Raw genomic sequence first — 72,089 nt, forward strand, 5'->3', positions numbered from 1 at the left:
AAAGCGAACGTAGATCGCTTTCTGCACCCGTTTAAAGACGTGCTGGTTCTGGCACGTCATTTGTCATAATCGACTTGTTTTTCCGTGCCGTGCCAGAACCGGCAATTCTCATTAAGGGGTTAAGGAAATACCGTAGATATCGGCATGTTTACACATCCTCCCTCCTAGATAAAAAAAAACAAAACGAGGAGTAGCAATATTGGTTGCAACAAAAAACAAATTTGAATATATACCGTATTTGCTCGATTATAAGACGACCCTGATTATAAGACAACCCCCCAAATCTGAATATTAATTTAGGGAAAAAAAGAAAAAGCCTTAATATAAGACGACCCTATAGGAAAAAAGTTTTACCAGTAAATGTTAATTCATGTAAACAATTTTTTTTAATAAAAGCTATGATTGAGAAAAATATTTTGGTTTTATTTCCTTCTATTTTCCAACCTGCCCCCCCAGTTATGCACATTTGCCCCAGAAATGCCTTATACCCCCTATATGCCACTGTGCCCCATGATATGCCTTTTGACCCCCTATGTGCCACTCTGCCTCCAGAAATGCCTTATACCCCTATATGCCACTCTGGCATTAAGGGGGTTAAAAGGCATATTATGCGGCAGAGTGGCATATAGGGAGCTTTAAGTCATTTCAGGAGGCAGAGTGGCATATAGAGGGTTAAAAAGGCATCTCTGGAGGCAGAGTGGCATTAATGGGGTTAAAAGGCATTTCACAGAGCACTCTGCCTCCAGAAATGCCTTATGCCCCCCATTTAACACTCCCCCGCCCCCCCCCCAAACTTACCGGTGCTTCTGACTCCCCCGTCATGCAGCCGGGGCAGCATATAAATGTCTACGCGAATCGCACCGGTGCCGGGGAACTCTGATCTCTGACAGCCGGGGAAGGTCTGCGCGATGGACGCAGACAACCCCCGCTGCTAGCCACACCTCCTTCCGGCTGCAGCGTAAGTTGTCTACGCGAATCGCGTAGACATTTACAGGCTGCCCCGGCTGCATGACAGGGGAGTCAGAAGCTCCGGTAAGTGGGGCGGGGGGGGCGGGGGTAAGACAGGAGGATCCAGGTCCTGCAGCTGCGGGGGATCTGGATCTTAGTCGTCTCATAGTCAGACCTATTTGAGGTCTGATTATAAGACGACCCCGATTATAAGACGAGGGGTATTTGCTCTGAAAAAAAACCTTGTCTTATAAATCGAGCAAATACGGTATTTAACATAAAACGGACCAGGAGGGAAGGAGGATTACTCTTCTTATATATGTAGTATATTCTTCTTATATGTAGAATAAATGATGTCATTTACACCCTGGTTAGTTTGTATGCTCAAAAGAAAAGAAGGGGTCGATCCAGCACTTGAATGAAAAAACTTCCAGCTTTTATTTTACTTCAATATTAATATAGGGAGGTGAGCTGGCTTTTGCATTTATTTAGTTTGTATGCTCCATCCGAAGGATCAACAAGATTTCTTAATATAGCAATGGAAGCAATAGAAAAGATCTCCAAAGGGCTGTTGGTTATAGTGGGTGACTTGAATTGTATAACTGACATCGAGAAGGATAGTAAGACATCTAGTAAGCATAAATCGGATCTACGTCTGGGTGTTAGAGCAGAAGCATTTTCGGCCTGTTTGTTTAAACATGGCCTCTGCGATGTTTGGAGGGTACAACACCCGGAAGAAAGAGACTATTCCCTTTTCTCGGACCAATCTTGCACCAATCTTACTCACGCATCTACTATTTCTTAATGAGGGGTCCCACCCTTGAGATGTACTCCACCTCATAGGTGGGAAACATCTCATGGTCAGACCATGCTCCAGTTTATATTTGTGTTAAGGACAATCCCCAATATAGGACAAGAGCCTGATGGAGACTTAATGAATCTATTTTAAAAACATAGGCAGATAGAACGGAACTGATAGAACACACAAAATTATTTCTGGAACAAAATCATAATAGAGACCTCTGATTTGAAGCTGTGATCCACCCTGAAATGCGTACTCAGGGGATATTTGATAAAGAAAGGCACTTGGTTAAAAAAAAAAAAAAGGAGGTAAAGAACTAGCTGACCTATACATTAAATTGGCGACACTCGAGAGAGCAAATAAACAAAATCCTCCCAGAGATCTTTCAAGACAGATAGAGAGTATTCAAGAATCAATAGTTATTAAACTCAAACTTAAAGCTGAAATAATAATGGAGAGACTGAAATCTCGCTGGAACTGCAGTAATAACAGAGTGGGAAAAGACCTTACTAATAGATTGAAAATGCTAGAGCAACAAACTAGAATTAAGAAAATAATATATAATGGAGAAACTTGTGTCACCGGTGCAGATAGGCAATGCTTTTAAATTATTCTATGAAGCCTTATATAACTTACCTGAACCCAGGAGCTCTAGGTTTGATATGGTACTCTTCCTCAAGACCTTAAGCCTCCCAAGACTCTCTGAAGGAAAACTGCCTTTACAGACCTGGCATAAATCATGGCAGGTCACCAGAAAATCAACTCAATGAATAAACCTTCAAGAGCATTTTTTCAAACTAATGTACAGGTGGAATATGGTGCTCGTACACTTAGCTAAATTCCATCCAGCAAGTGGTGCTGTTTGCCACGTCGAATTAGGTACCCACAAACATATATGGTGGGAATGTCAAAGGTTAATAAAATTTCTGACCTGTTTTTGAGACTATTTGGATTTCATATAGAACTGTTTTTCTTTCATATTGATCTACCTGACATTAATGAGAATGACCAGATCTTATGTATTAATATTCTACAGGCTTTTAAAGTATGCCTTGCCAGATACTGGAGAAACCACAATCTACCTACCTGGCATGAGATCAAAGGGCAAATAAACCTTCAATGTAATGCTGGAAAATACTTAACGAACCTAACACAAGAGAAATATATGATAAGATATGGCACCGTTGGTCCCCCTTAACCGAATAAAGGACTAAAGGATTCCCTGTGTGTTGAACGCTACCTAGTATAGGGTTAACTCCGTGGCCCACCTATTAGAAACTTCTCGGCCTCTCCAGGAACTAGATTGGGCACTTTAAGAGAAATGTATTTTTGATTTTTATGTATGTGCAGAAATGTGTGTTTATATGTTGTCGTTTGATATTGTGTTATCGGCTAAAATTTTAATAAAAACAAAAAGCTCTATAACAACCAAAAAGGAGGAAGATCAAATATTTTTTTCAGTTTTTTTTCCCTTCTCTAGTATACAATTTGAAAATCTTTTACATAGAATATAATATTTTTCATTGAAGTATATAATTATTTGCTACAAAACGGAAAGGCAGTATGTCTCCTAAAAAGGATAAAGAGAAATACAAATCTTTGGAGAAAACTAAACCCATTAGCAATTTCACTATATAACAAATTGAAACAAGATATAGACAAAAACGCTACTGAACTTAGGAAAGAAATGGAGCACTTAGCAGAAAAAATAGAGCTGCAAGCAAACCAACTAAACAAAATACAAGAAGATAATACTAAATTACAACATTTAAACAGCTTGATTGAAAATAAAATCCAATATTTAGAGAACAAAGTGACTGAATTGGAATATAGATCCAGGCGCAAAAACATACGTATTAGAGGCATTCCAGAATCAATTCTACATGATCATTTGGCTACATTTTTGAAGAATTTTTTTTCGGTCCTTTTACCATATTAGATAATCTGGGATCACAATACATTGAAAGCTTTCACAAAGACCTAAGGGGGTGGATAACTCCCTCCCACGAGACGTGATAATAAGATAATAAGATCTCTATATAAAAAATAGTATCTTTCAAGCCTTAAGAAAAGAATACTGAATACAAACTCAGACCAGTACAAACAGCTAAAAATCCTTACATATTTCTCATTGGCAACTCGACAACTAAGAAGAAAGATTTACCACAAACTCTCAGAAGAAATGATATTGGATATAGATGGACATTTCGAATTTAATACGACTTAATGCACTTCATTCTCACTCTTTATTTCAATATGCTTACTACCCCCCTTTTGTTACTTTTATCCCCCCTTCTCAAACTATGTACCCCTCTCCCTCCTTCTTACACTATGTACCCCCTCTCCCCCTTCTTACACTATCTACCCCCTCTCCCCCATCTACCCCCTCTTCTTACACTATCTACCCCCTCCCTACCCCCCCTTCTCGCTATCTACCCTCTCCGTTCTCACAAGCTACCTTCTCCCTACCACCTTTTGTAGGTCACTTACCGTGCAGTCCTGTGGTGGGAGCGCAAGGCCTCTGTCTCGCTGCTCTGGTACGATATGTGCGGCTTCACTGCTGAGAGCCGGCATATGACGTCATATGCCGGCGCTCAGCGTGAAGCGCCGGCACCGAGACAGAAGCCTCACGCTCCCACCACTGTAGTCGGGTGGCGGCAGGGAGCAGAGGAGACAGAAGGACGCTGAGCGGTTGCTGAAAACGACCGCTCTGCACCCCCTCTCTCCTCCTGCGGCGTTTCTATTGGGGGGGGTCCTACGGCCCTGGGGGGGGATTTCTTTATTACCGCCCCCCCCCCGGTTCCTACGCCCATGAAATGGAGGCTTAATGAAAGTATTATGAATACTCAAACCAGAACATTTTTGGCTGTTAATGATAATGGAGAAGTTTCTCCTGGAATGCTGTGGTGTACCTTTAAATGACACCGGGGAGGGGAAATGGCTAATTGGGCCCAATTTGGACATTTCTACTTAGGGGTGTACTCACTTTTGTTGCCAAGGTTTAGACATTAATGGCTATGTGTTGAGTTATTTTGAGGGGGCAGCAAATTTACATTGTTATACAGGCTATACGCTCACTATATTACATTGTAGCAGAGTGTAAAATATTTACAAAAATGTATACATATATATATATATATATATATATATATTGGTTCTACTTAAAGAGAATAACAATAACGATATAAATGCTCCATTATTAAAATGGGAAAAGCTTATAGGTTGTGACATTAGATTAGAAGACTGTATTAAAGGTCTGTTACTACCGTATGGGTGTTATGCTGAATGTAAGTGTGTGAGAGTGATGGGTGTTATGCTGAATGTAAGTGTGTGAGAGTGATGGGTGTTATGCTGAATGTAAGTGTGTGAGAGTGATGGGTGTTATGCTGAATGTAAGTGTGGGAGAGTGATGGGTGTTATGCTGAATGTAAGTGTGTGAGAGTGATGGGTGTTATGCTGAATGTTTGTGAATGAGGGTTTCAGATAGCATGGATGTGTAAGTGTTGGGGTATAGCTTGGCATAGGGAGTCCGTAATCACATTCCTTTCATGCCCAGATTCCAGCATGTAGTGGCTGCCTAGGCATGATAGGAGTGTGATTGCTGTTATACATTATTTTTTGGTCCAACTTCGGTGTGTTAACACTTTTATTGGACAGAATAATTCAATGACAGTATTAATATATATATATATATATATATATAATTGCAAACAGCAGTCACACTCCTATCATGCTAAGTCAGCCAGCACATGCTAGAACCTGGACATGATAGGATTGTGATTGTTGTTATATATATGTGTATATATATATATATATATATATGTGTATATATATATATATATATATATATATATATATGTGTGTGTTAATATTGTTATTGATTTTTTTGTTTAATTTTGGTGTTACTTTTAATAAAGTATTTTAAAGGTTTTTTTTTTTTTTCAGTTTTGGCCAAGTGAATGCTGAATTTTTAGTTTCAGTCCAGAATTTTCATTTCTGTGCATCCCTACTATATACTGTGCCAGTCACTAAAGTGGTAAGCCTACATCACATCAGTGTTTGGTCTAGTATATAGTGATGCCTCAGCTCCTCTTCCCACGTCTTAAAAGGGGTGTGATGAAGAGCTGAGGCATGCAGTGCCTGCACGCCAGCCACTTTAATTTCATTAGGCGCTGGTGGAGTGACTGCCACACGACGGCCACTTTCAATGTCGCTCGCAGCCGCTTTGATGGTGCAATGGGCCAGTTGACTAGACTTGCCCCCCAGGCCTTAGGCTGCCAGTCCTCCCCTGGTGGCAAGCCTGGGCTCAGATGTGCATAACTGGGGAGGCAGGTTGGGAAATAAAAACAAGAAATGTATTTTTCTCAAATAATTTTTATTCTGCTGTTTGTTTTTAACACCCAATTTGTTCATTAAATTATTTTAAATAAACCAAAAACTTCCATTATTTTTGTATCAATTAATCGAAAAAGTAATCGGCCAAGTAATCGATTATGAGAATAATCGCTAGTTGCAGCCCTAATACATTCATGGTATTTTATTATAAGATAAATATTTATATATTTATGGTTATATGTTACATTTTATTGATATCATGTAAACTTTATCTAGATCTGTAACTTTTTAAAATTTGCAATAATAACAAAAAACAAAAAAAAACATGGTGGTGTAGGGTACTTTTTCATTTTTATTATGTGCTTAATGTGTGTGGTTTTACTTTAATTGACAATGTCTGATCTGCTGCGTCATGCAGGGATCAGACATTTTTTTCAGTGGGCCAAATTGGCAACCTGAGCAGCAGCAGTGCCCCCATGATTTAAAGCTTTAATTTTTTTCAACGGAATACATGCAAATACAGAAAATAAATCTCTCAATTTGTATTCAGAAACATTCCCTGTATATAGCCACGTCCCACATGTATAAATATGTCATGTTTGGGGGATGTTATGGGGTCTACACTAGAATTTGCATGTTTCCGTTTTTACATTTTTTTATATATATATTAGTTTACTTGGCCTGTGTTTCATTGGAGGCAGTAAAAGTGGCCCCATATTTCAACTTAACTGAGGAAGACTACGGTATGTACTTTTTAAAACTAACTGACCAGGTTATGTATCTAGAGAAACATTGGCATGTTTAACGCAAGTGGTTTTACAACTTCCAAAGTTGGTGGTAAAAATATATAAATTTTTCACATAAAGTTGCAATTTCAACACATTTTCTGAATCGATAGGCGCACACGCAAAAACAACGATAGAATGGTAATTACTAATGAACTGTTATTATCTTAAGAAGAACTATCTAACCGCCCTACTGCAGTAATCGAAGTTTTTCCGCTAGCTTGATATACGTCACTTCCGTCATTACTGCACCTGAGGTTTTCCGACGGGTACGCCTAGTGACTATGTTCAGCGATCACCGTAAGGGCCGCTTGTCGAAAGCGTGCTCTTAACCATAGCAACTAATGGGCCGTCCGCGTAATTGCCTGTCTGAGATTGCACACTTTTTTAACATTGGGATGTCCCATCGCATCCCTCCTTTTTTTATATCAGTTGATCTGTAATTAAAAGAAAGTCAACTGTTATAACGAGAAACCCAAACATATTAAGACTTCCTATTCAATGCATCAGGCAGCACGGGTGAGTCAAAAGTGTTTCCTTATTAGGGGCTTCGACGTGGCAAGACTGTACGTGAAGCGGAAGTGTATACACTATAAGTTTTCGGAACTTAATTATACAGACATGGCTGGCTGGGCGGGTTTCTCCGACGAAGAACTCAGGAGTTTAAAGACACAAAAAGGTACTAACGGTACTTCAGTTGTCCCAAGAAGAAAACGGGCGGGTTTGCTTTTAGGGTGTGTACTCCTGTTCCAGGGTCAATGGATACGTAACTATAGTATTGTGCTTTCAAACCTGTCTTAAATATGTAATATTATAATAATATAATAAACACCAGTTTATTACAAGGTCATTTTGCTGTAAAAAGAGTTTTAGCCTGTATAATAACAGCAGCGGTATTTCTTGAGTCACCAACTATGCTTAAACTAGTTTCCTATGAAGTTTTAATTTTAACGAAATTTAACAATTTAATTAATTCATAAATATGTCTGAAAATGAGGAGGGGCCTCTAACAATCAAAAATGAAGCAAAGAGCTCTGCAGTCTCGATTGTATTTATACCAATCAGTCATAATATGGCCACCGTAAGGTCAAGTGAATAACACTGATAAGCATGTCGGTGCGTGGGATATATTAGGCAGCAAGTGAGCATTTCATCCTGAAAGTTGATGCCTTAGAAGCTGAAAGTTAATGCTAGTTCTGATAGGTTTAAGAACGCACGGTGCATGGCAGTTTGTTGTGTATGGGGCTGCGCAGACAAGCTGGGGTGCCCATGCTGACCCCTGTCATGATATTCAAAAGAGACCATAAAAGTTGCTGCTGAGGGACACGAAATGGAACAGAAGAAGGAGAGACCATGTCTGAGATGGGAAAAAAATTGCATCTACAGTTGTGTGAAAAAGAAAGTACACCTTCTTTAAATTCTATGGTTTTACATATCTGGGCATAATAACAATCATCTATTCCCGTGTCAGATGAATGACAACAACTGACGTATTGTACCGTGTCGTGACTTATTCAACAGAAAAGTAATGACGAAATAGAGATGACTATCAATCTGTCACATTGTTGCGGAGCTTTAGTTCATTGAGGATTACAGGCATATGTTTATGCACATTCTCTTAAGGTCCTGCCACAGCATTTAATTCAGGTTGAAGTCTGGCCTTTCACTGTGCGATTAAAACATCTTTTTCAACCATTCTGTTTTAGATTTTCTGGTGTGTATGGGGTTATTGTCCTGTTGCATGACTCAATTTCAGCCAAGGTTTAGCTGCTGAGCAGATGGCCTCATGGACTCTAGAATACTTTGGTATACAGAGCAGTTCATGGTCGACTCAATGACTGTAAGGCTCCCAGGTTCTGTGACTGCAAAACAAGCTCAAATCATCACCCCTCCACCACTGTGCTTGACAGTTGATACAAGGTGTTTGTGCTGATATGAGGTTTGGTTTTCGCCAAAAGTGGCGCTGTGCATTAAGCTTGCGAGCAGGGCTCTCTCCACCTAATGTATCGGTTTGTCTTGGTCTGTCAATTCTCGTCTTCTCGTACCCCTTTAATATACTGTATTTCCCCATGTATAAGATGCACCTTTTTTCGAAAAAATTGAGGTCTAAAAACTAGGTGCGTCTTATACAGTGGTTGTAGATTGCAGTTACTCCTTCCCGGTCCCTCCCTGCAGTCACACTGACAATCAGCCCTGCCCCTTTCTGACTCACTGCTGATTGGCCCCGCCTATTTTCTTATAGCATCCACATGGTTCAGAAACTCAAAATTAAAATACAAAATTTATATTTGGGCTGCTGAAAGTTAGGGGAGGTGGGGGTTAATTTAGGGGCAGTTATGGTTACTGGGGTGTTTAGGGTTAATTTAAGGGCAGTTATGGTTGATTGGGTCTTAATTTAGGGGCAGTTAATGGATGGGAGTGATGAGGAGTATGAATTTTATGATAAATAAAACTTGAGTTCAATAACTAATCTATTTTTTTTTTTTTTTTTTCTTTTCAAATTTCGGGCCCCAAAATTAAGCTGCGTTTTATACATGGGGAAATACGGTATGGTATTATGCGCTGCATTGATTGGCGCTATATAAATAAGAATAATAATTACGGCCATACATCCCCAGTTTGGTTTTGTCTGTCATAAGCCCATTATTCCAGAAGTCTTGTGGTTTGTTAAGATGCAATTTTTCAAATCTAAGCTGTGCTGCCATGTTCTTTTCCTGGCGGCCATTCCAAACAAACCATACTTGCCCAATCTTTTTCAAATTGTATGGTACTGAGATGTAACTCTTGGGTATTTTACAATTTCTCTGACCTTGGGATGAATGTGCAAGGATGTCCACTCTTGAAAAGATTTTCAACTGTTTTGAATGTTTTCCACTTTCTCTCTGAAGAATGATTAACTTTAAATCACTGCTCATGGTTTTCCTCCTTGGCCCTGGATGCTCCAGACCATCAAACTGCTAAAACTTCAGCTTTTATAGAGGTGGTCACACATGCTTCAATGCTGCGATTGTGGCATTTTAGGGGTTAATACCAGTTTTGTATGGGGCTCTTCTGCTGGTGGTCTGCCTGGAATCATGGTGAAACTGCAAAGTGGATGTGAAAATGTTTTGTTTTTCTTTTTTTGCTAGACTAAATTTGGAAGGCGCCAGTGTGAAATCAGCTGCATGGGGTGGGCCAATATGCCCCTAACTAGATTCCCTGACCTGTCTAGTTTAAGGAAATATATAGTTATAGGGGGTTAAAATGAAATATGGCACGTCTACTGTGTCCCAGATGAGACCTGGACCTAGCAAACTGATCTGCCAAAATTACATGTTTGAAAATTGAAATGCGCATGTTCCAATTTTGAACCCACACTTCTAAAGGGACATGCCCTACCCATGTATATGGGGTATTCCTGTACTCGGGGTGTTTCTAAATGCAAATCACAAGTTGTTTCAGTCATTTTATGTACCCAGGAAAAAAATACTGAAATACTGTGTTCGAATTAAATGGGTTTGTTAAAAATGAAATTTTACTGCAATGCTTAGGACAGACTGGCACTAAAATGGTTAAATAAAAAGTATACTTTGGTATGTCCTCTTTCAAAAAATATATACTTTTGTTGGGCAGCTTTTCTTTTTCTGGCCCCTATTGGGGTGCAACTCCCAGGATACCACATTTAAAAAAAAAAAAAAAAAAAAAATATATATATATATATATGTGTATATGTATATATATGTGTATGTAAGTGCCAAAATAAATGAAAATACCGGGCATATGAGGTATTTCCAAAAACAGGACATATGCCCAAATACACTTTTGGAGTTTTTTGTTTTTTTTCTCATTTGCACTGGTTATATTAAGTTTTTATAGGTGAAACTGAAAATATGTCCTTTTTTCCCCCTAATTTCCCCCACATTTTTAGATATTTTTCATACTTAATAAAATAACTAAACCGTCTACGTTCGCTTTCTGCACCCAAACGGTGTTGCTGTAATGCCGCGACGTCGTGTCTAGCCCCTCCCCGGGGTGTCAACGTCCACCATACACTGTAAAAGTGTTTATCGCCTCTTAAACACCACTCGCCCCAAGACGCGCTGCTACCGCAACCGCCACTCCGAGTGATTCTGCCTATCGCAAGATGGCGGCCGCCCTGTTAAAAAAAAAAAAAAAAAAAAAAAAAAACTAAACGATGAAGTTTGAAAAGTTAGCCAGAGGCTCTCCAGACCCTCCTAGAGAACCCTGGCTTTGTTTGCAGGTTGAATACAGGTACTGCATTCAACCATGCAAGTCAATGGAGCCCAGCTTTCTAATCACAGTGTGGTTAAAATACAAATAATAAGAAAAAAAAGTTTAAAAAATACAAAAAACAGTAAAATGTACAAAAAATAATGAACCTTCAAGTTCCGAAAAATTTAAAAAAGGCTAAAAATATATATACATACATACATACATACATACAGTGGGACAAAAAAGTATTTAGTCAGCCACCAATTGTGCAAGTTCTCCCACTTAAAAAGATGAGAAGCCTGTCATTTTCACCATAAGTACACTTCAACTATGAGAGACAGAATGGGGGGGGGGGGGGAATACAGGAAATCACATTGTAGGATTTCTAATGAATTCATTTGGTAAATTCCTCGGTAAAATAAGTATTTGCTCACCTACAAACAAGCAAGATATCTGGCTCTCACAGACCTGTAACATCTTTTTTTTTTTTTATAACTGAATATTTATTGAGATCCGACATAAGAGAAAAACATATACATCAGTCAAGCACCACTGAGGAATGATATAAATGTACAGTACATTTGGACAATATAAACAACATATCCCACATATTGTACAATGTGTATAGACAAAATCCGTAATCCCCACATTGGTAAATTAGACACGCAATATGTCATACAGATCTCAGTTTTTATGTTTAAAACAGGAGGGGGGAGGGGATGGGAAAAGAAAGGAAGGGAGAGAGAGAGAGAAGAGGGGAAAAGGAGAAAAAAAAAAAAAAAAAAAGGGAAAGCATAACAAAGAGAAGAAGCCAAAGGTCAATCAGGTTTCCAGAGTCGCCTTTCGATACCAGACGGTCCGCAAATCTTTCAGGATAAAACCACTGGGCATAGGACAGAAAGTAGCAGCATAGTACTCGTCCCAGGCAGCCCAAGTATCATGGAAAATATGTGGAGTGTTAGAGGCTGAATGCGCCATCTGTTCGTAAGTACGGGTTGTGGTAAGCGCATACAATACTTCTTGGATCGTGGGAGGGAGTGGGTCTTTCCACCTACGAGCAATGCAAACCTTTGCAGCGATCAAAACATGGCCTAGCAGCTTCCGTAGCGGGGAAGCTAGACACTGAGGGAACATATCTAACAAGGCTATTTCCACCTCAGCTACGACAGGAATATGCAGCAATTCCATTATTAGGTGGAAAACAGCCGTCCAGTATGTTTTGAGCTTAGGGCAGCTCCACCAGACATGGAGCATGGTACCCACTGCTCCACACTGTCTCCAACACAGGGGGGAAGAGGATGGGAACATTTTAGCTAGTCTGGAGGGGACATAATACCACCGGAAAAGGACTTTCCGGTTGGTTTCGAAGTGAGTAGCATTTTTAGAAACCCCTTGAAATGAGGAGAGGGCATGGTACCAAGTTTGAACGTCATATTCCTTACCAAGTTCCCGTTCCCATTGCAACATAAATGGAAGTTTGTCATCAGACCCATGACCCAACAGAGCCGCATAGCAGACCGAAATAGCACTCGGCACACAAGGAGCCGACAGGCAAAGCCGGACAATCGGAGTAGTAGGGCAGGAAGAAGGAAAGACCCTCAGATGGCTTGACAGGGCATGACGCAGCTGGAGATATTTAAAGAAGTCCCGACTAGGCAGGGAAAACGTGCATTGTACGTCCTGAAAAGAGCGTAGGCGACCACAAGAGAGTAAATGGGAAACTGAAACAATACCACTTTGTATCCAATTATCTAGATGAACGTGAGGGATAAGAAGTTTGAGAGAAGATAACGGGGCGTGTTCACTGAGATGGGTAGGAAACTGCAATTTAGAGTTATACTTGTCCCATAAAGCCAACGAGAGTGATGTCGTGGGCAGAACATCTGGTATGGGAGGTCTACAAGACTTGGGGAGCCATAAAAAATCTCGTACCGTAAATGGAGCAGTAAACAAGGATTCATGATCCACCCATGCCACTTTAGACGGATCTGAAAAGAGAAGAAGGGTCTGGGCCAGGTGAGACGCAAGATAATAGAATTTGAGATTTGGAATACCCAGTCCACCAAGTAGCTTAGAGCGTTGCAAAACATGGTACGGAAGGCGGGGCCGTTTGTGGAGCCAAAAAAATTTAGACAGTCTAGATTGCATCATGCGAAAAAATCCAGAGGGCAGAACTATGGGCAGAGTCCTATAAAGGTATAGCAATTTAGGGAGCGAATTCATTTTGAAAGAAGCAATACGACCAAGCCAAGAAATCTCCATTTTTGACCATCTATTTAAGTCCTCACAAATTTTATGCCATTTTATGACCTGTAACATCTTTAAGAGTCTCCTCTATCCTCCACTCGTTACCTGTATTAATGGCACCTGTTTGAACTTGTTATCAGTATAAAAGACACCTGTCCACAACCTCAAACAGTCACACTCCAAACCCCACTATGGCCAAGACCAAAGAGCTGTCGAAAGGATATCAGAAACAAAATTGTAGACCTGCACCAGGCTGGGAAGACTGAATCTGCAATAGGCAAGCAGCTTGGTGTGAAGAAATCAACTGTGGGAGCAATTATTCGATAATGGAAGACATACAGGACCGCTGATAATCATGGGGGTGGAAAAATCATGCTTTGGGGATGTTTTTCTGCAAAGGGACCAGGATGACTGATCTGTGTAAAGGAAAGAATGAATGGGGCCATGTATCTTGCGATTTTGAGTGAAAACCTCCTTCCATCAGCAAGTGCATTGAAGATGAAAAGTGGCTGGGTCTTTCAGCATGACAATGATCCCAAACACACCGCCTGGGCAACGAAGGAGTGGCTTCGTTAGAAGCATTTCAAGGTCCTGGAGTGGCCTAGCCAGTCTCCAGATCTCAACCCCATAGAAAACCTTTGGAGGGAGTTGAAAGTCCGTGTTGCCCAGCGACAGCCCCAAAACATCACTGCTCTAGAGGAGATCTGCATGGAGGAATGGTCCAAAATTACCAGCAACAGTGTGTGAAAACGTTGTGAAGACTTACAGAAAACGGTTGACCTCCGTCATTGCCAACAAAGGGTATATAACAAAGTATTGATATGAACTTTTGTTATTGACCAAATACTTATTTTCCACCATAATTTGCAAATAAATTCTTTAAAAATCAGACAATGTGATTTATGGACTTTGTTGTCTCATTGGCCAGGTTCAACAATGTCCCAATTAACACAGGGGGAAAGGATGGCCACACATCTAATTTCCAATTGGAAAAATGCACACATCCCAAATGTGGCCTTTTAGTTCCCCCAAAAAACGACAAACCCATGCATGTGCACTGTACTCAGCAGATGTTGCTGAACACGTATTGGGGTGTCGTGTAACCGCGACATATACCAGGAGCTGTAAATTCATACCTAAATTACGTGTGTGGGGGAAAAATACACACAAAAATACTACTGCAAACTTTCAAAAAATGCTGGTGGTAACATGTGTGCATGCAAAGAGTTAAAATACCAGCATTTGAAATACCCTGGGGTGTTTAGTTTTCAAAAATATATGGTTTTATTGGGCACACTGAAAGCCAGAAGGCTAACAAACCACTCAAAGATGTACCAAATAGGACACGGGCAGTGGATCACCAAATGCCAAAGTTCAACATTGAAAAATGTGCATGCCCCAAATGTGGCCGTTTTGCCCCCAAACAGCCAGACCAACCCATTCATGTGGGGTATTGCTGTACTCGGGAGATGTTGCTGAACACATATTGGGGTGTTTTGACGTGTGTGTGGGGGGGGGGGAATGCAAAAAAAAAAAAAGACTACCACAAAGTTTGACAAAGACTGGTGATAGAATTAGTGCATGGAAAGAGTTAAAATACTAGCATTTGAAATACCCTGGGATGTCTAGTTTTCAACAAAAATATATGGTTTGATGGGGTAAATTGCATTGGCCGGCTTCAAAGATACCCGAAATAGCACATGGCGGGAAGAATTAGCAGATTTGGGAAAAAATGGTTTTGAAATGGCACCTGTACTTATTGCCCCATAACGTGCAGAAAAAAGCAAAAGTAATTTTTTTTTTTTTTTGAAAATTTTTCACCATATTTTATACTTTTTGTTTTTATTAAAAGTAAACAATATGATACAATCAAAACAATGTCATCTAAAGAAAGCCCTTGTCCTGAAAAAAACAATGTATAACTTGTGTAGGTTCAGTAAACAGGAAAGAAGAAAATTACAGCTAAACATGAGCAGCGCAGAAATGTTCAGAAGGGTACAAAAAATAAAATCAGCCTTTATGACAAAGGGGTTAATCGGATAAAAAAAAAAAAAAATTTCCTGCGTATAGTGGCAGTACGTATGGTTGTTCTTTCCCCTCAGGAAAAGCTCCTGAAAGACCAATCAAAAAGTAAACTCCTCCCCTCTTACCCATAAAAGCCAGAACTGGTAGAGTCCTCAGTTCTTTCTTGTCCCACGTAGGGTGAACAGCTTCGTGGATTCTTCTGATGGTGCGACACACGGGTTGTTGCTGGGGGGGGGGGTGAGTGTTTGGCTGCGGTTTAAACTTCCCGGGTGGATGTTCCGTGCTGCGCGCCTCGTAACTGGCTTACAGAGGCAGTGTTCACTCTATCCTTTTTGGTTACGGAGGAGGAGCATGTGCAGCTGTGTAGAACGAACACCCGGGTGGCTATTCGTTCCACTGTGATCCTGTAGCGCGATCTTAGCATGCGCGGTACGGATCGTTTTTATGGCGCCAATTCTGATCAATTTGCAGCCTATTTAAAGCTGTGCAAACCTGACTGACCACAAGGGTGTGTCAGGTCAGGTTCCCGTGTCACCAAGCCCCCACACGGTTGTCTTGCATCGGATTTAAAAAGTGTTTGGTTCCGTGCTGCGCGCTTTGTAACTGGCTTACAGAGGCAGGGTTCACTCTATTCTTTTTGGTTACGGAGGAGGAGCATGTGCAGCTGTGTGGAACGCACGCCCAGGTGGCTATTCGTTCCACTGTGATTCTGCGGGACGGTTCACTTTTATGGTGCCAATTCTGATGATTTGGCAGCCCGTTTTTAAGCTGTGCAAACCTGACTAACCACAAGAGTCCACATGGTTGTCTTGCATTGGTTTTAATTTGAGTTTTATCTAAACATGTTGAACCCTTCCTCTCCAGAAACAGACAAACCTGCTCCTCCGGCTAAATAGCTTCTTCCAAAGCTAGCTATCCAGCCTGTGCAGAGTGTAATATGCTGCTCCTGGATGGCTACAGAAAAAAGACTTGACAGTGTGCTGCGGACATCTTGGCAAAAGAAAAGTAAAACGTCATGCAGTCGTTCTTATGCTGGTTCCAAGATAATTTATTCCAGACCTTTCATCATTTAAAGCTATATCTCCTGCACCTGAGTCACCTGCAAAAGGCATTAAAGGTGGCATCGTCTGACTGTTCTTCGGGAGAATGCTCTCCCTCATCTTCTGAGACTAATTCTTTTGATTCAGAGGACGGATTTGGCTTTCCACCTCAAGAAATTGACAAGTTTATTAAAGAAGTTAACTGCGTTCTTCAGTTTCAACCGAGAGCAACTAAGAAGGGTTTCCCCTATTCCTCCCAAATTAGTGGAATTGATGCAGAGGGAGTGGAATAACCCTGGCAATCGAGCTTTTATTTCTAAGCGTTTTAAGCAATTCAAGTTTCAAGAAGATATTAAATGGCAAGAGCTTCCAAAGGCAGAGGTGCAAGTTGCACAGTTATCTAAGTAAACCGTGCTTCCTATAGGTGAGATAGCGGGACTCATTGACGCTATGGATGAGAGAGCCGAAACAGCCGTTAGGAGAATGGTTCAGGCAGCTGCGTTTCAGAGTGAAGCAGCTTCAGCGGGAGCAGCTGTTATCAAGCCCTGTTGATATAGAAAATGGAAGATTACTTTATGGCCAGACAGGCAGTATGGTTAAGATCTTGGAAGGCGATTATAGCCTCTAAAGCAGCCTTATGTGACCTGCTGTTTGAACAAGGAAGACTTTTTTGGTTTGCCATTGGAAGGCAAGAGAGCAGGCGTCGCCTGCAAGCACGGTTTCAGTCTACAGAAAACACATAACAGAGTGGTCTAGACAAATAGTTTTTGTAGGCTACAAGATCAGGTTTTTTCACTGTTCCTCGCGACCACTTCCTGTGTTCCTCTTATCTTACAAAAAGTAAGAACAAAGTTTTGTCGGCAGCAGTGTTTAAGTTGTTAGTGGTCAAAGAGGTCATCGAACAAGTGCCCTCGGAACATCAATGGAGAGGAGTCTATTCTCTATTTTATTTATTTATTTCGATTTAAAGACCATCTTTCATCGTTGTATCACTTATCAACATTTCAGAATGGAAGCCATTATATCAGTTTCCCACATCATCCGAAAAGGAGATTTCATGGTCACTATAGACCTAAAAGATGCGCATCTACACGTCCCTATGGCAGTAAGTTCCAGGAAGTTCCTGAGATTTGCTATAAGAACAAAGAATGGCCTGAAGCATTTTCATCTCAAATCTATTCTTTTCGGTTTGGCTACCGCTCCACAAGTCTTCACAAATATTTCTCTGTCCCCTGGTGGTTTAGCCGTCATCCCGTATGTCAGCGACTGGCTTCTCAAGACATCCTGTCCAAGTCAACTAAATCACCAACTGAAGACTTCAATAGCCTTTTTAGAACAGCACGGATGGATCATAAACATAGAAAAATCTAATCTTACTCCATCTAGGAGAATCAATTTCCTAGGTTGCATTGTGGACTCTGTATCCCTCTTTTTGCACCTTACTTCTCAGAAGATCACACGGATCAAACCATCTGCAACGATATCAGATTTGTATACCGTATTTGCTCGATTATAAGACAAGGTTTTTTTTCAGAGCAAATGCTCTGAAAAATACCCCTCGTCTTATAATCAGACCTCAAATAGGTCTGACTAAGATCCAGATCCCCCGCAGCTGCAGGGGACCTGGATCCTCCTTGCGTAGACATCTACACGCTGCCCCGGCTGCATGATGTCAGATATTTTATGCTAGAAAACATGTATTCTATATATTCTGTATTTACATGAGCACAAAATGGAGTCAGAGCCATTTTATTTTATTTAATCATGTAGTGATTATTTCTTTTTGTCCTTGTTCCCTCTATAATTGAGAACAAAGGAGTATTCATGTATAATGATTTTTCAGCGTATATATGATCCAATTAATGTTATCTTCCATGAGAAAGTTAAGGAGTAGACACTGCATATCCTTAGGAATGTAAATTGGAATGGGGGATACGTCGTAAGACCACCAAAACCTAATTTACTACCTAGGAGGCAACATCTGGAGATATGGGTGACTACAAAGACCTGATTTACTATCTAGGAGGTAACATCTAAAGATAAGGGTGACCATGAATGAATTCCTAACACATATGTAATGGTCTTAAGTTATTTCTTAGACCAGAGCGTCTCTCGCTGGTAAATTAAGAAATTACAAGGATGTAAAAATGAGTGGAAGTCCTAATTATAATGGGTAAAACCCACCGTTATGATTGGAGAATTCCAATCAAGAGGTGGAGGCTATGATAATAAGCTATGTCTTTAAAAGTTTGTGTCTTTAATAATTTGGGGGAACCTTAAAAAAAAACGGAACCTAAAAGACTCACCTTAAAAACTAACCTAAAAGACGGACCTAAAGAATTCACCCTGAAGACAGAACCTGACGGACTCATTTCATTTAATTTACCCCAAAGAATTGGAATCTCAAGATCCTGGCACCATAATCTTACTCTTAGAACTACTTTGAGTCCCCACCTATATAACTTTTAGTAAGTCATATTTCTTTCCACTTAATTTCTTGCCACTGAACCTGGATTAACTTCTACAAGGACCAGTTGGACAACAGCAACACGTGGTGGTAATTATAATTGTTTTATTATTCTAAATAGAGGTGAATTTTGTCTTCTGCGTATAGAATTCCCTGTTTCTGGGAAGTACTATATTGCATTATTGTATATGACGGCTTGTAAGACTGCAACTTATAACCCGTGATAATGACAATAATGAAAAGGTATTTTTACCTGTAGATGAAGTTTGACATTATTTGCATCTATTAGGAATTTCACTAATACTCTTAGACATTATTAAATTATTTTTAATTGTCATATTAGTTAAACTAATATCATAGAGTTAGTGATCTTTTCATTACCGCCCTGATTATTATCATTTTTGGTTGCTGAGTGGGATGGAAATTAATTGTGTGTGTTAGACTCATAGAGTATTAATTCATATTGATAACTTTCGATAATATACCGTATTTGGATATACTGCAATTTGACATGTTTAAGAACTTTGTATTTTGTATTCTGCACTGTTTGACTCATATATAGATTTTATAAATTGCCTTCACAATAAATAATATTTTTGATTTATTATCATTGTGATATATATCTAATTTGAATTATAATTTTCGGCGATCTGAAAGGATTTAGGATCGGAGATAAAATATAGGGTATCTCCTTAAATTAATATTGTGGATGTGGTACTACAATATTTGGTAGCGTCGTTATTTTGCGTGTGTGATAAAATACTGGTTTTACCTATTTTGTCTCATTAATATCCCTAACAATGACAGGGGAGTCAGAAGCACTGGTAAGTTTGGGGGGGGCGGGGGAGTGTTAAATGGGGGGCATAAGGCATTTCTGGAGGCAGAGTGTCCTATGAAATGCCTTTTAACCCCCTTAATGCCACTGTGCCTCCAGAAATGCCTTAAACCTCACTATATGCCACTCTGCCCCATAATATGCCTTTTAACCCCCTAAATGCCAGAGTGGCATATAGGGGTATAAGGCATTTCTGGAGGCAGAGTGGCACATAGGGGGTCAAAAGGCATATCATGGGGCACAGTGGCATTTAGAGGGTTAAAAGGCACATAATGGGGCACAGTGGCATATAGTATAAGGAATTTCTGGGGCAGATGTGCATAACTGGGGGGGGCAGGTTGGAAAATAGAAGGAAATAAAACAAATTTTTCTCAATCATAGCTTTTATTAAAAAAAAAAAGAGTTTACATGAATTAACATTTACTGGTAACTTTTTTCCTATAGGGTCGTCTTCAGGCTTTTTCTTTTTTTCCTAAATCAGATTTGGGGGGGTCGTCTTATAATCGAGCAAATGCGGTCATCAGGAAAGCAATGAGTCTCCTGGGTTTTTAACCTCTAACATCCCAGCAGTAAGATGGGCCCAGTCAAGAATGAGGCCACTTCAGTGGCAGATCCTTTCCAGCTGGTCCAGGTCTCAAGAGGAGTTAGATTCTAAGATCCAGGTGTCAAGAGTGGTTCTCCAACAGCTCAATTGATGGCTTTGTTTTCAACCAGCAGACTGGTCCATTGTCACAACAGACGCGCCAGAAACAGGTTGGGGGGCTCACCTTTGGTTCCACAGAGCCCAAAGAAGAGAGTCGCCAGAAGAGGCAAGCCAGTCATACAACTAAAGGGAACTGAATGCAGTTTTTCTAGCCCTAAAGGTGTTCAAATCGTGGATTATGTTCCCCCACGTAAGCTTCAGTCAGACAATGTGACTGTAGTAGCTTACCTCAACAGACAAGGAGGCACAAGGGCTTGGAAGCTTCAATGTCTATGTTTGGAGATTTTTTTTTTATGGGCCCAAAATCCTCTGAGAGATCTATCGGCATGTCATATCAGGGGGCCTTCAATACACTAGCAGACGACCTGAGCAGGGGAAGATATTCTCAGACAGAGTGGACTCTGAGCCCAGTTATTTTTCGACAGGTTGGTCGTCAAGTTTGGGCGTACAGAAGTAGATCTCATGGCTACAAGACAAAACAGAAAACCCCTCTTTTTTCGTTTCTCTACAAAATAGACTATTCTCATTTTCTAGACGGCTAATAGCAATATGGCAAATCAAACAAGCATATGTGTTTCCGTGGTAACAAAGCCAGGGTGCTTGCAATCCTTCCCTTCTGGCCAAACTGGGGCTGGTTCTCAGACTTGCTCCAGATGACGATTTGTTCTTGGGAACTTCCAGTATCTCCAGATCTACTGGGAAACCGCAATGTCCATATACACACCATCCAGATGTTTCGCTTAACGGCATGGATGCTGCATGGCTAATTCTAAAGGAGAAGGTATTCACAGTGCTATGGCTGGGCGGTTGTTAAATTCGGTTAGAAGGTCTACATCAGAATTTTACCTCCGAACTTGGAGCAAGTTTTTGGAATGGTGCCAGGATCAAGAGTTCCATAGCTATCCTCCCTCTATTCCAGTCATCTTGCAGTTTCTCGAGAGGGGGTTCAGTGCAGGTCTCCAGGTGGCTACCCTGAAGGGACAAGTGTGGCCACCCTCGGTCACTTATTGCTTTGGTCTTGGCCCCAGATCCATTTTATTAGGCATTTTTTTTTTTTTGCAAGGCTATTACTCTACTAAGGCCTCTTTCCAGGTTGTCCGTTCCTCCTTGGGATTTATCTCTAGTTCTTCAAGCCTTGTGTTCTGCGTCATTTGACCCTCTACAGGACATATTTTTAATAACTCCTCTCCCTAAAAACTGCACTTTTTTTTTTTTTTGGTCGCCATCACTTCAGCTAGAAGAGCGGGTGAAATTCTGGCTCTCTCGTCATCCAGTGAGTTCATTGTCTTTCATCAGGATGAAGTAGTTCTGCATCTTCGACCGTCTTTTCTCCCTAAAATCCTGTTGCGGACAAACATTAACTAGCCTTTAGTGTTACCCACCTTTTTTCCTAATCCTTTTTCTCCAGAAGAGATCATGTGGCATTCTTTTGGATGTTGAAAGAGCTCTTGATGTCTATTTACAACGTACTGCAACAGTTTGTGCGTCAGACCACCTGTTTCTTCAGTTTCATGGGAAATCTGCGGGCCGGGAGGTGTCCAAATCTACTCTGGCTAGATGGCTTGCTGATGCTATTCGTTTTGCCTATGTATCCTGTAAAGTGGATGTATCGACTCATATTAATGCGCACTATACTAGAGCTATGTCCGTTTCCTGGGCATCTAAGGCCTTAGCTTCCCCAGAAGAAATTTGCAAAGCGGCAACCTGGTCTTCATGGAATACTTATATTAGACATTATAGGCAGGGGCGGGCTGGGCCGGGGGGCAGGGGGGCAATTGCCCCCCAGGCCGCCCTAAATCCGGGCCGCAGGGCCGGACGGACGACCGGCAGACAGGCATTCAATGCGGCTGCGGCCGCAAAGTTAAAAACTAAGCGGCCGCGAGCAGGATTGAATGCGGCCGTCATGCGTACCTGGCGGGGGAGGGAGGGGAGCGGTCCGCCCCGGCTGCCGCTCATCTGAGGGCTGCCACCATGCCGGCACGCCTCTAGAAACGGTGCGCGCGGCAACTGTGGCTGTGCGCCGGGACTTGATGTCAAATCCCGGCGCACAACACTGAAGCCACGCCCACCGTCTTCCGTGCTCAGTGCACAGGACAGGAAGAAGAAGAAGAACAAGTAGAAGAAGAAGAGGAGGAAGAGGAAAAGTGAGAGTGAAAGAAGAAAAGGTAGGAGAGAGTGGATTAGTAAGTGTGTGAGAGTGATGGGTGTTATGCTGAATGTAAGTGTGTGAGAGTGATGGGTGTTATGCTGAATGTAAGTGTGTGAGAGTGATGGGTGTTATGCTAAATGTAAGTGTGTGAGAGTGATGGGTGTTATGCTGAATGTAAGTGTGTGAGAGTGATGGGTGTTATGCTGAATGTAAGTGGGTGAGAGTGATGGGTGTTATGCTGAATGTAAGTGTGTGAGAGTGATGGGTGTTATGCTGAATGTAAGTGTGTGAGAGTGATGGGTGTTATGCTGAATGTAAGTGTGTGAGAGTGATGGGTGTTATGCCGAATGTAAGTGTGTGAGAGTGATGGGTGTTATGCTGAATGTAAGTGTGTGAGAGTGATGGGTGTTATGCTGAATGTAAGTGTGTGAGAGTGATGGGTGTTATGCTGAATGTAAGTGTGTGAGAGTGATGGGTGTTATGCTGAATGTTTGTGAATGAGGGTTTGAGATAGCATGGATGTGTAAGTGTTGGGGGATAGCGTGGCATAGGGAGTCCGTAATCACATTCCTTTCATGCCCAGATTCCAGCATGTAGTGGCTGCCTAGGCATGATAGGAGTGTGATTGGCATGATAGGAGTGTGATTGTTATAAATAATTTTTTGGTCCAACTTCGGTGTGTCAACACTTTTATTGGACAGAATAATTCAATGACAGTATTAATATATATATATATATTTATATATATAATTGCAAACAGCAATCACACTCCTATCATGCTAAGTCAGCCAGCACATGCTAGAACCTGGACATGATAGGATTGTGATTGTTGTTATATATATGTGTATGTGTTAATATTATTGTTGATTTTTTTGTCTAATTTTGGTGTTACTTTTAATAAAGTATTTTAAAGTTTTTTTTTTTTTGTTTTTTTTCAGTTTTGGCCAAGTGAATGCTGAATTTTTAGTTTCAGTCCAGAATTTTCATTTCGGTGCATCCCTACTATATACTATGCCAGTCACTAAAGTGGTAAGCCTACACCACATCAATGTTTGGCTTAGTATATAGTGATAGGGGTTGTCAGTGTCTGGCTCAATGTATAGGCACACATTGACGGTGGTACCGCGTAATCCCTAAGCATATAATGATAACAAATATGCTGTACCCCTGTCAATGTTTGCCTAACCATAGAAACTATGCAGTTTTAAAGTGTGTGTGTGGGGGGGGGGTGCCACATACAGGATTTGCCACAGGTGCCAAATACTCTAGGTACGCCCCTGCATCATGCGGCTGTCAGACCCAATGGCCATGCCTTAGCTCCTCTTCCCACGTCTTAAAAGTGGTGTGATGAAGAGCTGAGGCATGCGGTGCGTGCACGCCGGCCACTTTAATTTCATTAGGCGCTGGTGGAGTGACTGCCGCACGACGGCCACTTTCAATGTCACTCGCAGCCGCTTTGATGGTGCAATGGGCCAGTTGACTAGACTTGCCCCCCAGGCCTTAGGCTGCCAGCCCTCCCCTGATTATAGGCTAGACCTTTCTGAAGCTTCGGAAGCTGCCTTTGGCCTTCATGTTCTTCAAGCGGTCAATGCCTCTATCAAACTCGTGTAAGGGATCTTTCTATATTCCATACGTACTGCCACTATACGCAGGAAAAAAACAATTTCTTACCGTAAATTTTCTTTTTCCTAGTATAGTGGCAGTACATAGTTCCCTCCCTTATACGTTGGAGTGAGTAGTATTTCTTATTACTGAGGACTCTACCAGTTTGCCGGCTTTTATGGGTAAGAGGGGAGGAGTTTACTTTTTGATTGGTCTTTCAGAAGCTTGTCCTGAGGGGAAAGAAGAACCATACGTACTGCCACTATACTAGGAAAAAGAAAATTTACAGTAAGAAATTGTTTTTTTTTGTTTATTTAAAATAATGAATAAATTGGGTGAAAAACAAAGAGCAGAATAAAAAAAATGAAAAATGTATTTCTTGTTTTTATGTACATCTGAGATATGCCTTATACCACGGCTCGACAAATCCCAGGTCGCCATGGCGACTGAGAAATTTGTCTTGGCGCCTAGGTCAGGGGCGTCCAACGTGCGGCCTGTGTGAGCAAGTCTTACCGCCTCGCAGCCACACCACGTGAACCGGGTGGGCTGGCAGACCAGTGTTCATGTGGTGCGGCCACGAGGTGAGGTTGTAAGACTGTGCGCGCTGACCGCTTTAATTTTTTTAGGCGGCCGGCTTGCAAACACCATGCTGCTGAGTGGCTCACAGAAGAGTTCCTCGTGGCGAGGAGAGGATCTTCACGTCGGAGGAGAGCGGGGGGAAAAAAAGCGAAAACTTAAGTATTTAAAAAACAATATATCGTATTTGCTCGATTGTAAGACGACCCCCCCCCAAATCTAAATATTAATTTAGGAAAAAAACAGCCTGAATATAAGACTACCCTATAGGAAAAAAAAGTTTTACCAGTAAATGTTAATTCATGGAAACTAATTTTCGTATTTAATAAAAGCTATGATTGAGAAATATATGCCACTGAGGCACAGACGTTGCGATCTCTATGCACGTCTGTGAGGACCTGCATAGAGATCAGTGTGATCGGTGCAGGGGGATCACGGGGAGGGGAGTGAGAAACCATGTCTCTCACCCCCCCTCCTGTCCTGAAACAGAAAAAAAAAAAAGTTTATTCATTTAAAAAATAATAAAAAAAAATCATTAAAATAATAATGTGAGCTGTGATGTCATTGTGACATCACTGGCATGTTCAGGAGGTCCCTAAGAGGATCTCTAACCATTGTGTAAAAAAAAAAAAAAAAATAAAAAAAAAAAACCTTACATCCCACTGCCCTAGCATAACATCTAGCCAGAATAACCCTCCTGCCCCCGTTCACAACCCCCAAACCGTTAAGCCATAGGCATAAAAAATGTACACCTTGTGCTGGTGCTGGGAAAGTATGGAAAATCTATATAAATTAGGTATTTATGAAATCAGGACACCTGAATTGATGAACTTGGAGGGGATTTTCCATCACTTTACCTAATTTTGTGAGGATTCAGAGGGACAATTTAAAAAAAAAAAAAAAAAACTTATTTTTTTTTCTAATTTTAGTTAGTTTTTACTAAATTTCTGATTCTAAGTTTTCAGCTAATCAACCAACTATGGTATCAAAAGAAAGCTCTATCTCTCCTTGAAAAAACAATATATAGTTTACATGGCTACACTATTCACGGGAAAAGAGAATAATCGCTGAACCGAAATAGCGCAAAAATGGCAAAATTGCTCCGGGCTTTGATGTACCAAAACCCCCCTGCGATTGAAGGGGTTAATATATATACCGTATTTGCTCGATTATAAGACGACCCCCCCCAAAATCTAAATATTAATTTAGGAAAAAAACAAAGCCTGAATATAAGACGATCCTATAGGAAAAAAAAGTTTTACTAGTAAATATTAATTCATGTAAACAATTTTTTCATATTTAATAAAAGCTATGATTGAGAAAAATATGTATTTTTTTATTTGCCAACCTGCCCCCCCAGTTATGCACATCTGCCCCCAGGGTTGCCACTCTGCCCCCAGAAATGCCTTATACCCTCCTATATGCCACTCTGCCCCATGATATGCCTTTTAACCCCCTATCATGGGGGTTATCATGGGGCAGAGTGGCATATAGGGGGTTAAAAGGCATTTCTGGATATATATATATATATATATATATATATATATATATATATATATATATATATATATATATATATATATATATATATATATATATATATATATATATAACTGCTAACAGCAATCACACTCCTATCAAGCCAAGGCAGCCAGTACATGCTGGAACCTGGGGATGAAAGGAGTGTGAGTACAGCCTCCCTATGCCATGCTACCACCACCACCCCCCTTACACATCCATGCTATCACACACTCATTCACAAACATTTAAATACTCATTCATTCCATTTATCACACATACTTGCTCAAAAACCCTCCCCCACCCCCTTACCTGAACTGCAGATCTCTCACTCTAAGACTTCTGCAGAGGCCCAGCTGTGCGAGCAACTTCTCTGGCCCCGCCCCCAGAGGAAGGAGGCAAAGTTATGTGACACTCTTCTAGCTTCCTGTTCTCCTGCCGCTGGTAGAAGAGAAGCTGCTCGCGACCAAAGCACCGGTAAGCAGCCTGGCCCCAGCGGAGGTCTGATTAGAAGACGAGGGGTATTTTTCAGAGCATTTGCTCTGAAAAAAACCTCGTCTTATAATTGAGCAAATACGGTATTTCCTACTGAAGATGCTGCCTTATACCACTGCCAAACATGCACAGATAATCATAGCCAGTCAACTACAACACTGTTTTTGTGAGATTATCATGGGGTATAATGAAACATGTATGCGCTGAAAGAACTGTGAATCTCTGAGACAAGAGGGGATAGTACATGGCAGCTCTAGAGCAGCATTTATTAAGTTATTTAACAAAGCTAAGACAAGTTAAGTGAGGGTGAATTATTTTGTCTCCGCCATCTATATTTATTATAACAGCACTACATAATTTGCTGCCCCTATATTAATACATGCACTGTTATCCTTCACTTGGCACCAGCTGAGTGTCCTGATTTCTTTTAATATTATTATTATTTTTTTTTATTATTTTTTTTTTTTTTTTTTTTAGAACTACCTCATTCTGTTGCTCGTCCTCGGAAACAGCCTTCTGCAGCTTTAAGTAGACAGCAAATCCAAAGAAGGAAGGCCTTACAAGCACAAAATGAAATATTAGTGAAGCAAGATGGGGCCCTTTCTACCAAGTCTGTACCCTCTAGTATTGGAGAAAGCCAAGATAAGGTGAAAGCTGGTTCTCAGGATCTGTGTACCAGCGGGGATTCCCAAGAACTCGGAACAGAACAAAATGAGGAGATAACGAAAAAGGAGTTGGAATTGTTAGTAAGTCTAAAATGTTGATGTTGCTGTGTGTGTGTGTGTGTGTGTGTGTGTGTGTATAGGACTTCATATTAGTTTATGTAAGAGTGTTGTAAGAAAAGAAAAAAATATTTCACATTCCTCCAATCGGCAGCATACAGATGGGTTTCTTCTTGAAACCTAATGAGCAGGACAGGAACTAGAGCCCTGCGCGGGACTGTTTTGTTTAATCCCGCGATGTGTGTGTGTGTGTGTTCGACTCCCACAACATAGGTGTCCAATCCCGCCCGCTCCCGCCACATATGTGGTCAATCCCGGTCACCCCCTTACCTAAACTGCAGATTTCCTATGCAGCCCCGCAAGGCTGCCTTGGCGTTGCTCCCTCACAGCGTCTCTTCTCTTGTTCCACCCAGGAACCCAGCGGAGTCGCGTGATTTTACGTCACTTCCCGTGACTCCGCTGGGTTCCTGGGTGGAACAAGAGAAGAGACGCTGTGATGGAGCAACGCGAAGATAGCCTTGTGGGCGTGCGATGGATTACCGGGACCCACAGGTACATTGTCTGACCACCCGCAACTACCGAAAAACCGCACGCGCCCACGGGACCCGCATCCCAATGCAGACCTTTAACAGGAACTAGAAAGAAGTTTAATTATAGCCCCCCCCTCTCACCATACCCATAACTGCTCCGTATTGTCCTGTCCTGGGCAGAGACATGTTTTGTTTTACTCACTCTGGTTGGTCAACTCGTAGGTCTGTTGGAGCCTCATGGTTGGGCAGGCACCCAGAGTTCATCCTGCAAGGCATTAGGACACCGATCTTTCCTCCTCTTTCCTTAGTCTTCTGCTGAAGACAGCTGCCATAAAAGTTCTGGGGGGTTAAGATGCCGGATTATGACATCAGCAGTGTTTTGCAGTAAGCTTCAACTTTTTAAAGCCCTGTTTTTCCCCTCAGCAGTGCAGTAACTGTGTATGGGGTGGTCTAGGTTCTGCCTAGCATTGATTTTTGCACAGCTTCTCAAGTCTTACAGGTACCCGTTTCCATTTTCAAAACAAAATTGTATTATACACTAGGTCCAGTGCATTATATTTTGATGGGGGTTTTATGTTTTCCTTGGTCATTTACAGGATGTAAGTCTGTAATGATCCCCCTCTTGATCTTTTACCAGAATCTAAGAGTTCTGGCTAAAATAAAACATTTAATTTGTGTTTGTAGTAACTTCCAGAGATCACCCAGATGTATCCTCCTGTTGTTCCTGGAATAACTTCCAGCACCAGCCAGCATACACATTTTGGAACCATGTGTCTACTTATTGGGTACACATAACTACCTTGAATTGAGTACAGCAGGAATGAACAGTTTTTATTGTTGTAAGACACACACTCCTATATCCACAGAACTGCATTAACATAAATTAACAGATATATGCATTCAACACCACATTTTTCCCCTGGCAGAAATCCTATTGATGGGATTAGTTAAACAATGGAGTTCCTACCTGTGCTATCTTTGTTTGGCAGCCAGGGTGGAGCTATCTCTGAGTACCTTGGGGCCCTGTATGACAGGTCATTCTGTCACATATCTCCCCTTTAAAAAGAAGACTGAACTGGGGCCAGACCCAATCGGGTCTGCAACCAGTTCAGTTGGAGAGCACAGCTCCGTTGCTCCTAGAGTTGTGGATGCAGGGGGCTTGCAAGAGGCACCTGTGCCACTAACCAGTACTGGGGTGCACGTAAAGACTGGGGAGTTTGGGTCCCAGGCAAGGACAACAGTCCCACTCACCAGGGCAGGGAGACGGGGTCCACAATCTGTGGGTAGCAGGCTTGCTTTCAGTCCTCTCCAGGGGCCCCAGTGATGGACAGTTATGTCACATATCTCCTTTTTCTGGGGGAGACTGAAGTCTGATTAGACCACAGACGGTTTGACTCCGAAGTCAGTCTGTAGATCTGGACCATCACTGCCAGCCACAACTTGGTACTCCCCAAAACAATTTTTTAACAAGAGTATTACTCACCCAGCGCTCTGCTTCTCTCCAGTAACGTAACTGCCGCTGGGAACAAGGGCCAAATGTGCCTTCTCCATGGAATCGTCTCAGCCGCTGGGGAGAAGACAGAGGCTGGGGTCCCTTCCATATTGGGTTCTGGGCTGGCTGCCCTGCACCTCTGGGGACTGCAGGTGGCGACCGTAGTCAATCCACCTGCATGGTACAAATGCTTGGATGATCCACTGTGAGGGGAGGGAAGCCACATGCATCCCCTCCTGTATACTCCATCTGCTGTGGAGAGATGTCTATCTGCCTCTCTCCCATTGCCAACACTTCTGCTGGGGTTACAGGATCCATAGAAGTCACCACCTCTGAGCAACATTGCGGTGGTAAAGCCAATGGAGCTGGGGTCACAGAGGGGAGTGGGCAGAAGCCAGCGCTTCAGCTTCATTTGTAAAATCCAGGGCCACCGCTAACTCTGGGGCTGTCCGACCAGACCCTCCTTGGTTGCTGCGGTCAGGCTTGGGAACAAGGGGAAGGGGTGGACAGAGGCCAGCAGTGCTCTGCCTCGATGCCAGCAGTTCAGCTGGGACATGCAGGGGGGGGTCTCTGTCAGTTTCTGGGCCATATCGCAGGGAATAGGGCAGAGTGTCTGGGGTGAGGGAAGGGAGCGGGAAGAGTCCAGCTGCGCTCTGCATGGCTGTTTGTGCTTCTGGTGGGGGCACAATACTCACAAGATCCACCTCCCCCGGGGCACACTGCTGAGCACAATCAGAGTTCTCAGTTGGCCTACTCCAGGATCCAGCATTCGCCAATCTAATTGTAGCACGTACCATTCCTTGGAGGATGAGAGGACTATTCCATGGACACCCTGGTCCACTCTGAGAGCCTCCATCCAGGCATTCAGGTAGCTTGCGACTCTGCTGCGCACCAACACGTCCTGTAGTGCTGGAACCATCTTTAGCTTGCTGCTGGTACTTCACTGGGACGTTTGCAAGGAGGATACCGCTGCCGCCACCAATGTAACAGGTTCACCAAGAGAGCTGTAGTACCTCCCAGAGATCACCCAGATGTATCCTCCTGTTTTTGCATCACTTTAACAAGCAGTAATTTGATTATATGGTGCATCAGACAGCATTACCACCAACATCTGTTGGAAAGTCAAACTGGTACTTTTTCACTAAATATTATCCTATCACAGAAATAGGATACTTATTTTATACTTTTTCTGCTGTGAAATATAGGTCAATGCTTTAATCTACTTTATCCCAACAGGAAACATAAACCTGGTCTGGGTCAGCTTCAGCTGGAACAAAGATTGATAGAAGAGAAGAATAAACGAAAGAGAGCTCTTCTTGCAAAAGCCATTGCTGAGAGGTCAGTAAATCAACTACAGAATCTTCACTTAAGTGAATATATAACACATTGTCAACTCAACAAAATGTTTGACAGTAGTTTTGAAAGGCAAAGAATTGACAATTGTTATGTGCATTTAAAAGTTTTGTGCATCTGTATTTATAGATGCTATATCTACAGAGGTAAGCTGGAGTAATGCCAGAGATGAAAATGGTGGTGAGCAAGTATGTAGCAGACCTAGTGGTATCAAGAGTCTGAGTTCTTAGGTGTGTGATCTGAGGGAGAGCCAGATGTGTGTATGTTGGTGTTTCCCTTCACTAGTGAGAGTAATATGTTTACAGTTAACACTTCTGGTATATTTGGAGTCTGTGCAGTGGCAGATTTTTATCATAATTTTTTCATATAGCACCGTTATCTACCATATTTGCTCGATTATAAGACAACCCTAAATGTAAGACAACTCCTTCTAAATTTAAATGTTAATTTAGAAAAAAAAGTATAAGATTACCCTATAAGAAAAAAGTTTTACTAATCAATATTATTAGTTAACAATTTTTTTCAAATTTAATACAAACTTTGATTGAGAAAAATGCATTTCTTGTATTTATTTCCTTTTTATTTTCCAACCTGCCTCCAGTTATGCACATCTGACCCCAGGCTTCCCACTCTGTCCCCCTGATATGCCTTATACCCCCTGATATGCCACTTCACCTCCCAGATATGCCTTACACCCCTCTATATGTTACTGTGCCCCCTGATATGCCTTATATATCTCCCTATATGCCACTGCATGCAGCCGTAGATTTAACATTAAGAGTGTTTATGTTCCTTTTTCTGTAAATCATTTCAGTGTCCATAATGGAAATTTGTATCTAGGTCCAAAAAAACCCAGGCAGAAGCGATCAAACTAAAGAGGATCCAGAAGCAGTTGCAAGCCTTGGATGACCTGGTCTCAACAGACATTGGCATTTTACGTAACCGGATTGATCAGGCATGTGTGGAGTTTTCACACGCCAAGTAAGCGCCTTACGTGTTGTTAAAACCTCTTATAGATGCTCTGTTTAATTGCTATGTTTTGCACAAGTATTTTCCTTCACTGTATTAAAGTATTTTAAAAATACTTAAGTAAGCATTCTTTCAAAATAAAATATATATATATATATATGTACTAGGGATGCACTGAAATATCGGCCGAAAATGGCATTATCTGCAAAATGCTGTAAAAAAAAAAAAAAAAAAAAAGTGGTGTGGGCTGGGCAGGGGGCAATTGCTGCTGCTCACCTGTGCAGTATGTGTGAAAAACATCTCTTGTTCCGCCCAGGGAAAGCAGGAACCCAGTGGAGTCATGTCAATTTACATAACGTCACATGGCTCCGTTCCTGCTTCCCCCTGGGCGGAACAAAAGTGCGAACAACACAGAAGGAAGCAGCAGCCCCTTCGGAAGTCTGCGCAACCGGGAAACCTGCAGTTCAGAGGGAACAAATGAGTATCTGTGAATGAGGGAATGAATCGGTATATCAATGAGTGAATTAATGTTTCTGAATGAGTGAGTGAATGAATGTGTGTGTGATAACATGGATGTGTAAGTATGTGTGTATGGGAGGAATGGCACAGGGAGGCTGTAAGTGATGTGTAGACCCCCATCCTGCAGGGCAGCGTTTTGATTTTCTTTAATCGCTGATTGGAAATGCCGAAGGGATACATGGTTGGGAAAACTAGCGGCACTCTCCACTTTCCTTTTTCCTGGTATTTTTCAACTCAGTTCTTAGCTCTGTGTTGTAGTGGAGCTGACAATCTGTATCACTTTCTATTAGCTCCAGCTGAATTTACACTAAATCGCTTCAGGCTATATTAAAGTAGGGTAGAGAGAAGCATCTCTGTAAAATAAAATATAGATAAAAACCAACCAACAATTTTTGCTTGTAAATTAGTAGCACAGTGAAGCTTAATGTTAGATCACTGGGTCAGCATGCAGGGCTATGACATGTGCCCTCAATCAAAAAAATCACACAAGAATTAACCCCCGTGTATCACTTTTGCCACAGCCTTCTGCCTTCCTTTTTTTTTTTTTTTTTTCCCACCTCCTTTCTGTGCTGCACATCCCTCCACCCAGGGGCGGGCTGGGCAGGGGGGCAATTTCCCCCCAGGCCACCCTAACTCTAATCTAAACGGCCGCTGGGTTCTGATGCCGCTGGCCGGCGCTATTTAATACTTTTTTTTTTTTAATTTAATATGGCAAGCCGGATCGGCTATTAAATGAAATAAAGTATTAAAGTAGCGCCGGCTGGCGGCATCAGCCCCCAGCGGCCGTATGCGATGTCCGCCAAGTGATGGGAGCAGTGTGAGGGGTGAAAGCTCCGCCCCCTCGCACGGACCTTTCACCCCTCACGCTCCTCCCATCACTATGCGGCCATCAGATTGTTGCTCCGTAGCTCCGGCGACATCAGCACCCAGCGGCCGTTTAGATCAGTTTTCCAGCAGTCTGATGGCCGCATAGTGATGGGAGCAGCGTGAGGGGTGAAAGGTCCGCCCCCTCGCACTCAGACTGCTGGAGCACCGGATGTCGTGTCACTGACATCCTGTATACATAGGGGATGGAGGTCTAGAAGAAACCCCCGAAAAGTGGAAGTAGAAGGCTAGTAAACCAATTTATTTTTGTACAAGCTATATAATATTTTTTTTGTATGTGTGTCCCCAGTGTCACTTCTGTCCCCAATCAGCCCCTCATGTCATTGCTGTCCCCATTCAGCTCCCCAGTGTCGCCTCTGTCCCCAATCAGCCCCTCCCAGTGTCACCTCTGTCTCCTTTCGGCCCCCCATGTCAATGCTGTCCTCATTCAAATCCCCAGTGTCACCTGTCCCCAATCAGACCCTCCCGGTGTCACCTCTGTCCCCATTCAGCTCTTCAGTGTCAGCTCTGTCCCCAATCAGCCCACTTTAAGGTATGATCCTGGTAGGGTACTCATATTAGCCTTTACAATTCTCCTGCTGCTGTGTACTATACTTCCCATAATCCTCAGCCAGTATCATGGGGGGCATTTAACTGGCTGAGCATCAGGGGGACATTAGGTTTTGCTTGTGTTTTGTTTTTTTTTTTTGTTTTTTTTTTACCATCCTTTGAGGCTATTAAATTTACTTATGTTGAACCACATTGGAATCCTGTTTGTATTTTTATAATGAATATGCGTTCAGGAAAAGATGGGCATGTATGGTGGGCTGATTCGTGGCACAACGGGCCACTTCACTTGACTTGCCCCCCCAGGCCTTAGGCTGCCAGCCCTCCCCTGCCTCCACCTTCTTTTATCCCACCTCTAATGTCTTTTTTTGTTACTGGATTCTTGATGGGGTGCAGTCCACAATGATAAGAGGTTGTTCTACTGGCAGAAAGTAGTTGGTCAACCTTGCTCATTTTTATTCTGTTTACATTTTTTAACATTTTCATTTTAAAAAAAAAAAATCCATAGGAAGCAAATAATGCTAGGAAGCATTTTCTATTTGTGTCTCCAGGAAACGGTTTGATAAAGCGGAGTCTGAGTACATATCAGCCAAGCTAGATCTACACAAGAAGACTGAGATTAAGGAACAGTTGACAGAACATCTATGTACCATCATACAGGAGAATGAAATTCGTAAAGCTAAGAAGTTAGAGGAACTTATGCAGCAGCTAGAAGTTGAAACTGATGAGGAACAACTGGAATTGGAGATTGAGGTGGAGCGACTGTTGCAACATCAAGAGGCTGAGCCACAAACGCAGTTACTAGCACCTCAAGAGGAAAAAAGCCGAAATCATGAAGAAAATATTCAGACCTCCAGCGAAAAAGATACAAGTAAAGACAACATTTTTACACAATCTGAACACTGTAAATCTATTGACCAGAAGCATAATGTACAAGAGAATAAGTCTGCTCCAGGTGGACAAGTTACAATTACTTGAAAATCCAGACTACCTTGTTTTTAAATATGTGAAGTTTAATTTTTTTATTTCTGAAAATAAAACTGACTTTCTCAATCGTATATAACACTACAAAGTAGTAGTTGTGTATGATGTATGCAACTGCTGTTTTGATCCTTACTAATTATAATATGCACTTTTACATTTGGAAATAAAGGTATGATTTATAGTGGGACTAGTTAAGTTCTTAAAGTAAGCCATATATTAATTGGGAAAGACTAACATTAAATTAAGTCCACTTTGGTATTTATGCCACACAATATGTACTACTTAGTTCATATTTTTCACATTTTTTATTCATTTTTTTTTTTAGTAGATGTTACTTTGGTCCAATATCAGTGAAAACTAAGAATATATCGTACAGCGGTAATGTTGTTAATGTTGTTAATTTCAGTTGATCAGGCCACAGTAGTGCAAAACAGCTCTCAAATCCTGCAAACAGACCAACATTTTTAAGATATCCCAGCATGAGCACAAGCATCTCAACTAAAAATTAAACAACGTATTTTCAAGTTGCTTCCTTCCATGATATACATACTACGTCTGCAACTAGTGTTTTTCAGGGTGGTTAGAGTATCTTAGGATAGTACATTGTCCATTTTAGGACACCCATCTTCCCTCGTCCATCCTGTGTCAGACTTCCTGCATTAACTGTCCTCCCTTGGTTGTCAGGTGACGCCTGCACCCTCAAGAGTCAGGCGTCAAGCCTCAGCTGTCTCAAGTGATCATTCACAATATCACACCTTTGTTACCACATGCAAAGTGATGTTTTCTCTGCAACCCTGGGCCTATTCTTCTGAATATGTGAAGGTTCACACCATTATCACCCTTCTCGCAGGTGATCTGCAGCAATGGTCACTATCTGCTTTGCATCATTAGCCCTATTTTGGATTTGTGGGCTTAATTCCAACAAGCCATGGGAGCTTATTATGTTGATCCACATACACTGCCCAATCAATTATATGCCACGTTTGACTAGGATAGAGACCAGTGGAGGAGTACAAAACACAATTCTACCAGTCTGCCCTTGAGACAGCCTTCAAAGAGGCTGCATTACTTGATCAATTTCAGTTGGGACTGACAGACACCCTAAAAGATGACTTGGCTCCTGTAGGTGCCCCCCCCAAAACTCCTGGGGGAACCTCAATATATGGCATATCTTGATAACACAGCCAGATTGTATTGGGACATTAAGGTTCAGATCTGCCCTAGAGCTATATAGCCTTGTCAAGCTGATTCTGTGGTTATAATTTTGAAGATAGCAGCTCTTCTTGAGGATCCTTGTGCCCAAATAAGTAATGCTTCCCAATGTATGCCCAAATCAGCTAGATTCGGTGGCACCCTCATCCTATGAAAAATAGGGGAGTGGTCTAGTTGAGATTGACACTGAACCCAGTTCCATGACCCTCCTAAGGTAGAGATGCGGCTGCGCAACTGCCAGAAGGACATCATTTATTATTTTATTATTATTACTTTACCAAGGTCTAGGAGATGATCTAATTAAGACAATGTGTATTCCTTATGTTAGTGGCGTCTGTATTTTTACTGTTAATCCCTTTACTGCCCCTGTTGTCTCTGGGAGGCAAATTAAGGGGGCGGTTTGTATCCCAGTATCTTGTTTTATGTTAATGTGTGTTTTGCTGGATATATCCAGCCGCCTGTGTCTAAAATAAATCAGTTCTCCTCTTGTTGTACCTAAACACTAGTCTTGCCTGGTTATTTGGGTACTGGATAGCGATATCTCTTTACTTTGCTTGGGATGTTGCCTACGGATTGTCGCTCTTGGCGGAGAGGGACAACCGTAGGTCCCTGGTCGGTCCGTCACACCCCTGTTGTGTATTGATGCCCCCCAGCTAGCCCCATATTGTATATTTATATTTTAAAGGACACCCGATTGCTTGAGGACATTTTCTTTTTGGGACAGCATACTTATTTACAAGTGGTACAAGTGGTACTTGCTGGGGCTACTAGGCCCCATCCTGTGGTATATTAAGTTTCCCTAGCCTAACATTTGTATCTTGTATATGTTTGACATTTTTGCATTGGTACCTTTTTGTTTACCTTCTCATGGGTTGGGGTCTAGATAGATGCCGTCTGCATATTTGAGAGGGCTTAAATCTACTGTCCCCCTCCTTTTATTTTTTTTTCCTTTTTTCTTTTCCCCCTCTCAGGTCTTGCTCTTGTAGAGGGTGTGGGAGGAGACTTGAATGATTTGCCTGCTTACTTCACCAGTTCAATTGCATGATTTTACTATTACCATGACGTAAAGTCATGATTTTATTAAAGACACGGAGGCGAGTATTGCTTAACTCTTTCTTTACTGAATCATATAGCAGCAAGAAAATTTGAATAGAGATAAAAGTAAAATACAACATGTGGCCCCAACAGCCAATCCCAACACAGCACTAAGTATAACTCTAGTCTCCTCCTGGAAGTCATCCTCTTTCTTTGACAGGCGAACTTGATCAGCACAACCAGGACCAACACCCGGCGTGAGGCAGACTGTAACGGCATGAACAACGGCAAAACCCCAAACGGAACTGGAGAATCCGTGCACTCAGGTCAAACTGCAGGGAGACAAGAAATAAAAGGAATCTATAGATTAGTTCCGGTGTAATGCAACCCTGAAACAGGAGGGAAGCAAGGAGACCTAAATAAATCATGAAACTCGTGAAAATCAGACAATATCAGAATAAGGTAAAACAAACCAAAATGACAAACATGGCATCCATAGAACAAAGATATAGATCGAAAGACATAAAACCTACCCCCTATCCACCATAAGTCATCGGGTGGGAGCGAGTTCCACAAAGCGAAAAAGGGGGTGGGAAGCAATACTCGCCTCCGTGTCTTTAATAAAATCATGACTTTACGTCATGGTAATAGTAAAATCATGCAATTTTATGACAAGACACGGAGGCTCCTATTGCAAGTTTAAAGCTGATCCACAATAGGAGAAAAAAGATGCGGAGAAGGTCGAAAATAGAATTCTTTAAAAGTAGACGGTCTGGACCAGTCAGCCGCTCTCATTAAATCCTCCAAACGTCCACCGAGACTGATAATCTTCGTTGCAACGGCACCCCTAGAGGAATGAGGCCCAAACACAGAAGTGTCTACCCCAGCAAGACCCAGAATCCGCTTCAACCACCGAGCCAAAGTAGTGGAAGAAACTGGTCCGAACGGTGCTTTAAAAGATATGAAAAGATTAGGATGAGATGGAGATCGCAAACGCGCCGTACGCCTCTCGTATTCCTGGAGACAAAGCACAGGACGCAACGATGGAGAAGATGGAAAAGCTGGATAAGAAACAGATTTGATTGAAGTCTTGGTGCTTCTGGATATATTAAACGTAACCCCTGCCGGATCGAAAGAACGACCGTCAACATCCAGAGCTCGAACATCCGCGACTCGCTTGCATGATATTAAACATAATAAGGTAAGCAACTTAGCCGATAAGTCCTTCAGGGAAAGGTCCACATTCGCCGGCCAAGAAGGAGAGAACACAAGAAACATCCCAAGTGGACGAATACTTAGGCCGAGGAGGTCTGCTAAGCCGTGTTCCTTTCATCAAGCGACAAACCAGAGGGTGTTTACCGATCGGACAACCGTTGAGCCCGGCATGAGATGCCGAAATCGCAGACCGGTAAACGTTAATGGTGCGGTAAGCCCTGCCCTCGTCAAAGAGGGATGAGAGGAACTGGAGAACTGCATTCAGAGGTGCTGAAGAGGGATCCAAGTCCCTAGCCAAGCACCAGCTAGACCAAATTCTCCAGGCTGATCCATAAGCTCTTCTGGTTCCCGGGGCCAAGACTCTGCCAGAAGTCGCTTAGTTGTGTCCGAAACTCCGTGGATCAACCAAGGTCCCCGGAAATTAACCATGCCACCAGACGTAAAGACCCGTCCTGAATCAAAGGATGGGAATGACCCTCCGGGCTCAACAGCAGAAGAGGCAACTGCGGCAACAGTCTGGGCTGGTCGATCGACAGCTCCAACAATGGAGGAAACCACGGTTATGACCTCCAAAGCGGAGTGATGAGCACCAACTGAACCCCTTGACGCCGTACTTGGAGCAAGGTACGCGGAATCACGGAAAATGGGGGAAAAGCGTACTGGGTGCCCCCGGACCAATGCTGTGCGAACGCATCCACTGCCGCCGCTCCTGGATCCGGTCGCCAGCTGAAATAAGTCGGAAGCTGTGTGTTGAGTCTGGAAGCGAATAGGTCTGTACAAAGTGGACCCCATCTCGAAACGATAGAAAGGAACACCGCCGGATCCAATCTCCAATCGCTGGAATCCCGCAGGAACCGAGAGTTCCAATCGGCCACGGTATTGTGTAAGCCAGGTAAGTATTCCGCGCGGACGACAATGTTCCTGCTCAGACAGTAATCCCAGAACTCTCGAGCCAAATCCGCTAGCGCCTTGGAGTGTGTACCTCCGAAATGGTTGACGTACCGCACCGCCGAAACATTGTCCATCCGGAGTCTGATACAGATGTTGGCATGGTCCTTCGAGAAACTGCGAATGGCAAAAGAGCCCGCGAGAAGCTCCAGAGAATTGATGTGAAGCCCAGCTTCCTCTGGAGACCACCTGCCTCCCGTAGTTAGACCTTCGCAATGAGCTCCCCATCCATGCAGGCTGGCATCCGAATCGATGGTGAAATCCGGATGTGGACCTACGATAGCCTTGCCGTTCCACGCCTCCAGATTCCGGATCCACCAGCGTAACTCGTCCCTCCAGTCTGCGTCCAGAGGAACAAGATCCGCATAGGACGCACTTGCGCGGAGGGGAGTTATCTTCAAACGCTGAAGAGCCCGGTAATGGAGCGGAGCTGGAAAAATCGCTTGGATTGATGACGTGAGCAGACCCACAATCCTGGCCAGGCAACCAATCGAAATGGTCCGACGTTGCAAAGCACGAGTCAGTTCTTTGCGAATCGAACGGATCTTGGGAGTCGGAAGACTGAGCATCTCCTGTTCGGCATCCACCATGAACCCCAGAAACTCCATTGTGTGAGACGGCTCCATACATGACTTCTCCTCGTTGATGAGAAACCCCAGCCCCGAAAGGAATGAGATCGCCGATCGAAGGTGGGACAACAGCGTCTGACGATCCTGGGCCATGATTAAAATGTCGTCCAGATAGATAATAAGTCTCACCCCTTGAGTGCGAAGCCACGACACCACTGGACGAAGCAATTTGGTGAAACACCATGGAGCTGACAAGAGTCCAAATGGAAGACATGTAAAGCGCCATTTCCGCGCTTTCCAATAAAACTGTAGAAGATCTCGGGATTGTTCTGCCATGGGAACCGTGAGGTAGGCGTCCTGTAGATCCAACTTTGCCATCCAATCGTTCCGTAACAGCAAATCGCGAAGAAGATGGATCCCCTCCATCTTGAAGTGCCTGTAACGTACCAAAAGGTTTAGAGATTTGAGATTGATGACCGGACGGAAACTGCCTCCTTTCTTTTGAACCAGGAATATGTTGCTGACATAACCTGGGGTTCCTTCTGCGGCAACTTCGATCGCGCCCTTTTCCCACAGAGTGGTCAATTCGTTGTCTATTAACAGTTGTTCCTGTTGGGAAAACATAATAGGAGAGGGAAGAACCGTCTGATATGGGTAGACAACCAATTCTATTGTGTAACCTCGAACACAATCCAGGATCCACGCGTCTGCCGTTAGGTTCTGCCAAGCGTGGAGACGTCCGCCCACCTAAAGCGGGAAAGAAGGGGTGGTTAGTTGTGTACTCACCATATGGACGTCTATGGGCTCTTCCCGATCCCCTGGAGCGCCATGGTCTGGCTCGCGAAGGGAAGAAAGGTGAGGGCTGCTTAAATTCCCGCTGTGGAGGTTGTTGAGTGAAGGAGCCTCTCGAAGAACCGAAGGAAGTACGGCCGGCCAGACGGCCCCGGAATCTGCCGGCCCTGGTGGAGACCCGGGTCTCAAACACTCTTTTCATGGACGATTGGGCTTTATCCAAGGCCGTAAAGGCACCGACAAACTGCCCCAGCTCCTTTATAAAGGAATCTCCAAACAGGAGACCCTGAGCATCTTTACCTGCCTCAGACAGGGCAAGGTTGGCCAACTTAGGCTCCCCCTTTAGAAGGATGGCCTTACGTCTTTCTATGCAGAAGGAAGTGTTGACATTCCCTGCAATACAAATTGCTCTCTGTATCCACCCCAAAAGGGTGTCCGGATCAACCGATTCTCCTTTCTCTTTGGCATTAGACGCCAATTCAAATAATTTGGTCAATTGGCCAAAAACATCCAGATGTTTATCCTGACAGGATTTAAGGGCAGACTCTAAGCCCTTTCTAGGATTCCAGCCAGATTTAGCTAAATATTGGATCATTTTTGGATCCACAGAGGGCGTGTCGCAGACCTTATTAGGAACAATAGGGCGAGGGCATTCCGCCCTCAATTTATTTCTGGCGGATTTGGAGAGAGGGCGTCTGACCCATTTCTCCAGGTACTGAGCAATATGTGCTGACGGTACCCATTCCGATGATCGGGGGTGGTGAAGATTCTCCGGATCAAACAAAGAATCCCCCTGGGGATCCAAAATCCCTGCCGAGGAGGAAGAATGAGAGACCCGTTGGTCCTCTTGTTTGGGGGAACCTGGTTCCAAGGAATCCAAAGGTTCCTCATCCAAATCCTCCTCAAAATCTGAGGAAACCTCAGATGGCACAACCTCCTCAGCGGAGTCAAGCTCCGAATCTGAGTCCTCGGGGAGTGTCTTGGCACACTTCCACCGCCGCGCCCGTTCTGCCTGGCGCGGATAGGCTCTTTTGCGCGCTGGTGCCACGCTATCTTGGGGCGGTATGTACATCGCCATGTCCAACAATTCTGGAGGTCGGGGGGGGGGGGTAAATGTGTTTCTGTTTAGATAAAGCCTTTTTGGGCGCTGTTGCTTCCAGAGAAGTTGAAGCACCCAGGTGGGAAGGGGCAGTGGAGGCAGATATAGATGTCTGATGACAAGTATTAATAGCTTGTGCAATTGAGTGCGACAAGGTGGATGTCATGGAACCCATGGCTGCTAAAATGGCCTCTGAAACTGACCTCTGAAAATCTAAATGAGGCCCTGAAGTGGAAGGGAGATCACAGGTCCCAGTGGCAATGGGCAAAATAGGTACAGCATCTAAATCCCCTTCAGGGGAAACACTCTCTGCCTGAGAAGGCACATCTTTAATATTTTTAGGCATGTTATCAGCCAAAAGGAATACAATTAATTAATTATTTGTCTCGCGACACCAAGGAAAATCCGTAGGAGGAGAGAGGGGAAAAAGAATGCTTTTCCCCAGCTGGAAACCAGGTTGGGAGCTTACCCCTGCCTGGGAACACGAAGAACAAACGTTGAAAGAGACGTGAACGACGGAGCTGACTGTCGCAACAGAAAAGCCGCGTGGACTGAAAGAACCGCGAAGCCGCTGTGCAGTATCGGCGGCCGCGCGCATGCGCAGGAAACCGCCGATAGAGCGTCTCAGAGAGACGCGAGCAGGAGAAACTACAGCAGGTTACGCCGTCAGAGAAAGGCGATGAAAGGAGAAACTGGACATACCGGAGCAAGGTAAGTAACGCCAGACGAGACCAGGACCCCAAACGGGTAAAAGAAAAGGGCAACAGCCAAAACTGAAGGGAGACACAGGGCTCCAAACGGGGAAAAGAAAAGGGCAACAGCCAAAAACCAAAGGGAGACACAGGGAAATAAAATGGGAAAAATAACCAAATAGACATAAGAAAAGCAATAAAAGACAAGGAATAATCCCAATAATCAAGAAACAATATACCGAAATATATGCAAAACGATAATAATAAAAATATAATATAATACACTGGATGATACTTATCTGATCCAGTGAGCAGCAAAGAAAGAGGATGACTTCCGGGAGGAGACTAGAGTTATACTTAGTGCTGTGTTGGGATTGGCTGTTGGGGCCACATGTTGTATTTAACTTTTATCTCTATTCAAATTTTCTTGCTGCTATATGATTCAGTAAAGAAAGAGTTAAGCAATAGGAGCCTCCGTGTCTTGTCATAAAATTAGGTTTTTTGTGCCACATTATGCACTGTTAATCTTGTAATCTAGTTCATCTTGGCAGTAGATCCCATTTAGTTACCTGGGTCCCTACTTAGAACCAGTTCACACTGATTTGGGCTGAGGCTTAGGCATTTACCCTGGTTCTTCAACCAGATCTCATTTAATAAGTCCTGCACTTATCCCGAGACGTATATAGTTTTTAGTCTTTCTGCAACAACTCAATTCTGTTATATTGTTTGAGATCGAAATCTTTGAGTGACGAGCGTTTCAGACCAAAGCTAGTTCCTCTTTTTTACATAACTGTGGTGTTTTCCCCTCCTGCCCCGAGTCCTTCTGAGCTTTCCTCCGTGTAATATTCCCGCTCAACTATATTATATTGACCCTCCCTTTTCTTTATTTTTCTTTTATCTAGTGAACAAAGTAGGCTTCTTGCGAATGTCTATGTCAATGTCACACGCAATACAGGTGATGGCAGAAAGTGAAGATGTCTCCGGGGGGGACCACACTAAAGGTAATTACACATAACACACATGGGCTTAATTCTTCACACAAAAGCCTCAAAGGCATACGAAACTATACACTCCACGCGGATATTGTTATGATCCAGGAGACTCACTTTAACCCCTTCAGTCCCCTATGGATGTACGGGTTCGTCTATAAAACGCATCTCAAGCAACCCTCATGGACGTACCGGTACGTCCTGACCTTCATTTGACAGCCTGGACTCCCCCATGTCAGCAAAAGCCAGCATAGCTGGCTTTCTGCTTCCTGATCTCCTGTAATGGCTGCCATAAATAAAAAAAAAACAAATAAACAATAAAGTGAGCTAAGTGATGTCATTGTGACATAACTGGCATTAATAACATGTTCAAGAGGTCCCTAAGAGGACCTCTAACCATCCTGCACTGAAAACATTGCAAATAAAAAAAAAAAAAAAAAAAAAATTCTGATTTCGGAGGGTCTACACCGCTCTTCAGTTCAAACAGACCCTTGGAAAGGCTCATGAGACATAATCTCTTTGACGTTTGGCGTGTGCTCCATCCCACGTTAAGGGACTACTCATTTTACTCCCATTCCCATGACAGCTACTCACGTTTAGACTTATAGTTTATTTCACACAACCTGCTGTCCAATTGGGCTACTGGGGACCAGACGGTTTTAACGCGAGTTAATCATTAGAAAGGGAGAGCTCAACCTGAAGAGGTTTTAAAAGCTATACACTGGGACTCCCGGGGGCGTGCTCAACGGTGTAGCCCGTGTTTTACCTGAGCTCCTCTAGCCGTTGTTCCATCCACGGCCGTCCGTGCCCTGCGTGTCTCCCAGCTCTCCAGCACCTGCCGCCCCGGAGTTTGGCTCAGTTGAGCCTCAACTGTTCTTGAGGCAGGAGTAGCTCTATCGCATCAGTATATGAAATGAGATTTAGCCATTCTAGAGTCTCCAGTTCTACAATTCCTGTATGGAAACCTGACGACAAACCAGAAAAATATTACCAAATCTGGGGAGGGATGGTTCTGCAATTTATCCAAAAAGGCACTCAACCTTAATCAGAAAAAGTAATTTTTAGGAAATATTTTTTTTACCAAAATTGCAACTGGAGGTATTGTAATTATTATAGATTTGAGACTGCCCCAGGAAGGAGATGGGTCTAACTAGTCTGTCATGAGTCTTGACAGGAGTAGCCCCCAGGAGGGAGGGAACTGACAGCTTCACAGCACTGGTGAAAAGAGGGTTGTCTACTAATCCAAGGCCCCATTTGCTTTTTTTTTTTTTTTTTTTTTTTTTTTAAAGTGGTATTTTATTAGTATATAAGATGATTTCGAATTCTGCCATCAGGGGAAAAAAATTCCTTCTTGACTCCAAGAGGCAATCGGATTTCTCCTTGGATCAAGAAGCTCTAAACTATTAATGTTATTCTATTTGTACTACCTTGCATAAGTATACAACAATAGCATAAAAGAAAGCCGGGTCATGCAATGAGATCCATGCAATCATTCTGTGCACGTGGTAATACAAAGTTGGTCCTCTGAAAGCTTGACAGTATACAACTGCTAGCAATATGCTCTATAATTGATAACTCAAGCAATGAAAATCATGGTAGTGAAAGGAAGAAAAAGAAAAAAGAAGAGGAAAAGAGAAAAAGCCTAAAATTATAGGATTAATGAAGCCTCGTAACGTCCCCCATTTTCAGAGGAAAGACAATGTGGCGTCCGCCGGAGCAAACTTCTCCATCCAAGGCTCCCAGGTGAGGTGGAACAAATGTGATGTTTCATGTATATCTGCAGTAATTTTTCCATTTTGAGTACATGCCAAATTTTAGTGGAGTCAAACGGGTGCCTTTATTGGTGAGTTGATACTTGTATTGAATTCGGTACCATAAGGTAAGCGAACAGGAGAGGGTGGGACTGTTAGAAGCGACTGCTTTGTTCAGATTCGAATGCCACATCATCCATCCCAAGTGTGCACCACCACATAGATCTGATTCCAATTCTGTCTTCTGTCTGTAGAGAGTGGCTTTAGAAAATCTACTTACCGTATTGGCCCGAATATAGGCCGCACTTTTCCCCCCCACTTTAAGTCTTTAAAGTGGGGGTGCGGCCTATATTCGGGGTCTAGCGCCCGACGCCCGGGACATGCAGTCCCGGGCGCCGGGCAGGCAGCGGGGTCAGGATACAGATCCCCCGCAGCGGTGCAGGGGACCTGTATCCTACTGTCTGATACGCTCAGACAGCCTCCCCTGCCAGCACTTCCCACGGGGGGAGTGCCGGCACGGGAGGTTGTCTAAGCGCATCGCGTGGACATTCACCGGCAGCAGCGATGCGCCGCTGCAGGTGAACGTCCGCATGATGCATTGTACATCCCCCCCCCCGACTTACCAGAGCAGACTCCCGGGTGTCTTGCAGGGCCGGCGGAAGACATCTACGCAATATGCGTATACAACTTCCGGTGCCGGCACTTCCGCTGAGTGCTGGCACCGGGAGTTGCATACACGATGTGCATAGATGTCCCCCTCCGGCCCCACAAGACACCCGGGAGTCTGCTCTGGTAAGTCGGGGGGGGGGACAGAGTGGCAGCATATCTCGGGGGGAGGACAGAGTGGCAGCATAGGTTGGGGGGGACAGAGTGGCAGCATATCTCGGGGGGGGAGGGACAGAGTGGCAGCATATCTCGGGGGGGGAGAGGACAGAGTGGCAGCATGTTTATTTGGTGCTTTTTTAAAGAAAAAAACTTTTTCTTTAAAAAAGCACCAAACTTTTAGGGTGCGGCCTATATACGGGGGCGGCCTATATCCGAGCCAATACGGTATTTGACCCTGTCAAATTAATCGTTCAATGGCCCTCTGGAGGTTGTTTAAGTCCATTCTTCGGACTGACAATGAGATGGAGCGAAATAGAAAAAGCAGCTTAGGCATTGTTACCGCGTATATTCTCCCCCAAAAAGATAAATCATAGGGAGACCATGTGGCCAGATCTTGTTTCAACTGTAAAAGTAATCTTTGATAATTAGCAGAGTACATCTGTTGGTGGGGAGGGGTGATGTTAAGGCCCAATGATCTTATGTGTAGTGACTGCCACTTAAAATCAATATTAAGGGTTAAAGGTTTTACCAAGGGGTGAGGGAGATTTACATTCAGGGCCTCACACTTATCAGAGTTAATCATGTATCCTGAGAGTTCCCCAAATCTCCCTAGCAGATGGTATAAATTAGGCAGTGATGTTAAAGGGGACATCGGAGATAGCAGGACGTCATCTGCAAACAGACTAAGCTTGTAGCTATGGTCTCCTACGTTAGGCACCTAATATTAGGGTGTAGACGGATAGCTTGTGCTAAGGGTTCAATGGCCAGTGCAAATAATAGAGGTGATCCCACGGGTCCCACCCATAATTGAAAAGGGTTAAGAGCGGAATGTGCCTATATCCACAACAGCGGAGGGCCGTGTATAGAGGGCTTGCACACCCTTCAAGAACCCCCTAAATCCATATGCCTGAATAGTGGACTATAGATACACCCAGTCCACCCGGTTGAAGGCCTTTTCTGCATCTAGAGACACGAGTGGATCAAGTTCCACGTTCCCCAAACATTATACGGAGCGTCTCAACCCGGATGGACCAGGTCAGGCAGAACATGGTTCAATCGAAGGGCAAGGACCTTCGCAAAAAAAAAAAATTCAAATCTATATTAATGAGGGAAATAGGCCTGTAGCTAGTGCAGAGAGAAGGATCTTTACCCTCTTCAGGAAGCATTACTATTGTCAGGAACCTAACCAGGTCAGGAAAGAGTCTCAGCTCGGGGTTAAATCAGTTAAATCAGATTGCTGGTCTTTATTCATAATGAGAACCAAGTACAAAAAAAACAGAGACAGATGCGTTAATCCAAGGCAGGCAAGTTATATCTTGTGTTGCAGACAATTCATAAAGCAAAGCATAAGATAACGGACATGAGAGTTCATAGCATGAAGTCTAAGAGAAAATCCAATTGGAGCTGTTGTAGCAACAACAGCTATGAAAGCAGGTAGGCAGATATACACAGGTGATTACAGTTCTTACCCCAGAGTTAATAGCTGTGGTCCAAGTGAGATATTGGAGCTATAAGGAGTATAGGAATCTGTAGCAGGTGTACCTGTGGCAGGCAGAATCAATGAAGCAGAGTTGATGTTCCAATAAGACTTCTTATAAAGATACACAGGCTTCTGTAGTTGAGGAATTTGAGTCTGGTAATCTTAATTCCAATGGAACCAGGTTCTTTAGTCAGGTAAATTACACAGACTGTAAGGTCATCACAGTCTGTAATGTAAAGGTGCCTAACAAACAGGGGAGTGTCCAGATATAGGCCTGGTCATTAGGTCAGGTGTGAATGACATAGTCTTCAGGTGAGGGAGGCAGGGTAATAAAGCCTGTTGTTAGGTCAGGTGTGGTAATGGCATAGGCTTCAGGTGGGGGAGGCATAGATATGGCATAACCAAACACAGCTGAACATAAATACACAGAACATGTCTTAAATACATAGCAAACGAAGGGCTAAACTTGAAATATCCTGCAGTCAGGATAGAATCCTGACAACTATCTTGGCTCTCTGCATATCTGAAGATAGTTGTGCCTCCCCAGTCATAAATGAGTTAAACAATTTCGTTAGATGCAGGAGAAGACATACGGTAATAGACTTATAATACCTTGCAGTCAGACCATCTGGGCCTGAAGCCTTGGGGTTCTTAAAAAATTTCAAAGCCGCCGAAACCTCGTCCAGTGTGATAGGGTCGTCGAGGTCAGCTTGTGTTAAGGTTGTACGTGAAGGGAGCTTATATTCCAAGAGGAACTTCTATAAGTCTTGTGAAAAGGATGAGGAGGTTTTCTTGCCATCATACAAATAAGCATAACATTTGGCAAACCTGTCCGAAATAGTTTCAGGGTCAGAGGTCAAGCAGCCTGTTTTGGTCTTGATCACTCACGCTATTCTGGATCGCATAAGGCCCTTAAGTTTCGTCGCCATCATAGTGTCCAGCTTATTGGCCTGATGCCAGAGGAGGACCCTGCAGGCGACTAATAGGCTCACTCGCACAGCCTTTTTAACTCCTGACGGCGAACCTATGGATTTTCGCTCCCGTTAACCCCTGCAATGCTGCGTAGATGACAGGAGCGGAAATCGGTAGGTTCACCGTCAGGGGTTAACTTGGTGCAACTTGGCCGGCAGAGACCACTGGTCTCCCATTTCCAACAGTTAAACGTCCACACGAACAACCAATAAAGTCGCTTGTACGGACCTTTAACTGTTGGAGCAGGGAGACCAGTGGTCTTCCGCTAGGACTTCTATGGTGGAGCACCAGAAGGTCATGTAATGCTGGCGGTCCTCATAGAAGCCCCAGAGGAAGTGCCGGCGGCAGCGGAGGTTGTCTGCGCGCATCGCACAGACCTCCACCGGCTGTCGAAGAGAAAGAACCTTGAATATAACATCCTCGAATATAAGACGAGGGATATTTTTCAGAGCAAATGCTCCGAAAAATATCCCTCGTCTTATAATCAAGCAAATACGGTAATATCAGCCCTTGATCTGAGGTAGTGCGAACCTCCAGCCGTCGTTTCTGTGGTGAAAGAAGTCCCTTCACATTATGGGATATGATCTTCAGTTCTGCCAAGGTCAGGGAGGAGTTAGGGAGCAACAGCAGAGTCATCCCAGAGGAACCAGGATCTGGAGGCAGGAAAAAAAAAAAAAAAAAAGAAGAAGAGGATGAAGGAAAGAGCAAACGCTGGTGGGAAAGACCACCAAATACAGATCAATTTAGCACAAATAAATGAGTTTAAATGAAACTCATTTATGTCTATAATAGGTAATCAGGGGGGTAACTAGGTAGAGAGATGGCGAAAACACTATCCCGACAATGAACATAAAATCGGGAGAAATTCATCAAACTCGGTAAACCTAACTAAAGCTTAAAGATAAATGGGAAACCCAGACATAAAGAGTGAACAGCAAACATGGGGCCCTACGCAAATGATCACCCTCTGTGTCATGTGGGGAAATGACCCAGAAGGGACGGCGCTCCCCATCCCTACTGAAGCACCACAGCTAACAACAAAAAAAAGGGGGGGGGTGGCAGGGTAATTGCTTGCCTATATATCGCCAACACGGTGGTTACAGCCCCCGAACAGAAAGACAAACAGACACCACCTCTAAGACAAGCCCCATCATAGGGCCTGAGAGCCCAACATGGCATGATATGGAGAACCTAAGAGTGTATGAAAAGCCAAGCGAGGCGCTGAGGGGCCCCAGGTCAACCTAGGCAAGCTGTATGTCAAGGGAAAACCTGTTCAAGCCGCTTAGGCAAACTCGTTAGGCATCAGGTAAGGAAGATTAAATCCCTTTACGAGAATCAGCAGAAACCCGTGCAGATTAACCCCTCTCTTGAGACGTGGCAGGATTTTCCTCAGTGTGAATGGAACATTGAAGAGCCCCCGATTCCCATGCAGGCCCCCCTCTGGATCGAGATCTCTGAAGCATTCTGCTGAGGTATTGCTCCAAATTACCATGTGGTTGTAAGCCCAGACATCTCAGGAAGGGTTCAGCTTCATCAATCCCTCTCAGCATTAGAAGCGACCCACTGTGTTGCACTGAAGTTTCAAGGGGAATCCCCATCGGTACAAAATCCCCTGCTCCCGCAGAAAATCTGTAGGGTGGAGGGGGCAATATCAGCATACCAAATAGGGGTAATGCCGCCCATCGCAGGTGAAACATTCCGCGTAGAGCGCAGGATCGGGGAGATTCTTCCCCTGGCCTCAGGCACAGCGCTCTGTGGATCCGCTCCAGATGTAGTTCCTCATCCGGGGTGTCTCAGACGGGAGCCGTTGCAGGTAATGGTGGAAAAATGCCCTTAGATCGGTCAGGGTCTCCGGCACTCTCCGGACCCGTAAATTGGAGCACCTGGAGCGGTTATCCAGATCTTCCAAGGCATCTTGAATGTCTGCACATGTGGTCTCTAAGTGGGCTATATCCGCGTCTCTGTCCTGCTGAGCACTAGTAAGATGTTCGACCCTATTGTCATGCCATGGCATGAGTAACTGGGACTTGGCACTGAATGGGTTAAGGGATTTGAGGTTAAGTCCAGTAACATTTGTTCACACCTTTCCTTTTGGATCCAGAACCCAAAATAAAACTTGATTACCCCATGCTGGGTATTGTCACCTGGGACAGGAAGGTATGCCTGTGGAAGAGTGAAGGGCCAGACATCCTGGCTACATCTCCCTGGGATGTGGAGACAGGGTATCAATGGACACAGGGTAAAATTATTAAATGCATAATGTCCAAAATACGATGGGTACATAACTTTTGGGCCCTATCTTACATTGCATCCTTATACCTGTGATGTGCTGGTTTCAGGGAGACCAAACACGCCATGCAGGCATGACCATAACAAGTGTTATGCGAACGTGTCCTTGTGCCAACTGATACAGGTGTGGAGTTTGGTATGAAAATGATCACTAGGACCAGAGAATTATGATGATCCTGGTGTCATAATTATGCCAAGCTCGGCCGGCGTCATATTACATATTTTGTGATCCCAGACCAAAGTTGAGAAGATATAACCCCGCCTTCAGAAGCTCATAGTTCTGAACCCCCTACTCCCATCCCCTTGCTCAGGTAACAGGAAAAGGGCGGTCTTGGGGATAAAAAGGTGGGCAATTGGTAATGGAGGAGAGCCTGTTTTTACCATCACAGAGACCACATCAAGGCTCCAAGGAAGTATGGCATGAAACTCTGTTATATCCCTTTTATTTTACACTGTACTTGTACTATTTTAGTCTATGTCTCTTTTTATACGCATTTTTGTGTAACAGCACTGTGACCCATTTTATACTCAGATTAAACATTTTTAATCAGTTCTGTCTTTGTTCTCTAACCGAATTCAGCCTAGAGATAGCCTTTTGTACACATATAGATATGTCACGTTACTAAGCGGTTAGCTATATAAATATCAGTTTGGGGATTGTGTAGTTATCGCAGTCTGTTTTTGGGTAACCTAAGACGCCCGGTTTTAAAGTTCTTGGTGGTGGCAGTGTGTGTTACCCTGGGAGTTTTGGGGTGACCGGTTGGGGTTGGGGGTGGTTGCTTGGTGCCCTGCGGGGAAAGTGACCAAACGCACCAGAAGTCTGGTTGGCGTTTGAACCTTGTTACGCCCATACTCCCACGTCGCGGCTCGGCCGATAGCCCTGCCCGTGACACCTATTTTCCGGCTGAACGATCCTGTTAGCTGTCAAACTCCGCTTTGAGGTCAGACTGCAGTTTTTTTTAACAAATCAGGAAACCAAAATAGCACAGGAACAATACTAGAATGTTAAACCAGCCAAGAGCAGTTGGATACTGAAAGTCCAGTACTAATATAGGCTGTATAGACAACGAGACAATTAGGGTCAGCACTGATGCCTTGTGGGATGAAACTGCTGGTAAAACGTTATAGTACCCCACCTAGAGAATCGCAGAAGGGGCAAAAGAGGGGACCATCAGGTCTATCCTGGCAGAAATATTTTTCTTCCTGTTAGTTGAGTGGTGCCAATCTTCATGGGTTATTCTGGAGGCAAACAAGAAGATTCAGGAGGAGTAAAGCATGGAGCCAGACAAACCACAGGTCTCCTTTAATGGTCTCCCTGGCTCTGGAGAAGCCAGAAGACAACACGGCCGACGTAGGTGATTAGTTCCTTCAGACCAGATGGCAGGTCACTGGCTGCTAATTCATCCTTATGATGATGCTTCATTGTTCCAGGAGAACTCTGCTGACAAAGCAGGAAGCACAACAGCATCTTCATACAGGCTAGGGGAGCCTTGGCGCAGGGAGAATAAGTTGGACAAAGCAGTGTAACTACAGCCTTGCATGTCGAAAGTCACTGTAGTTATTAAGTTATGGTGCATTCTGCTCCCATAGAGAAGAAGCCTGTGCCAATCCTCTGTCAGTGGATAAGGAAATAATATATCCTACTCAAGCTCTGTCTGATGGAAACAACTCAAAATAGAAGGAGCACTAGTTCAGAAATCCCTGCAAACAGATGGTTCATCCCCATAACCGGGAGGAGGGGGTTACTGCAGAATTTGATGGAACACAGGTTCAAGCGGCAGAGGAGTAAGCGCTACCACAGGAGTCTGGACATGAGAAGGTGTGGGGAAAGAGAGTATGCAGGGCCTGGGCAAACTGATCCATGCTGTGGTCCATGCTTTCAATCCGGGCTTCACAGGCTGACATCTTTTGGCCTATTCCTGCAAGATCCATAGATGGCCCTTGGTACTGGAAAAGTACTGAAGATCCTGTGTAGCAGAATAAGCCAGGATATGAAGAACAGGATATGAACCAGAAGAAACATGTAGCAAGGGCCAGAACATTTAAACAAATGGACAAGGTCAAATGAATGCAGGTCAGAACCGAACCTGCCGAATCAGGAAACAGCAAGCAGGGTTAAGCCGGGCCACAACATGAAAATCTACCAAAATAGCGCATGAACAATATTAGAATGTTACACCAACTAAGGGCAGTTGGATACTGCGCTATGTACCGAGCTCTGGCTTGTATGACTACTCATTTAGTGTCTGACCATCCATTCTGCATTAACCCCTGGCATCCTGTCACACCCATCTGTGATTCCAGCCTGCAGTTTACCTATACATTTATCTGGATCTGTCTGTGCTTTGCCTAGGAGTTTCAGTACTGAACCTTACCTGCCTACATCTGAGCCTCCATACTGTTTGTATCATTTAAGTCCCCGTCCACCTAGGTTTGGGACCAAATCCTTGCCAGGTGATTCAGGGCTGAAGAACTTCTGGGATGAGAGCTCTTTCCATGATGGTGCACGCAGGGGCGTACCTAGAGTATTTGGCACCCGGGGCGGATCCTGTAAGTGGCACCCCCCCCCAAAAATGTAAAGACATCTACAAAATTATGTTGGCAAGAATATTTATTGCACCAATTTGTAAACTGTATGTCAACTGTAAACAGCAAGAAATCTGAAAAAAATAAATTAATAACTTATAAGTAAAATAAACACGTTTAAATAACATTTACTGAACATATAATAGTGCTTTCTTTAATAACCCTCCAAAAAAATGGCGTCCACATTGCCCACATAGAACCTGACCAGCACCCAAATTACACACACATAGGACGTGGCATATTTGCCCCCAAACAGCCCAGCATGAGTCAGCATTGTTCCCAAACAGCCGAGTGTACGCCATCTTTGTCCCATAAACACGCTACCTGTGCCATCTTTGTCCCATAAACACGCTACCTGTGCCATCTTTGTCCCATAAACACCCTGCCTGTGCCATTTTTGTCCCATAAACACCCTGCTTATACCATATTTGCCTTTTTGACAAATCAACTATACACCTATGATTAACACAAACACTTTTACAGTCACTCACTAATTCACTTTCATTTCAATCATTTATTCTTTCTCACAAATTATTTACACATATTCATTGATGCATTCTCACAAATTCATTAATTCTCTCACTCATTCACACAATTCATCCACACATTAATCCATTCATTTTCGCTCTCATTCCGACTCTTTATTTCAATATTCTTGCTACCCTCCTTTCTCCCCATCTACCCATTCTCACCCCTTTCTGCCCTATCCAGCCCTTCTCACTCCCTTCTCCCTATCTACCCCCTATCCCCCCCGCCTCACTCCCTTCTCCCTATCTACCCCCCCCTAACTATCTACCCTCTCCCCCCTTTGAAGTTCACTTACCTTTCAGGAGTCCTGCAGTGGGGGTGCAAGGCCTCTGTCTCCCAGCTCTGCCCCTGTATGGAACAGCATGGTAAGTGTGGATTGGTAAGTGTGGATTGGTAAATGTGTGAGAGTGATGGGAGTTATGATGTACTTTAGAGCATAATTATATAATGAAAAAGACATTGGAAATGGTACAGCATAACACCCATCACTCTCACATATTTACCAATCCACACATACCAATCCACAGATTCCACACATACCAATCCACATTTACCAATCCACACATTCCACACATACCAATCCACACTTACCAATCCACACTTACCACACATACCAATCCACACTTGCCAATCCACACATTCCACACATACCAATCCACAGATTCCACACATACCAATCCACAGATTCCACACAAACCAATCCACACATACCAATCCACAGATTCCACACATACCAATCCACACATACCAATCCACAGATTTCACACTTACCAATCCACAGATTTCACATTTACCAATCCACACATACCAATCCAGATTCCACACATACCAATCCACATTTACCAATCCACAGATTCCACACATACCAATCCACAGATTCCACACATACCAATCCACAGATTCCACACTTACCAATCCACAGATTCCACACTTACCAATCCACAGATTCCACACATACCAATCCACATTTACCAATCCACAGATTTCACATTTACCAATCCACAGATTCCACACATACCAATCCACATTTACCAATCCACAGATTCCACACATACCAATCCACTCTCACTGTCACTCTAATTGAATGATTTCCTACCTTTCCTCTTTTCTTCTTACAGCAGTCAGCTCCTTTTCTTTCTCTTCGCTCCTCTTCTTCTGTCTTCTTCCTGGTTCAGAGGGCACGGACGGCGGTGGGCGTGGCTTCAGTGTTGTGCGCCGGGATCTGCAACAAACCCCGGCGCACAGCATAAATTGCCACGCAGATCGCGAGGGAGCGGTATCGGAGGTCTTTAACAGACCTCCGGCTCCCTTGAGTGATTTTAAGCCGGTTCCACCGGCTTAAAATCACTCAAGGGAGCCGGAGGTCTGTTAAAGACCTCCGATACCGCTCCCTTGCGAGCCTTCTCCTCCAGCGGCGGACATTGCTGTCCGTCTCTGGAGGGGTGCCGGGAAGTTGGCACCCCCCTGATGAGCGGCACCCGGTGCGGACCGCCCCCCGCTAGGTACGCTACTGGGTGCACGTGACACAAGGCTTGTTTTCATACTACTATATTTACTTCACACTAGCTTAACCATGGTTAACCATAGCGACGGCATGGTGCTGTCGCTAGCAGTCCCAGTCAGGTGCTAACGACAGCACCATGCCGTCGCTAGCACTACCTTACCTTGATGGAGGTGGATCCCCATCACCACCTACCCTGGCGATCTGCCCCTCATTTGAAGGGCATCACTGGGAACACCCGATCTGGCCGGTGACGTCGCATGTAATGACGCGATGACGTCACCGCGCAACTTTATTAATAACTGACAATTGTCAGTTAAAGCAGTATGGGGGCATGCTGCTTAGATGCAGCTAGAAATAAACATCTAACAGAAAAGATACAAAAAATGGAGGAGACAATTATTAAAACTAAAAGCTACAAACTCCAAAGAGATAAAAAGGACTCCTTAGGAGAAATGCATAAATATAAAAATGAATATGATCGTAGTGATATGAGATATACACCTAAACACTATATACACCATAGAAATACACAGTACCAAAATAGGAATAATAGACATTACCCCCAAGGTAATAGATTTAGGGCTCCTGGGGAATATTACACTGAGAGACAAAGTAACACCAATTACAGGTCTCCACAAAGGTACCAAACCAGAGAATTAAATGAAAGAACACCTACAAAAACAACTTTTAAAAGGAAATCAGATTCTTCACCTGCACGATCCCCTATTAATCACTAGAAATAGATCTCAGGTCCCTAACGAATTTAATAAGGCTTTTTTGGCCAAGGGGCCATCACCAAAAAGAAGGCCCTTACAAAAGGACCAAATGTCTTATCCACGCAGGGATTACGAATCGGAATTTCCAAAGATACCTTTCTCTCCAGTAAAGAAAAGAAAAACCCTAAGATATCAAGAGGACAGAGAGGAAAAGGAAAATCACTAGAACCTGAAAATATAAATTCTAAAAACGAAATTATTAATTTATCAATACATCCCTTAAATTCAACAGAATTAACTCTATTAAATAAAGGTTTGAAGTTTGCCCCAAACAAGGGACCTAATAATTTTAATTTATTTTTAGATGTACAAAAATACATTAGGAAACTGGCTATTAAAAAATTCTTCCTAGAAAAGGATAATGAGGTGATAAATTATATAGATAAAGGAGATACATTTGTACATACTAACTTCAAACCAAAATCTACTTTTTTTCCTCAAAAAAGTAAGGGTGAACATCTAGAAGTCTTTTCGGATATGCTCCTTATGGAGTTTAGTAAATTCGATAATGACAAGAAAAGACAACACAATTTAACAAGAAAGTTTAAAAATCTTAAAAGAAAATAAAGAAATTGTGATAAAAGCTGCTGACAAAGGGGGAGCAACTGTCATTTCAGACAGAGTGTATTACATGAAAGAATCGCATCGCCTATTAAATGACAAAGACACATATGAAAAATTGACAGGAGATCCTACAAAATCATTTCAGAATGAGTTATATAATTTACTACTGGAAGGTAAAAATCATAATATTTTAAATAAAAATGAGTTTAATTTTTTAAATATTAAGTTTCCCAAAATTGCCCAAGATTCATAAAGACCCCAAAAATCCTCCGGGTCGCCCCATAATAAGTGGTATAAATTCTCTTACTAACAATTTATCTCAATACATTGACCATTTTTTACAAAAATATGTAACAACAGTTCCATCCTATGTAAAAGATACCATACATATATTAAAAATTGTGGAAAATATTACGTGGTCCAAAGATTACATTTGGGCCACTGTAGATGTATCTTCGTTGTATACAGTAATCCCCCATGAGAAGGGGATTAAAGCAATCGGGAAGGTACTTAATACTGATGAAAAAATGGATAACTTACAAAATCAATTCATTTTAAAATGTATCAGGTTTATACTTACTCACAATTATTTTTCATTTGATAAACAATTTTATTTACAAAAATGTGGAACTGCCATGGGGACCAGATTTGCACCAAGTTATGCGAATTTATATGTAGCAGACTGGGAAGCCAGTTACATCGAATCCCATCATCCTTTTGGTGCAAATCTGGTCCTCTGGAAACGTTACATCGATGATGTTTTAATCATTTGGAAGGGACCGGTAGAAGGTTTAGAACAATTCATTACATATATAAATCAAAATGAGTATAACTTAACCTTTACCTCAAACATTAATAAAGAACAGATTAACTTTTTAGATCTTGTTCTAATTGGTAAAGATAATGAGAAAATAGGTTCAAAAACCTTCTTTAAACCCACAGACGGAAATGGATACATCGACTTTTCTAGTCGTCATCATCCACAATGGTTAAGAAATATACCTAAAGGTCAATTAGCAAGGATACGCAGAAACTGCACTCAAGAAGCCGATTTTCTCTCTCAAAGTCAAGACTTGATAGAGAAATTTGAAGAGAGAAATTACCCTAAGAAACTTCTGAAAGAAAGTTTCTCACAAGTTAAAAATACAGAAAGGGGCGCCCTGTTACAAAATAAATGTAAATCACAAAAGAATGAAGATTTTCATTTTGCTTTTAGCACTCAATATAATGATAGAGCATGGCAAATCAGACGGGCCATTAAGAAATGTTGGCCAATTTTACAGGGGGACAATATTTTACAAAAACACCTGCCAGAAGAACCCAAAATTATATATAAAAAATTAAATAATCTAAAAAAACATTATGGCTCCTAGTGCCCTCCCAGAGATAAAAAAGGAGGAACATTTTTTATCACAAAAACCTCCAGGATTTTTTCGTTGTGGAGTATGTAAATTTTGCAAAATATGTCACACACAAAATAAGAAAATAACTACATTTACATGCACTATCACAAAAAAAGAATATGAGATTTGCCATTTTATACACTGTAAATCTAAAAATATCATTTATTTGTTAGAGTGCGCGTGCGGCATACAATATATCGGCCGCACGTCAAGAGAATTAAAAATTAGGGGCCTTGAACACTTGGGAGGTATCCGAAACAAAAACCTAAAACACCGTGTCCCTAGACACTGTGTAAATTGCACTAAATTCTCCCTCTCAGATTTCCAAATGATAGGTATAGATAAAGTATCTCCCCATTGGAGAGGTGGAGATATAAAAGAAATTTTAGCTAAAAGGGAAACAGAGTGGATCTATAAGTTTCAAACATATAAAAAAGAGGGTCTAAATGTTGAATTGGATATATTAGCTTTTATGTAATTTTATATTTTTATATATTTTTTTATATTTATCTATTTTTTATATTTTATTTATTTATTTTTTACATACATTCATTTTTCAACATATCTTAATCTTAAATACATATCATCCCATTACCCATTTTAACTACACTTTCATTTATCTTATTTTATTTATTTATATTTATTTTTATTTATTTTTATTTTTATTTTTATTTTCATATTAGGGTTAGGGTTAGGGTTAGATTTAGATTAGGGGTAGTTTTAGGGTTAGCGTTAGGGATAGTTTTTTAGGTTAGGGTTATTGTTAGGGTTTAGGATTAAGGTTAGGGTTAGGGTTAGGGTTAATGATAGGTTTAGAGGTAGGGTTAGGAGTAGGGTTAACGTTAGGTTTTTTTGATACATTACATAATATATTCACATACATATATGATTTATATTTAATCTTTTTTATATAATACCTATACACATTATTTATATATATTATCCCTATATTTATAAATAAATATTTATATTTTATACACTATTTATATATATCTTATTTTGTGTAATATATTTATTCATTTATATATTTATTTATATATTTACATATATTTATCTACTTTTTATTTTTGATATATACATATTTATATTGATATCTACATTTTATATTTATATATTTATATATTTACTCGCATATTCATAATTATTCTCAATTTATTTTATATTATCCTCGTTTTTGGGGGTTTATTCATTTTTTCCAATTCACCATTGACTCTCCTTTTTTTTAATTGTTTTTTAATTGTTTTTAATTGTATTTAATTGTATTTATGTGATGGTATCTTTCCTTTCAGTGATTTCCTTTTCCTTTTACCCTTTTTGCCTTCATACGTATATATATATATATCTATTACTTACCTGTACACCCTAAGTATAAAACACACACACACATTATTTCATTGGTTGTATTAGTTTATTGATCGCATTTGTTCTTGTCCGGGGGGTTTTGTCTCTACATGTCCGAGTCCGAGGCTTGTGATGAAGGAGGAATGGAGGTCCGCCTTCGCTGTTACTTTTTTTCGTTTGTTCGAATGAACTTTATTGAATATATGTCGAGAAAGACAGGGATCAGTGTGGATGATGCTGACGCAGTTGCGTCATTACACGGTTACGCGATGACGCGATCACGTCAGATACAGCCGTGAGGACGCCACAAAACTCTTTTAAAAACCGGAACTTGAAGAGGCGATTTCTACAGATTATTCGACATCCATTTGGATTTTATTTATCATTTTTCTCCTGAAGAAGCCAACGGAGTTTGGCGAAACGCGTTGAGACTGTCGTCATTATCTTTCGTTGGAGATTGATATTACTTCTATTCGTTGGACAGTGTATTTTGTGCCTTTTAGCATAACATTATCCGTTATGCCAACATTCTTGTGAGTTTTTCAGCTTTTTTTTTATTAAACATAAGCTTTGTAATACTGCACCATTGGTTTCCTTTTTTGCTTTCCAGACATCAAGAAGATTATCTTCCATCTGATGGGCATCCTTTACTTATCACTTTTGTGAGTGCAATATATTATTTATCACATCACCATATTTGACTGTATTACACTATTGTGTTGTTATTTTTCTCCACATGTTTATGCGCCCCTCTTTCTGATATTCTTTTTTCAGCATTGGCAAGATCTATAGTATCGATTATGCGTCTAATATTGTTATAGGCAAGTCAATTGGGAACAAATCCTATTTGATCAGGATGTATTAATAAAGAAATTACTTGCTTCAGTCTCTCTGCTAGAATTCCTGCGAATAGTTTCATATCTTCATTAATAAGTGAAATCGGCCTATAATTAATTATCTCTTTTGGTGTTTTGTTTTGTTTTAGTATGGGTATGATATTGGCTCTTAACAATTCTTCTGGAGCATGGCCTTTATCCATTAATTCATTGAATAAAGCAGTTAAGTATGTAACAGTCTCACAGTTGAATTTTTTATAGAAAAGGCCACTAAATCCATCCGGGCCTGGACTTTTGCCGTTTTTAGTCTTATGTATAATCTTTAACACTTCTGATTCTTCTATAGGTTTATTTAATTGAGACAATTGGACCTCATTCAATTTAGGTATGGGCAGAGTTTTTAAATATTTTATAATTTCCTCCTTTTGGGTTTTATTATTTATATTATATAAGGAGGCGTAATATCGATTAAATGCCCGTCCAATACTTTCTGGAGAAGTACATATTCTGTTATTTTCAATAATTTTATAGATACGGTTTTTAGCTTGTTTTTTCTTAAGCTTATTGGTTAGCGATTTATCCACTCTATTATTCTTAAAGTACCACTGTTGTTTTAATTTTTCTAGATTTGTACTAATATTATTGAATTCCAAGTCTCTTATTTTTCTTTTTAATTGCTGAATCTTAGTAGATCTAAATTTTGTTGGGGATATTTTATTCAGTTTTGTGAGGTCATATAGATTTATATAGAGAGTAGGTAACTCTGGGCCTCTTTTTCTATTTTTCCAATTTTGATTAAATATCCTCGAATAACACTTTTAAAAGCACACCAGAGAGTTACACGAGATATCGATTCATCATCATTCTCCTGAAAATAGAGTTTAATTAATTAAAGTTGGGTTAAACACTCTCCAGGTGTCATATAGATTAATTTAAAAAAAAAAAAAACAGTCAGGCTTTTAGCCGTTCTTTCTAGTCTCTTATCGAGAGTTTCTCCCCTTTTTAGGATTTTATCCATATTAATATCGGGAATTAGATTAAAATCTCCCGCCATAATTAGGGTTCCACAGATATATCTTTCTGCTTTTTTGAAAAGGTTTTCTATGAATCTCATTGAACCAGTGTTGGGGGCATATAAGTTTATTAAAGTATATAGTTGGTCCTCTATTTTGCATACAATTATCACATATCTAGCTTCCACATCAGTATCTTGAAATAACATTTCACATTTTATGTCAGTAGAAATAATTATAGCGACACCTCTCTTTTTTTTATATTGTAAAGAGGAAGCAATTATATATGATATATTTTTGCTTTTTAAAGGAACATTACAAGAATTAGACCAATGTGTTTCTTGTAGGAAACATATATCGATTTTTTCTTTTTTTATTAATTTGAGTAATGAAGATCTTTTTTGAGGACTGTTCAACCCTTGATCATTTAACGAGATAAAACGTACCATATTTTTCGTTTTGAAAATTTAAACCCCTGGCTAAAGGAAAGTGGACAGTACAAAAAAAGGAAAGAAAGCAGAAAAGGTGAAAAAAGTAATAAAAACGGAAGAGGACAAAATATGTCCTATTTCCTAAGCCAACCCGTACAGAAATTTGATTGGCATTATACGATCCTTCCCCTCTACCTGGATCGAAATGACTGTACCTCATGTTGTGTGCTACCACTGTATGAGGTTAACATTGTGCGAGGCCCCCATTGAGGAGTTTGCGGGCTTTATTTATAATGATTATAACCAAAAGAACAAAACAAAGGGGGGGGAATTGCGTTGCGTGTATGTTACATTCGACTAACTTATTAATCTTGATCCTTAATTACTAAAGTGCAAATACAAAATATTTAAAGTGCATAAAGTGTTCTTAAATACTTTAAGTGCTGATTATATTAGTACATTAATTCTGCTTATTCTTTTCCATAAATAATTATTAAAGTGCACTATGTTTTCTCCATCATTAACTGTAATAAGAATACCTAAAGTGCATATAGTGTAATTTCATTAATGCAAAAAAAAAAATTAAAAATAAAAAAAATTAAAATACAAGTGCATATTGCATTAGCTCGCCGTAATTGATAAAGTGCATTATATGATCTCAATCATTAACTGATAGAAATGCCTAAAGTGCATACAGTGTAATTTCATTTTTACCAATAATTAATAAATCAATTCTGAAAAATAAATAAATAAATAATAATAATAAAAAAAAAAACTACCAGTGCATATTGCATTGGCTCGCCGTAATTGATAAAGTGCATTATATGATCCAAATCATTACCTGATAAGAATGCCTAAAGTGCATACAGTGTAATTTCATTTTTACCAATAATCAATCAATTCTTAAAATAAAAAAAAATAAAAAAAGACCTGCAAGTGCATATTACATTGGCTCACCGTAATTAATACAGCGCATTATATGATCACAATCATGAACTGATAAAAATGCCTAAAGGGCATACGGTGTAATTTCATTTTTACCAATAATTATTCAATCAGTTCTTAAAATACTAAGAAAAAAAATTGGGTCAATTATTTCTGTTTGTAGTTTCCCACCAGTTTTGAGCTTTTTTAATCAAGTCCAAAGGGATTACTCGGTTATCATAATATACTAATAAATTTGAAGCCAGATTCCATTTGCATTTGATTTGTTTTTCACGAAGAGTTTTAGTGAAATCTTTATAATGCGACCGTAGCTGACGGGTTTTCCTGGATAAATCTTGCAAAAAGATTAGGTTTTTAAATCTGGCATCTTCTGATGTATATGATCTTGCTGATATACTTTTTGTCGTATTTGAAACGTGGAGAATCGTAGCATTACGTCTCTAGGAGTGTCTGAAGAGATTTGAGGAGGTTTCATAATTCTGTATGCTCTTTTTATACATGCCTCTTCTTGAGGTTTGTCGATACCCATGTCTTGCAGAAGGGACATGAGTAGTGGGATAAGGTCTAATGGCTTGGATTGTTCTGGAAGCCCCCTGATTCGGATATTTTTACGGCGGATAGAGTCTTCCATATAAGTAATTTGTTCTTCCAACTTTAATATTTTTTCTTCAGCCGTTGTTAATTTGTCTGTCATTCTCTTTTAGGTCAAATTCTATTTTATCCACTTTGGTTTCTACCAGACACACACACGTTCACCAATGGAAGCAATCTTTTTGGATATTTCTTCATAATAATTTTGTAATTCTTGTTTTATCATCAATAATTGATGATCTGCACATGATTGAATGCACTGTTGCATTTTCAATTGTGAAAATGAATCATCCGATTTTTTAGAAGCTTTGAGAATTCTTTCTTGTGAAATAGTTTCAGCATAATCTTCTGGATCTTCTATTATGGAGGTTATCGTAGACGAAATTGAATCATCAGCATTTGCATGTGAATATTTGTTATGTATAGTTGGTGAGAATATTGATGCAGTTTTTCTTTCTTTTTTGCTTCAATGCTCTTTTCTTTCCTTTTTTCACCAGTATTCCTTCTTTGAGCCATGTTTTGATCCCTTCAGACAAAATCCTCTCCCTCTCTCTTTCGGGGTTCTTTCCTTTTCTTACGCCTTTACTTTCCCCTTTTTCCTTCCCTCTTCCTCTCCTTTCTGCAAGTTTGTTTCTTAATAAATCTGCCGAATCTTTACCAGTTTCTTTTTTGTTTAGATCTCTCACTCCACAAGCGCCCCTTCCTCTTTATGTTCCTCTATTATGTTTGTAAATCATAGCAATAAATTAATTAAGTTAGCTCCTACCAAAACTGTAATATTAGCTATATACCAACAATTTCGAACAGTACTCAAGCAGTGTTCAGAGATAAGCCGTGCATTTAGTGTGTTATTCTTAGAGACTCACTGAGTCCGGGACCCGAGAACCGCTCCTTTGAATTCTACAGAGAGAGTTGTATGTAATTTTGGCGGGGTGGTCTATGACCTTCGGGCTGTGTTATCACCAGATGGAGTCCAAAGAACATACATTTCGTACTGCTGACTTCCTATAATCGTCCTTGAGTGAAGCTTTCTCAGGCAGTGTACAGATCACTGTATTCGTGCCAAAGTCAAGGGTCTGAAGGCGTTCGTTATGTCGCAGTTAATCTCTCAGTCTGAGCAATTCTGTGGCTCAGAACAACCGAGACATGTACTGGAGGACCACATCAATCTTAGTTTGCCCGCGAACTCCAGGCGCCACCCCTCTGGCGTCTTACATCATCACCTCTCTACCTTGTTGGCATATTTTAACATCCCGGGCAGCTAGAGCTGTTTAATTCACGGCAGCCATGCATTAAATTTAAAGATGTCTTTTGTGATAGTCTAATAAATTTCACTTTTAGCTATAAAATATTAGAAAAACACAGTCTACTGTTCTCAATTTCTGTTTATTTTAGACCGGTTACCTACTACAAATATTTAGCAATACAGCTTTTGATATTAGAGTTTAGAAAAACAACATTACAAACTAGTTTTTATTGAGTCGGAAGTGAGAAATTACACTTCCCCCCCCCCATTTTTGGCTTTATTTTGCAAACCTAATGAGACATACACATATAATGGTATATTTGGAATCTGCTGGGTGTGCTGAAAAAAACAATATATGGTTTGTATAGTTTATTCCCAAGAAATGTACTTCTAAACACGTTTAAACGTGAGATGCACCAAAATGCCGAAAACCAGCTTAGCACCAGGGTGGGAAATGGCTTAGCAGCCAAGGGGTTAATATCATTCTAATCTCAGAATTATTTAAATAAAATGTTTGCTTGTAAAACATCCCATTTTTATCTATCTATCTTGCTGCACAACATTGATTGAACATAATTTAAAACAATTGTATATAAAGGAGCATTTTGGCATAAAACTTAAAAAAGATGTATGTGTGGTATTACTGTACTAGGTTAGGCTGCTGAATATAAATCAAGATTTTTTTCCAGTAGTAACAATTAAAAAAAATGCCCAGTTTCTTTCTAATAATGTTATATTACATGAATCAGTATAGTTTAAACAAAAGTCCTACTTGTCATTAAAAACAATATATAGTTGTTAAGAGGACACTAAACACAATTATTCACATCTAACCTCCTAAAGGTCTCCAGCAGTGGTCGTTCAATCTAGTGACACCTGGGGATGATTAAAGGTCCTCAGTGACCAACGGGCCTTTCATCATCAAAATTTACGCTGGGTTTATGGAGCCAGTGTGACACTGTTTTGGTTATTTTCCATAATTAAAGTTGAAATGATTTTCTGTTGTTATCTAACATTGGCCGCTCTGTAAATTCATACCTGAAGTACAATCTGTGTGTTACAATACCACCATTTAAAATACCCTGGTGTTTCTAGTTTTCAAAAATATATATGGTTTGATGGGGTAATTTGAATTGGCCAGTGTAACGGGTTCAATAAGAGAGCTGTAGTCACTCCCAGAGAGCAAGGATTACATAACTCCTTTTTGCAGCTGTCCGGCAAGGGGGTGGCACACTCAGTGCACTAAATATATTTGGACTTAAAAGAAGCCTTTATCTTTTTAGAAAAAAATGTTACAGGGCAGAGGCTTTTTTTAAGGTTAAGATAAATTAATCTTACCTTAAAACGCCTCAATCCGTGTGGGGGGTTGGTGCCACGGATATCCAGTACTGACAAGCCCCACTGCTGTCAGACTGGACTGCACAGCTGAAATAACAACTGCAAGCCCTCTGGATGGGGCACACACACGACTGCAAGCCCTCTGGATGGGGCACACACGGCAGATATCCCTCTTGTAGGGCACTCAGCTTTGGAGTCCACTTGAGGGTCGCTGGCCGTAACGCAGGAACCAAAGCAGGAACCAAAGCAGGAACCAAAGCAGGAACCAAAGCAGGAACCAAAGCAGGAACCAAAGCAGGAACCAAAGCAGGAACCAAAGCAGGAACCAAAGCAGGCAGTCCTATAACGTCAATGTCAAGGCCCAGACTGAAGGGCTGGGCAGGTTTATATAGGTTGTGATAACCAGGAAACAATGTGCACCTGGACATGGCAGTCAGGTCTAAGTGCAGCTGGACATGATAATCACTCTGAGTGGTTCAGAGTGGCAAGGGAGGCCACTAGTGGTTGGAAATGAAAATGAGCAGCACAGAGTTCAAACAATTCCAGACAGCAAAGGGTGAAACGTTACACACACTCACTTTTATATATTTTATTTTAACACTATAACTATTTTTTTACTATCGTTTTTTCCCTCCCCCTCACTTAGATATCACTAAACACACACATTCACTTCTATATACTTTTTGTATTTTATTTTAAATATTCTTATTATTTTTTTGTTTGTTTTTGCTTTTTTATAGCTAAATGATTTAGGTATAGCTACGGAAAGGGGCCGAAACTTAAGTATCAGCAGTATACTGAACACAAACACGAATATGTCTTTATCCCTTATTTTAAGTTATTAGCCCTGTGTTGCTGATAAAGCTGCGCCATCCTTGGATCACACCCGTCTGTATGGGACCTGTGGCGGCAGCAGGTCATATCTGGACCGGGGTCCCGATTGTTCATAGTAGGATTTATTGTAATAAATGTTGTTGGTATAATTTATGTTATTTGTCCATTTATATGTTTTTGGATAGAAATATTTTGTCAGAAAGGAATCACTATAAGTGACTTTATGGCAGCTTTGTCAATAGGATATATCTAATGTGAATTAATGCTCAAGGCCTTAATACCCCCCAAAAAAGAGGCCAACAATACCAGGCGCTCCGCCAAGGACACATTGACTTGGCATTTGTACAGGAAACTCACTAGACAACCCCAGCTAGGGGTTCTCTAAATATCCAATAGTTTACCAAGCTAACTTGGATAAAGTTTGAACGAATCTTCGATTAGGCAGACACTAAATAAAACTCTTTCCAACAAATTAAAATTCAAAAAGGAATGGAATTATTAAAAAAATCATACAAGCGGATAAGACCTATTACCCAAACATATAGGCACAGCATTTAGGCAGTACTACTCTTCAATGTACAATTTTAGGAATATGGTTATGGATAAAAAAGAAATTAGAGGTTTTCTGTTAAAATGTAAACTACCTTAAATCGCACCTAATAAATTAGAACTTCTAAACCCCCCCTTTACTCTGGCAGAAATTTAAAATGTAATTAAAAACTATGGAGAATGGAAAGGCACCAAGACCAGATGAGTTCTCTGCGTCCTTCTATAAAAGATTTGTAAAGATAATATCTCATAAGTTGTTAAGAGTTTTTGAAGAATTTTCAGCTAAAAAGGAAATTCCACCAGTTTTTACAACCAGATCTGATTCCCATCCTGAAGCCAGGGAAGGATCCAGCCACTCTGTCAAACTACCGTCCTATATTTCTGATCAACTTAGATATTCAAATATATTCTAAAATATTAGCAAACGGACTTAAAAAATTAATTTCCAAATTTATAGTTAAAGATCAAATTGGATTTATTCAAGGGAGAGACATAATGGAGAACACACAGAATTTATTAAATTTAATAAATCTTATCAATAGAGATAATGTTCAATCCGCCTTTTTGGCATTAGACCATTAGCCATCAAACCATCAAACCATTAGCCGCATTAATTTGATTAGATTGCGGGATTCATGGTATTGCAACTCCGGTAGGTCAACATAAAATTCTCTTGACGCAGCCGATATTTTGCTAACTTTATCTAAACCAGAAACATTGATTAGGCAAGTGCTTCACAGCTGAAAAAAGACATGCATCCATCAAGTTCAGCCTTACCCATATCTGTTTATTTCTTGCTGTTGATCCAAAAGAAGGCAAAAAAACCCAGTTGTCGCTCTTTCCAATTTTGCACAAACTAGAGAAAACAAATTGGATCAAGAAGCTGTTTCCCCATAATTTAAAAATTATATCCCTGAATATTATGTTTTTGCAAGTATTCATCCAATTGTTTAAATGTCTGTACAGATAAAACTACCTCTGCAGGCAGATAATTCCACATCCTTATTGTCCTAACTGTAAAAAGCCTTTCCTTTGCCTGTTTAGACTAAATCTCCTTTCTTCCAGTCTAATTGCGTGACTACGTGTCCTATGCATAGTCCTGTTCATGAATACATTTCCACACAATGGTTTGTATTGGCCCCGAATATATTTATATAATGCTATCATATCCCCTCTGAGGCGCCGTTTTTCTAAACTAAACAGATTTAAATTAATTAACCTTTCTTCATAACTAAATTCGTTTTATTAATTTTGTAGTCCGCCTCTGCACCTTTTCCAGTGCTATAATATCCTTCTTTAGAATAGGTGCCCAAAATTGCACAGCGTATTCAAGGTGTAGTCTTACCATTGATTTATAAAGGGGCAAAATTTTAGTTTTATCCAGCAAATTGATGCCCCTTTTTATACAGGACAATACCTTACTGGCCTTAGCAACTGCTGATTGACATTGCACATTGTTTCCTAGTTTGTTGTCTATAACAATTCCCAAATCCTTCTCATTTGTTGTTATCCCTAATTCACTACCATTTAGGGTGTAAATTGCTTGTGCAATCCTTACCCCGAAGTGCATAACTTTGCATTTATCTACATTCTGCCACAGAACAGAACCCTGAGGAACACCACTTACCACTTTTGTCCAGCTTGAAGATTTACAATTTATAACAACTCTCTGTACTAGAGCCATTGTTCAACCCAAGAACAAGAATGTGCAGCTAGACCAATTTATTTCAGTTTGAATACTAACCTATTGTGTGGAACCGTGTCAAACGCCTTGGCAAAATCCAAATAGATTACATCCACTGCAACACCCTGATCTACACTTCCACTTACTTCTTCGTAGAATGCAATCAAATTACTTTGACATGACCTATGTTTCATAAAGCGTTTGAACCTTTTTTGAATATAGGAACCACATCTGCCTTCCTCCAATCCTCTGGTACAGTTCCTGAAAGAAAAGATTCCCGGAAGATTGGAAACAGAGGTTCACTTATTTCCAGACTCAGCTCCTTAAGTACCATGCCCCCCCAATTGTCCCGATTCAACGGCTTTGAAAAAAATAATATAAACCTTATAGTATGTTTCCTATAAGTGCTGGGAAAGTATGAAAATTATATATAATTTAGGTATTTCGGAAATCAGGACGCCTGAGTTGATACATTTGGAGGGGATTTTTCATCACGTTACCTAAGCCCTCTCTCTCCTAGCAATAAATATATAGTTTACATGGGTACACTATTTGCAGGAAAGGGGAATAATCACTGGACTGACATACCGCAAAAATGGCAAAATTGCTCCAGGACTTAAGGTACCACAAACCCCTGGGATTGAAGGGGTTACATTTGATTTATTTGAATTATTAATATATAGAACCATGTTTTTCGGTGCTCTGTCTTGCAAATGTAGTCAGTTGCTATTAAATAAGGCGAATGAAAGGTAGAAAAGGGAAAATGAAGAGAAAGGGATACAAAGAAAGGTTAGGAGAGTAGAACATTAAAATGAAAGGAGAATGAAAAGAACCAAAACTCTAAATCCATAAATAACTATTATTGTCCCTTATTGACATTGCCCCTTAAAAATCTCTACTTATCCAGCAAATTCCCCAAACAAATCTATTTATGAGAAATTAATGAAATGGAATCTTTGCAAAATTATTATTATTTTTAAAATTTATTTAGTACAAAAATACAAAAAAACATACGTACATAAACAACATACACATTGATGATCAGAATGATTCCTGAAAGATTTGCCTGCTTGAATAAAGATGTTGGGTGCATCAGCTCAGGATTAGCTGTACTGGAGGAGTCAGTACAGTACCTCTAGTCAGGGCCGGCCCAAGACATAATGCCGCCTGTGGCGAAGTTTAAAATGCCGCCCCCCCACTGATGCTAGGGCTCATTACCTACCCTTCTCCACCCCCCTTTGCACTTACCTTTCAGCAGTCCTGTGGCGAGTCTCCCTGCTCTGCCATGGTACGCGCTGCTTTACTGCTCAACATTACAAGCCGGCACCGAGACCGAGCTAGAGGGCTCGCAGAGGAGAGAGAGGGTCGCCGAGCGGGTAAGCGAAAACCACTCGGCCCCCCTCTCTCTCCTCCACTTAAAAAAACCCCCCAAAAAACAGGCGCTTGGGGCGGGAAAGTGCCGCCTCTTCAAAAGTGCCATCTGGGGCAATTGCCCCACTCTGCTCCATGGTAGGGCTGGCCCTGCCTCTAGTACGGATGGGGTTGAGAGTGTAAGAAAGGCTAGACAGGTTGTGGTGGTAGGGGACTCTATAATTAAGAGAGTAGATAGTATAATCTGCCGCTCTGGTCGGCTCAACCGGACAGTTTGCTGTCTCCCAGGTGCTCGGGTCCGGCATGTTGCTGACAGAGTGGATGGATTATTGGGAAGGGCTGGGAAAGACCCGGCTGTCGTGGTCCATATTGGTACTGTAACGGGTTCACCAAGAGAGGTGTAGTAACTCCCAGAGACCACTCACATGTATCCTCCTGTTGTCCCCGGAATCACTTCCAGCACCAGCCAGCATGCGCACCTTGGAACCCTGCTATGTGTACCCAATAAGTAGACACAACTACCTTGAATTGAGTACGGCAAGAATGAACAGTTTATTGATGTAAAACATAGACTCATATATCCAGAGAACTGCATTAACATAAATTAACAGATACATGTATTCAACCCAACCTTTAATCCCCAGGCAGCAATCCTATTGATGGGATTAATTAAACAATGGAGTTCCTGCCTGTGCTATCTTTGTTTGACAGCCAGGCTGGAGCCATCTCTGAGTACCTTGGGGCCCTGTATGACAGGTCATTCTGTCACAGGTACCAATGACAAAGTCAGTGGGAAATGGAAGGTCCTAAATAATGATTTCAGGGAATCTGAAGAAAAGGACCTCCAAGGTAGTATTTTCAGAAATATTACCTGTGCCGCACGCAACAGTAGAAAGGCAGCGGGAGATTAATGCGTGGCTTAAGTCGTGGTGTAGGAAGGAGGGTTTTGGCTTTTTGGAGCACTGGGTGGATTTTGTGCTTGGGTACAGTCTTTATAGCCGTGATGGACTGCACCTAAACGGAAGAGGGTCTGCTGTGCTGGGGGACAGGATGGCAAGAAGGTTGGAGGGGATTTTAACCCCTTCAATCCCCTATGGACGTACCTGTACGTCCAGCCCTTCTTGCAGCGTCAGGGACACATCGTTTGACAGCCTGGACTCCCCACTGACAGCAGAAGCATCGCCGGCTTTCTGCTGTCCGATCTGATGTAACAGCTTTCGGCATGCTACACTATCCCTTCTCCAGCAGACGTCGACTCCTTCTGCTGGGGCTCCTACACTCCCAACCCCGTACCACTGATTTGCCTCTGTTTTTGACCCCAAGGAAGCCGAACAACTTCCACCACACAGACCTTATGACTGCCCGATAGATCTCCTCCCTGGTGCTCCCATTCCGTTCGGTCGTATCTTTCCCCTCTCAGAACACGAACTCAAGATCCTCAAAGAGTATATAGAGGACAATCTACAGAAAGGGCTCATCCGACCCTCCACTTCCCCAGCAGGGGCAGGGATCTTCTTCATCGAAAAGAAAGATGGCGGTCTTCGACCTTGCGTCGACTACAGAGAATTGAACCACATAACCATCAAGAATAAGTACCCCCTGCCTCTGATTCCCAAACTCATGGACCGTCTCAGGGGGGCGCAAGTGTACTCCAAGATAGACCTACTGGGAGCCTATAATCCTTCGAATCCGGAAGGGGGACAAATGGAAGACGGCCTGTCGTTCCTGCTACGGACATTACGTGTACTGGGTCATGCCGTTGGGTCTCTGTAACTCATCAGCCACGTTCCAACGATTCCTGAACGACGTGTTCAGAGACATGCTTGACTCAAGTGTGGTGGTCTACCTGGACGACATCCTCGTCTACTCTTCCTCGCTCACAGAACATCGAAAGCACATGGAACTATATACGCCACCTATACGCCAAGCTATCCAAGTGCAC

General features: G+C 41.9%; 1 protein-coding gene across 1 annotated transcript; it reads left to right on the plus strand.

Moving 5' to 3' along the window:
• Positions 1–7,409: 7,409 nt before the first annotated feature.
• GORAB (golgin, RAB6 interacting) lies at positions 7,410–34,924 on the plus strand. Its single transcript, XM_053468642.1, has 5 exons — positions 7,410–7,549; positions 27,217–27,481; positions 30,720–30,821; positions 31,677–31,817; positions 34,307–34,924. Exons 1-5 carry the CDS (start codon positions 7,492–7,494, stop codon positions 34,731–34,733), a joined length of 993 nt encoding a protein of 330 aa, XP_053324617.1. The 5' UTR covers positions 7,410–7,491; the 3' UTR covers positions 34,734–34,924.
• Positions 34,925–72,089: the final 37,165 nt, after the last annotated feature.

Source organism: Spea bombifrons, chromosome 6 (assembly GCF_027358695.1).
Source record: "Spea bombifrons isolate aSpeBom1 chromosome 6, aSpeBom1.2.pri, whole genome shotgun sequence".
In the NCBI taxonomy this organism is placed as follows: Eukaryota; Metazoa; Chordata; class Amphibia; order Anura; family Pelobatidae; genus Spea; species Spea bombifrons.

Coding starts and splice junctions, on each gene's coding strand:
- GORAB (XM_053468642.1), top strand. CDS start 7,492: ATGGCTGGCTGGGCGGGTTTCTCCGACGAAGAACTCAGGAGTTTAAAG. Junction 7,550..27,216: donor GAGTTTAAAGACACAAAAAG/GTACTAACGGTA, acceptor TTTTTTTTTTAG/AACTACCTCATTCTGTTGCT. Junction 31,818..34,306: donor GTGGAGTTTTCACACGCCAA/GTAAGCGCCTTA, acceptor TTGTGTCTCCAG/GAAACGGTTTGATAAAGCGG.